Consider the following 72,089-nt stretch of genomic DNA (forward strand, 5'->3'; position numbering starts at 1 on the left):
TCTGGCCCAAATTAATTTGCCTTGCATCAATATTATTTACATGTAATAGGCATAATTCTCTGACCTCTGACATGGTCCTGCCTGCATTCTTCAAAATGTTTTTGGAATTTCCATTTCATTTTTTCTCCTGTTTTCTAGAGCAGTTCTATTTGGCTTTATACCCTGCTCTCATATTTTTGTGTAGTGTCCTTTCTATTGCTTCTTTTTGAGCTGCCATATTATGGGGTTATCCCTAATTCTTTTCCATACTTGCCCTCAAAAGACTTTGCCTTTTACTTCTATAACTTCACTCTCATTTTGCTTTGCTCTCACTTGTATTCTGTTATCATTACCATACTTTTTCCAAGCTCATGATTGTCTCCCTAACCTAACTTGAACCTAACCCTCTGGAACAGTAAGTCTGAGCTTTCCAAATGTAGTGTAGACCTCTCTTTCCTTGATGCTAGGAGGTATGGCTTAGCTTTCTAGAATGTTCTTCATTACCATAAGGCTCTGTCTGCATTTATATAACTCTCATAAGTCTATTTACTCTTTTTAAAACAAATGATTCTTCACAGGTAGGAGGAGGAAGAGGAAGGCTACAAATATATCAGTCTCAAACTATGAGATATTTCTTAAAATTGTGGAAATATAAGATTTTTAAAAATATTGGTTGCTATGGTTTTTATACTTTTAATTTTGGGAAGATTAGCAATTTCTTCTTTAAAAATTGAAATTTTTAGTTACAGTGATACTAGAATTGGCTTTTGGCCAGATATTGGAGGCCATTTATATAACCAAAGATTTCAGTTTAAAGATCCCAGTGGTAGTACTAGAAGCCCCCAAAAGAAGACCTATAAGAGAAATGCAAGTCAGTTTTCTAAGAATATGAATCATATTTATGAGGAAACAGTAACATCAAACTTGGAATGTGGCTTTCAGAATTATGGTAATAATAATAAGGAATTATGAAGAATAATTAAATAAGGAAGCCACAAAGAAGACACACAGCCTTGGACTAGTCTGGAAACATGAAATAATGTTTCACCAAATGTGAAAAAACAGAGTGCTCTTCTGAAAAATATAATTTCAGATTATATAAGTGGCTTTACCTAACCTTTTAAATGAAAAGAGAACTTTTTAACAACTGCAAAGAACAAGATGTTCTATTTTTTTTAAGGAAAAGTACATTTTTAATTAATTAAAAAGCAGTTAGAATCCACATTATTTTCTTTCCCCCCAGCTTTGCCTTTTATCAGCTTGTTGCAGTCTTTTCCACATACTCCAATGCGTAGCCACCCAGCCTGGGACTAACAACTTTCCCTAGCAGGAGGTACAAATTAGAATGTGTACAGGATAGAATGTCAGCATAACTCCTGGGCCATTGATCACCTGAGTTTCTGGTTATAGAATGAGTATCTTGAAATCACAAACTGCATTAGCATTCTATAAATGCTAGAAAGCAGCACAATGGCTTGGTTGGAAATTTCATGGCAGAGAAGTGTAACCAGCTGGGATCTGAACTGCATTCCACTAACTACATAGGTGCCTGGGCTGGCTCAGCTGACATTGCACTTCTAGGATCTCAGCTGATTTAGGAGGCAGAAAGGGCAATGCACAAACTATACCATGAGGGTCCAGAGACACAAGCTAAGGTTTTGAGACCGTTACTAGCATATATTGATGGACAAATCACTTAACCCATCGGGTCTCAGATTTATTACCTGTGAACTGAGGTTCATAATGATACTAATCTTAAAGGATTGTTAGGAAGATCAAATTCACAATCTGTAATGTGATATAACAAAACAATGGGTAAAAGCACAGATTTTGTGGTCAACTCCTTATTCATTAGTCAACAAATATTTATTGTCGCCTACTATATGCTAGGCATTCTACTAGGTGGTGATTGAAAGAACCCATCATGGAGCTTATAGCATAGTAGAAGAGAGAAACTAAACAAGCAAACTAAGAAAATGTTTCATTCCAAAATGTGTATGGGCTTTATAGAAATAGCAAGGTTTGCTGATAAATTATTGGGGAGGAAAAACCTCCTTTAGATTGGGTGATCAGGGAATGTCAGAGAGGTAGTCTGGCTTTGTCTTTTTCTCAGTATATGAACCTTGGGCTAGTCAAAACTTACTTTAAAAATTTGTTAGGGGTGGAGCGAATGTAGCTCAAGCAGTTGAGTACCTGCTTCTCACACATAAGGTCCTGGGTTCAAACTGTGACACCTCCTAGAAATGAAAAACAACAAACAAACAAATAAACAAAAAGACCAAATTGGGGGAGCCAATGTAGCTCAGTGGTTAAGCGCTGGCTTCCTACAAATGAGGGCCTATGTTCAATCCCCAGCCCTGGGTCCTCAAAAAAAAAAAAAAAATTGAGGAGAAAATGGCTGTCAAACTTGGGAGAAAATATATCTGAAGTAGGCACATATCTAATTATCTCAGTCTACCAATTTAAATATGCAACAGATTTAACAATCTCTGTTTTTATTTAAGTGAATTTATTTGTGGTTTGTGTCCCCATTACACTAAAGGAACCAAAGCTTAATCTCAGTAAATTAGGTATTCTCTTTCCAGGAGATTAATACTAGGCCAACAGGCCATCATAGAGTGAAGGCACTGGTGGTATGTCATCATCATTTAGCCATTGCTGAGATGTTTTGTGCACTTCTGATCTTGGTTCCTTTCTCTTTTCTACCACAAAGACTTTAGGGCCATGGATTCAGTGGGGCATGTTCTGGTGGCAAATGTGGGGACATGCTACTCCTCCTATACCACTGGGAACTGTGGGAAACTGTGCTTCTGTGTTTCTGAATCCCTCAAACCTCTTCCAGTTCCAGTAGTCCTTCCTGCTGAGACTCAGCCTGGATAGGGATGAGGGATGGGCCGATGTCATGGTGAAGTGGGGTGTCTTGGAGAATACTTGCATCTAAACGCCCTGAGCTCTCTTAATTCAGGTAATCTTTCTCTAGTCTCAGGTTGTAGGGGCTTTTGCCCTTATTCATCTCATACTCTTCTACATATTTTGTACATGATGGACACAGGTTTTAAAAATTTAAAAACCAAAAGATAAGAAAGACATTTTTCTGCTCTGTCGTCACTCCTCTGAGGCAATGGATGCCCTTGCTTTTGGGGAAACATTGACTATCCAATAGCCATTTTCCATTCTCTCTTGCTGACAGAGTCCTAGTTTTTCATTTTTTTGGGGTGTGTGTGATATATCTGTGCCATACAGCAACTCAGAGCCTAAGCCAGACCCAAGCCACTCATGGCACCATTCCCCTTGCCAGTGCTTGGTTCAGGTGTGGATAAGCCATGCAATCCTGGCAATGAGACATAATAGGACATCTGTTGGAGGATTCTGAGAAAGGTTTCCTAATTAAAGGAGACAACTTACCATGGAATAAACTGTCCCTTCTGCCTCAGGGTGTTACCAGGAAGATTCCATGTTTGGAGCTGCTTGAACCACTTTGCAACCATAAGAGGATCTAACTGCTACTGTGAGGATGGCAGAATAGAAGGACAGGAAGGGTTTTGGTCCTTTAATGATGCTGGTGAACCACTGGGTTAATCAACACCGGAGCTGCCCTAACTCCAGTCTTCTTATTAATATGAGATAAATTATATAAGCTGGGTGTTGAAAGCATCCTAAATGATAGAGAAAAGGTCTACATAACGAGATAGCAGATGTATACATTTATACCTTCATCCCTATGTAGTACCCCAATCCTATTGATGCCCAACTAATCCATCCTAGCACATATTCTTTCCTGTTGAAACTAGGTACTTTGGTGTGCACCCAAGGAAGTTACTACAAATTGATTGGAGTTGTCAGTCATCTAGGATCCTTGACCTAATCATCTAGGATCATAGTTAGAAATAAGGCCTAGGTCCCTGGTAATAATAACGGAAGGGGCTGGCAATGTGGGAAATGTAACATTACACTGCAACCAAAGGAAATGGAAGGGATGCAGGGAATGCCATGACTTGGATCCTCTGAACTTAGTTGACAAGTCTCAAACTTCCAGAGCTGAGTTACTAAGCTACTGAGGTGTTTAGTAAAAATTTACTAAAGCCTCATCTTGAGTTTTTAAATTTTCATTGAGAAATGAAAGAATAAAAATAAATCCTCAGTCATTACTGGGCACAGATTTGCTGGTACGGCTAGAAGCCCTGGACAACAATTACATTCTAGTCCATTTCTCTCCATCTGCAAAATATTTGGAAAGAGCAGAGTCACAGTATGGCAGCCACTCTTTGTTGTATTGGGAGGGAACATTTTTGCAAGCAGCACATTGCTGACATGGTGAAGCCCCAGCAGAATCGGAGGTTTTGTCATGTGATCAGCCTTCTGCCATTTGGCCATACCACCTGGAAAGGCGAGTGCATTCTCTCTGGACTGTCTCCTGCCTGCCAAGGGCCTGGGCAGAGAAACAAGAGGCATTCCACGAGCAGGGATTCATGGTCTGGATGGAGGGTAGTCTGTAGTCATTTATTTCCCCATTCTTAAACTGTCTAAATGTTTAAAAAGTCTAAGACGAACCAGAAGAGATGCCTTGGGTTCAAAGAGATTCCATCTTTGTCCCTCTCCTTTCTTAGATCTGCCTTGAAGTAGCCTCAGCTTTACCTTGAAAGATACTATCCAGACCTGTGAAGGGACAAATTTTAGGAGTATCTGTAAGTTCTCTCTCCTTATTTTGACTATACTTTTCCTGCTTCTTTCTGCAATTTGCAGCCTCATTTCCAGATTGAGAGACTTAAGTGAATTGTCCTGAAAGCCTGTTTTGCCAATGGATTGCTAGTTGGATGTTGGAGGTGGGTGGGGAAGGGTAGAACACTTTGTTCAGAACAGCTGTGAATTGTATATGGACATCATATGTTCTTTGTCAGGACCCCCTGGAAATACTTTATGCCTTCACAGAGTCCCATGGGACACAGTTGGTCTGAAAGACAGTGTTTCAGCAGGTAGGGCATTTTAAATTTGCATTTTAATGCTTATTACTACCTATTTTAACCCTTTACAAAGGTTTTTCGTGTATGAAGAGTAGGTGCTTGCTAACCAAGCCGCCCTCCCTTTCTTCTACAGGAATATGCCTGTCCCAGATCTGTCAAGCTGTCTAAAAGTCCCCACACTGGGACCTCAGTACTTTGGGTACGCTTGGTTCCTTTGAAAAATAGCAATGCAGAGGTGATGAGGATGAAGCACTGTGGCTAGACCACCCTAACTTTTCCACTAACATTCTATGAGATAACAAGCAAGTCACTTCCTATATCTGGGCTCCATTTCCCCATGTGCAGAAGGTGGACAGGTTGATTTCTAGGGTCTTTTCCAGCTGGCATTCAGTTACTATATATATTAATTTCCCAAGGTTGCTGTAACAAATTAGGACAAACAGGGTGGCTTAAAAATACAGAAATTTATTCTCTGAGAGTTCTAGAGGCTGAAGGTCCAAAATCAAAGAGTTGGCAGGGCCATGCTGTTTCTGAAGTTTTTAGGGAAGAATTTACTCCATGCCCTTCTCCTGGTGGTTTTAGGCAATAGTTTTAGTTTGTCACGATGCTATGACAAATACCACACATGGACTAACTTAAGCAACCGTAATTTGTCTCATGGTTTCACAGAGTAGAAGGCTTGCTTCCTCTTGGGGTCAATACCAATCCTTGGGATTCTTTGGCTTGAATTTCTGCCTCACGTCAAGTGGCAATGTCTTTTCCCTTCTAGCTTCTATGACTGACCAGGTGTCTTTATAATGCCTCCAGGAATCTAGCTTAAGACATAGCCTCATTCAGTTGGGCCACACCTTAAATAACAATAATATCTTCAAGAGGCCCTATTTACAATGGGTTCACACCCATAAGAATGTGCAGTAAGGTTAAGAATATTGCGACGGCTTGCTCGGTCGGTAGAGGTGGGGTCTGGCTGCGGATGAGGGGTCGGTCCCACTTGGGACGAGGGGTCGGTCCCGCTTGGGACGAGGGGTTGGTCCGGCAGCAGACGAGGGATCGGTCTCACAAGGGGTTGCGCGGTTCGGCTGACGGGGTCGCCTGGCGAAGCGGGTGACGAAGGGGTCGCCCGGGGAAGCAGGCGACGAACTGGGGACAAGGGAGGCCAGGCCCTTGTCGGGGGCTCTCAGGACTGGAGGGCGCACGGCAGAAGAACTACCGCGGAGACAAGGTAAACACGCAAGTCCAACTTTATTGAGGAAGAGGCAACAGTTTTATAGGGGCTGGGGAAGGCTGATTGGTCGAAGCCACGCCCTGTTCTGATTGGTTGCTGGAGAAAGGTCAGTGGGCGGTACTGGGCGGGGGAGGGGTGGTGATTAGGGATTGGCTGTTGCTGTTGCTGGGGGAAGTGGCAGGGTTTAGGGATTGGTAGCTGCTGTTGCTGGGGGAAGTGGCAGGGTTTAGGGATTAGTGGCTGCTGTTGCTGGGGTGGAGGGCAGACTTGAGTTTCCTGCCCACGCCAGGCTGTTGCTGCTGTCGGGGGAGGGGAAAAGGGCAGACTGGAATTTTCCGCCCTGCGCCTGCGCAGGGAGAAAGAAGAAGAAGGGTGCCGCCCCACAGGCATCGTGTGGCGCCATCCGGGAGGAGGGGCGGCTGCGGAAGCATGGCTGCCGAGAAGGGGAGACCCGAGGGCACTCTGCGCCCATGCCGAGCTCCCTTCAGGGGTGGCAGTGAGTCCAACCAGCCACCCTATTATGGGGGCAGCGGCTTGGCCTGCCGCGGCTGCTCCCCCGCCAGGCTAGCAAACCACACTTCAGCCCGAGGGGTGACCGCAGAATATGTCTAAATTGGGATACATATTTACTCTACCATAGTCTGCCCACTGGACTCCCAAAGGGCATGTTATTCTCATAGAAAAAATACATTCATTCCATCACAACATCCCAAAAGTCTTAAGCCATCTAGGGAACACCTCCATGTACAAAGCCTCATCAAAATCAGTCATGGGTGTGGTCCATTCTGGAGCAAAATTCCTCTCCATCTGTGGACTGTGGAACCAAGAAAAAAAGTTATCTGCTTCCAAAATACAATGGTGGAGAAGGCTCAATATAGACATTGTCATTACAGAAAGGATATATTGGAAGGAAAATAAGGGTCTTGGGTTCCAAGCAAGTCCCAAACCTAGAAGGACAAACTCAATTTGATTTCAAAGTCAGAGTCATCTGTGGATTGCTGCTTTATCCTCTAGACCTGCTGGAGCAGCAGTCCACCCTTTCCAAGTGCTGGGGGAATAGCTGTGCTCTCCCCAAATTCCAAAGCCTAGGCTTCACTGTCTCTGAGTGGTATCCTAGCTCTGCCAACAACTGGGGTATAGCCCCTCCCCCTCCTCAGCAAGCATTGGGATGGCTGAACTTTCACTGAACATTAGATTGGGAGCCCCTTCCTGTCCCCTCCAAGTGCTGGGGTAGATGACCTGCCCCTTCCAGGCTCAGGGTGGCCCCACCTTTCCCGCACACATAGGTAGGACCACTGTGCATCCATGCATCTACTTTGGAAGTGATTTTTCCCTTGAATCTGCCCCTTCACTGTCCCTTTCTGTCCTGGATGGCAGTGCTTCTGGAAAGAGTTGCTACAATGATGCATTAGGGGTACACAGATTCAAGGCACAACAAAAACTGTCAGGAAATGATTCTTTTATTACTTGCACAGAATAAAGAGTAGGGTAAAGACAAATAATCTCGTTGTCACTTACATAGCACAAAGAGTCCAAAAAGAGCAGGGGAAGATATCCCATCATGGCCAGTCCCCCAGGGTGACCAAAAACTGCTGCAGGTGGAGGTTGATAGTTGTCGCTCTGTATGCCCCACTTTGCACCAGAGAAGAGAGAAGAAATCTATATTGTTTGAGTGTGGTTTGCAGCCACCTGGTGGGGGGAGGGGAGGGAGGGTTGCTTCTGAGAAGTCCTGTTCTGATAAGCCTCTGGATCTGCATGTTCCTGATTTTCAGATTTAAGTTCTGACCAGAGCTTTTTCATTAGATGCAACATCTCCCCCAGGTTGTAGAACGGCACACAATAGAAAAGTAGGTGGGAGTGGCAGAAGGCTTGAGGATGGCCACTTAGCCTGTGTTTGTGACTTCCCTAGTGTGTGTCTGTGACTACCCCAGGTTGGGGTAGGTAACGGCTGGGCAATTTCTGCTTAACAGGTGTCTGTGATTTCCCTAACAGCTTCTGTTCATACAAAATTCTAAAAAACCTTCTTGATTTTCCATGCAGTTCAAAGGAGTCCATACCATCAGATAACAGGGTTTCCACAAGTCCTTCCTAGACAAATATATTTACAATTCTGACTTCCTCTGAGATGATTGACTGGATCCATGTTCAACCACTCCTTCTTTAGCAAAGGGTTATTTAGACATACCCTTGTCAGGTATTTGGCTCACCTCCTGGGAGCTCCATTATAAAGCCACCTCTGTCCCCAATCTAGAGCATGCTGTCTTGGTTTGCCACAGGGCTGCTGATGTAAAGTACCAGAAATGTGTTGGCTTTTATAAAGGGGGTTTATCTGGGATAAAATCTTACCATTCTAAGGCTGTGAAAAGTCTAAGTTAAGGCACCATCAGAGATGCTTTCTCACCAAAGTCAGCTCCTGTTGGTCTTAGCATGCTGCCATGTGGTAAAGATAGCTACCAACTTCTACCTTCCCCTCCAGAATCTTCCATCTCCTGAGCTCAGCCATGAGCAATCAGGCTTAGGACTTGTCTCTTCTTGGGCCTCCTCTCTCTGTATCAGCTCTGCTTTCTCCCTGAGTTCAGGTGTGAGCTATCAGGTATATGGCTCATCTCTCCCTGGGCCTCAGCTCTTTGAGCCTCTTGGGGCATCTCTCCTTGAGTTCAGCTGTGGGCTCTGGCATCCTTTTCCTCACATGGCACGAACAAATATGGCAGCTTCTTCTCTTTGTGTGTCTCCATTTATATCAGACCCAGCAAGAGGATGGAGACCCAAGCTGGCTCATTCCTCACTCCAACCAAAAGTGTCTCACATTCACAGGAATGGATTAGTTAAAAACATTATCTTTTTCTTTTTGCTTTCTAAAAGAACTTCAAACTGTCATACGTGCTCTCTGGAAAGGCTGAGAATTTTACAAATCATCAGTTGTTGGTTCCTCTGATCGTTTTCATTTCTCCCTTTCCTCTCTAATTTTAATATGAGCAGCAAGAAGAAACCAGGTCACACTGTCCACAGTTAACTAATTATATCTGCAGAGATCCTATTTCCAAATAAGGCCACATTCATAGTTACTGGGATTTAGGACTTGAACGTATCTTTGCTGTGGATACAATTCAACCCAGAACGTCTATGTTTCCATTTACACTCAAGGCTTCCTTCCTTCCTGAAGCATTTCTTAGATATTCATCTCTCAGTTGTTCTTTTCTCATTCTGAGTTTGTACCATATCATCCAGTCTTTGTTTCTTTACAAGATTCCGTTTTCCTTTTTACATTTCAATGTATTTAAGCAGTGTCGCTTGAGCAAGATGTTTAGACTCATTGAGGGCTGGGAATATATATTCTATGCCTCTTGAAACATCTATAATGCTTATAAAGGAACTTGACTGAAATTGTCAATTTAAATAGTCCAGATTATTGTCTATTTCATAAGCTAATAATTCTGAATCTTCTCTGAGATGTAATCAAGTCTATGAAATTTAGTCGTCTCAGTTTTCTAAGATAATAACAGTGATGACATCTCGGCATCAATAGTTCTTAGGGAAATTTCACATTCATTATCTCATTTCAATTTCTCAAAACTCTGTGATAAAGGAATATGGTAACAGTATGATTATTACTATTTTATAGGATGAAATTCTAATTCTATTTATTTAATATTATGCTGTTATTTAGTAACAGGCCTGGGAATGGCACCCCAGAACGCTGACCCTAAACTCAATGTTCTTTCTGTTATTCTATGGGGTGGATGCCTTGGAGTTACTTTTGAATGATGAAGTTAAATTATATGGATTTCAATTAAGGAGACTAAAAGAAGATTGTGGATGGGAGTGGGACAGTAGAGTTTAAGGATTAAGGACTCAGGTTCTGGACTCCTTAAAGATTGGGGATTGAGTCTTTAACACAGATGTCACCAGTTGCTAGCTGTATGACCTGGGACAATTTAATACAACTATCTTATCTTGAGTTTCCCTATCATTAAAATATGATTATAATCATACCTACACCAAAGAATTCTGAAGATTAAATGATAACGGATTAAATAATAAAGGATTAAATGATAGTAGGTAGGTGGCATTTTACCTCTTTTTATCCTGTGGCATCAAGTAGTTTTTATTTGTTTATTTGTTCATTCATTCATTCAACAAATGTTTATTAAGTACCTTCCTATCATTTTGCTCTACATTAAAGATATGGCAGTAAACAAAGCACGCCATTTGCAGTTTACTGGTGGTGGTGGAGGCAGACAATTAAAAAGCACAAGCAGGGAAGCGGACTTGGCCCAGGGGTTAGGGCGTCCGTCTACCACATGGGAGGTCCGCGGTTCAAACCCCCAGGCTTCCTTGACCAGTGTGGAGCTGGCCCATGTGCAGTGCTGGAGTGCCGTGCCATGCTGGGGTGTCCCTGCGTAGGGGAGCCCCAAGTGCAAGGAGTGCGCCCCATAAGGAGAGCTGCCCAGCGTGAAAGAAAGTGCAGCCTGCCCAGGAATGGTGCCACACACACGGAGAGCTGACACAACAAGATGATGCAACAAAAAGAAACACAGATTCCCATGCTGCTGACAACAGCATTTGGACAAAGAAGAACACGAAGCAAAATAGACAGAGAATAGACAACTGGGGCAGGGGTGCAGAAGGGAGAGAAATAAATAAATAAATAAATCTTTAAAAACAAAACAAAACAAAAAACAAAGTAGTGCAAAAAATACTTAAAAAAAAAAAAGCACTTGCAGTTAAGAGTGACATATTAAGGAGTTCTAATTTACTGTCTGGAATCATAGCAGGGCTTCCTTTAGGGAAGTGATCAGGTATCAGGCAAGAAGTTTCCAGGCAGAGGAAAGAGCATATGTGAAGATCCTGAGGTGTGAGAAAAATTGCTGGATTTAAGGATCTTAAGGAGCGCTGGTGGCTGGACAATCAAGGGGAGAGAAATTGGAGAAAAGGCAAAAAATACAGAAAAGATTCATGAAGAGTCTGTGAATCTTGGGGTTGGTCCCTTATTTCAAACAAAATGGGAGCCTTCACAATCTCTAAACTGGAATCGAGGGTGATAAGATAAGATTTGCATTTTTGAAATACTACCTTGGCTTCTTTGTGGAGGATTGAGTGGAGCCTGGGGGACCCATCATGTGTCTGCTTTGAGATCTGAGCTAAGGTGGCAGAGCTGGGAGTAGAGAGAAAGGGGTTGAGGAGGAATAGGCAGGACATCGTATTGATGGGATGGCGAGCCTGAGGGAGAGGGAGGAGTGGAAGATAGCTTCCAGGTTTCTGGATCGGGCAACTGGATAAATGGTGATGCTCTTCATGGAATGGGACTCAAAGTGGCAGGGGAGATGTGGAGATTAAGTGGGAAGATGATGAGTTCCACCTCTGATATATTAACCCTGAAGTTCCTGTGGGAAATCCAAGGAGAGGCATCCAGCTGGATGTGTAACCTCTGAATCTCAAAAAATATCTCTCTGAGCTGAGGTAGAAATTTGGGATAAAATATTGAACCCTCTCTACCCACAAAACTACCTCACCCCCACACCTAAACATCACAGGCCTTGGGCAGCTTTCCCAGTAACTTTTTTTCTAAGCTGCTCTCTTTTTCCCCAAGGGGTTGCTGTCTTCACATTGGTACTAGGGCATCCCTCATTTCTGCTCTTTCTCTCTTGACAGCATTCTGTGATATAGCCTTCTCACTAAAACTTAACTGCCCTGTATTCTGTACAATGGTAGGTGATCAGAGGGTTCCATTAAATTCCCTTAATAGCATATGCTTTGCTGTCCCAGATATCCTGGTTTATTAAGGCTAATGTAATCCAAAGTGTTAAGCATGTTACTTCCTCTGCCCCTTATGTGTCTACCCTGGGTATATTTACTTTGTGGTAGAGTATTTCCCTAAGAAACTTGGTCCCTACTCTTCTTTAAAATTACCGTTAATATAGCATATATCATTCCTTCTTTCCTCTTGATCATAATTAATAAATGCTGCCTTTTATAATTGCTTTTCTTCTTTTTTTGGCATATAGATCTGTCTCCCCTATTAGAGTGTAAGCTCCCTGAGAACAGAGATCATACTCTTTTTATACCCACCCCCCTCCTTGCCCAGTAGCTAGTATAGTACTGGCTGAATTGATTTATTGAATTGAAACAAACATCTGCATGTGCACACTTGTACGTACTCATGTATTACTAAAGAAGGAATTAGGCATTGCTGCAGGTATTCTAAAATAGAGGGTGGGCAGGTTATAGAGAGATGCCTACTTACTGCTGAGTATATATATATCTCTCTATAGAGAGATTGCCTACTCACTGCTGAGGTTGACCCTGTTGAGCTCCCACCCTGTGTAGGCTTGGTTGCCACCTCTTAGCAATATTATTCAGAGCCAGCTTGCCTTCTGTTAGTCTGACCATCAATCTGGTAAGTTTCCATCTCTTTTGAAGGGTGATTTCTCCTAGTGAATTTCATTGACCTTGATTATGAGAAGATCTTGTCAGTCTCATTGGGTTCAGAACTTGACTTGGAGTACTCACTTAGGAGGTAGTCAAAGGACCAATGATGAGAGATGTACTCATGCAGATTTTATCAGGCCTCCTACCTTGTCTAAGGGCCAGCACCACTGTAGTCAGCTTGTTCTTATCCTGGGACTGCCAGAGCAGTTTGTGATTGCAAAAATGCTAGAAACTGCTATTTGTGAATCAGTTCTTTGCCAAAGAAATTCAATCATTATCTGCATTTAATATATGAGAAAACAAAGATGGACACAAATGCAAACAACAGAGAGACACAGAAAGAGATGGCAGACTAAACACATCAATGACCAGACTTGTAAGTAGGGTTGAAAATTTTTTGTAGGTTTGGGGATACTGAGCCAAGGTGTCAAACTAATAAATTTTATTTTCTGTATTTTTCTGTTTATTTTTATCCCTTCACTTCATTGATGTCCTCTTTCTTTCCTGGAGGTTTATTATCTTGGATCATTTCAAATATTTCTTCTTTCTTCTGCTCTCCAAAATGTACTTTCTCCCTCTGCTCTGTCAAAACTTGTCTGCCCTGTGTTCTTCTACTTCAGAGTCATGCTTGTGTTGTACAGCTTATCTCATAAACTATTTCAAGAATAAATTATAACCTGGTGATGCCACAAAGATAATTTTTTTTCATTCTAAAGGAACCGTTATATGTTAAGGAGTAAATAATGGGTGCCTTTCAGGCTTCATCTTAGCAGAGAAAATGACATCTGCGGGGGGATCCTTCATGCAGATAAAGTTTACTGGAGTTTTCTCATAAGAGAAATAAAAAAGAAAATGGATTTATTTTCATCATTATAAAAGTCAATAATATATTCTTCTTATAAAACATATAATATGTAAGAGTTAGAAAAAACCCACCCAAATTTTCCTTAAATAAATACCCTTCGATGAACTTCATAGGAAATTTTTTCACATTTATTTCAATTTGTGTTTCTAAATATAATTTTGGAGGTTTAAGTATAGTGCTCATAGTATAAATGCAGTTTTCCCAATTTTCTCTTCATTTATAACTGGGATTTTACCACATTGTCACAGACTCAAAGAATATAATATTATATGCAGTATTATATAGAAAGTTCTGTTGAATATAGTTTAAAATTCTCCAATTTTTGGATAATTAGGTTATTTCCAGGTTTTCATGATAAATAATACTGTAGTGAAGACATTTAAAAAAATAGCTTTTACTTTTTTAAAAAATGAGATCTCCCTCCTCCCAGATGGTTCCCTTTTCTGTTTGCTCATTGCTGTGTGGTTTTTCTTTTTCTTTGCTTGTTGTTTGTGCTCTTGTCTGCTTGCTGTTTTTTGCTTATTGTCTCTTTTTTCTTTAGGAGACACCAGGAACCAAACTTAGGACCTCCCATGTGGGAGGCAGGTGCTCAACTGTTCAAGCGACATCTGCTCCACTACTTTTAATTTTGCTGATAACGTTTTACTCATCACAAAAACAATACTATCTGAGCCCCTATTCTGAGACTTTTCTCCAAACCTTTGCTCACTTTGTTTTCTTGTATCCCACAATTCTTCTTTCTCTTCTCTGCTTAGGGAAAGTCTCTTTAACCTTGATAAGTTAGGTCAAATGCCGTTCTTCATGACGCTTTCTTGGGAGTGATGACTCCCTTCTGTGGGTTCTCATGGCCTTTGGCCACAAATCATAGAATCATGTTGAGGTGAATTAACTTAAAACTCACTTCTTTGGTGAGCCCCCTTGCTCTCCCTGTCATTGGTAAAAGGTGGTGGGGTCTAGAATTAGGCTTAATAGTACATATTGTAATTATAGTTAAATAATGAATGGGTGATTTTTGCCTTCTTGATTGCCTCCCTCAAAGGAATGTAGGGTTGTGAGTTCTGGGACTATTTCAGTCCTGTTCATGCTCTAGCCTCAGACCTTTGCCCATAGCTGGTGTTCAGGCAGCATTTGTTTGCTAAATGATGGAAGGCTAGACGAGTGATCTTTCAAAAATATTTTAAATCTAAGTCCCTAGAATATTCATAAAATATTCTATATATTTTAATAAAATATAAAGAAATAGTAATCTTTGTTCAGAGCAATATTTACATTAGCTCATAAGCCATACCAGCTTTACAGCCAACATATACTGAGTGTGATAATCCAGGCACTGTGCTAACCTCTTTACATGCTTTATCTTGTGTAAAATCTATATAGGTGCTACAAAGTAGGTACTGCTACCCTCTCCTGCATATTTTTAGATAAAGAAATGGAGGCTCAGAGAGGTTATACAACTAGCTCACGGTCACATGAATAGTAAGAGGTGGAGCTAGGATTTTTGCTTAGCCAATGTGGTATCTCCTGGAATATTCTGTTTTATACTGAACTGGAATCTCTCTTTATAATCTCTTGCTTAATGGAGTTAAGTCTCCCACTGGAGCTATGGAAACAAGGCTGTTCTTCCTTCTTCACCATACTCCTTCTAAGTAAACAAAAACCTGTCCTCTGCCCAATTTTTTCCCCCTCCAAGCTATGCATTCCCAAGTCCTGAAGCCATTCGAACTGGGACTAGAACATAAATTTTCTGACCCCTTGGTCCTTTTATTTCACTTGGTTACTTTCTCTTTTCCATGGAGCCTTTGTTAATTCCTACACCTGGAAGAGGGAAACGTGAATAGCAGGGAGGATTGTGAATCAGTGCTCAGATACCTGAATTGCTGAGTGTTCTGCAGCTGAGAGGTTGGGTACCATCTCCTCAGCCATCTACTCCCAGCTCCGAGGTGCTGCTGTCTTCTGACACCCCTGGAGACATTTGAGACACACTTACTCTCCTCCAGAAACTGTGATAAGCACTTTGCTCTACTAACTAATTTAATCCTCACTGCCACCCCAGGAAATAGATACTGTTGTCCCCTGGCTGCAGATGTAGAAACAAACAGAGGAATTGTGTCTTACCCCAACTCTTGTAGCTGGTAGGTGGAGCAGTCCAGCTCCAGAGATTGCGCTTTCCCGCCTGAGGGAACCTCCACACTGTGCGTGCTAGAACAGCTCACCTTGTATTTTTCCACCTGGAGCAATTTACCTCCTCTGACAAACTCTTATCTCCTGGACAGCATTTGCCTTTCTTGCCTGCCCTCCCTTCTGAGGATTATTAAAATGGGAGTGTGGTTCACAGTGATTGATGGCTGAGTACTGATCATTCACTACCTCTCTCTGTTCATGGTAAATGTTTACTTTTTGTTACACAGGAACAGTGAGGTTTCATACAGGAGATGGATGTTGAGGGTATATATAATACTACGCTTGTCTGACTCCTTTGAACACCAAACTTACATTTTCCTGACTTCCGCAGGGAGGGGAGGAGGTCCCCCAAGATGAGTTGTTTGACTTTTTAGAGGACCCTCTAGAGCTTTGCAAGCTGGATGGATATCTTGGTAATTTCTTTTTTTCCTACTGAAGGGCAAGAGATATGGTCTCTCAATAATTTAAGATTCAGTTAGGTGCCATCAGTTACACACATATCAACTGTTCCTTTAGTTACCTAATATTTTCCCTTAAGTTGCTTCACATTTTAAACATAGATAACATAATTTAACCTTGACTTAAGCAATAATGTCCCTCAAATCATGTATGCTAATTTTGTTAGTGCATATTACATATTGTATTAAGTATTAACTTACAGAAATGTTTCTTCACATCCTTGGAGAATGAGAAAGTGGCTCACCAGGACTGAGGGTCAGGTGCCTGAGTAGCACGCTCTGCCCTGCCACCTCCAGGCAGGTCATGGAGCTCTTTCCATGTCTCCATCTCTCCATCTGAAAGCAAGGTGGCTTCTTAACACTCCATTTCTCTATACCTTGTTTTCTCTTTCCAGCTTGAGGTAATGTTCTTAATAGAAAAAAAAAAAAAGGTTTATGTGGGCAGACAAGTTCATCTAAACATTTTTCTCACTTACACAAAGGCTGTTTCCAATCTTACCTCTGAAGGAGTTTGGCAGTTCTTGTCATTCATCAATTATTGCTACTCAGAGAACTACATGAGTCAAGATGAAGTAGCTGAAAGGTTCAGTGATGTGATTAGAACAAAGTCTAAGCTGGGGAGCGGGGAGAGGGAGAGGGGGAAGAGAAAGAGCAGGAGGGAGGGAGCTATTAAATTGCCCAACTGCATTCTAACTGCTTCACACAAGCATTCACCTCTCTTCTTGTAGTTTTCTGTCCTCTTCTCTTGGTTTCTTCCTCTCTGCTCTCTTTCTAGTCTTTTTTCACCTCATTTTCCCTTTTTCTCTTCTTTCCTTTGCCTTCCTTTCAACTAATTTTCCATTATTTATGGCAAGCTGAAAATGTGCCTTTCTCTGTTTCCACAGACCCACAGGATAAGCCAGATATTATTTTCCCCATGTAAGTGGCTGTATTTTTTCCTTTGCCCTCCTTAAAAAGTACAAGACTGAGAAATGCCTTCAACAAAAAATGACATAGTGGCAGGACCAAACAGCTGGGTGCTTCGTCAAGAGGAAGCTGGGCTTTGGCCTCTTCTGCTCTCCTCCTCCTGGAGAGCCTCTTGCTCTCACAGTTCCTTCTCTGCTGCATCAGTCTCTGCAAAACTTGCCTGTTCTTAGACCTGCTGCTCTGTCACACCTGGAAGGATGTTTGGGCCTCACGAGGTGAGGGGCCTGCCTTGGTTTTCCAAAGCTTAGTGGCAGGAGTTGGGCCAAAATCCTTATCTTGAGACTCCTAGTACCTGGTTCTTGCTTCCTCTTGACTTTCACTAAACTGCTCCTGCTTCAGGTAACTCAGTCCTGAGAGATCCTGGTTAGCATCATGTATTTTTATACTCCATGAAGCTCATTCACCTTCAAAGCACTCACACCTATTGTTTATAGATTGTGTTTGACGTCTGCCTTTCCTGTTATTTTTAAGTGAGAAGAGGATAGGGACATGTCTCTTGCTTCTACAGCTTGTCCCCAGGTCCCCTGGCATACTAATAGTAACAGTGAATGCTTTCTGGGCACTTTTCTTGTGCTGAGCTCTGTTTCGCACATACCACATATATTAACTTATTTAATCCTGTGAGATAGGTGCTGTGGTTATCATCCCTATTTTACAAGTGGGAAACTAAGGGGCAAAGAGATTAATTAATTTGCCAAAGGTCACACAGCTGGTAAGTGGCAGAGCTGGGGTTCAAACTCAGTCAGCCTCAGGCCAGAGGACATAGCTTTCCCATTACTGTATTCGGTCTCTCACACAGTAGACTCAATAAATTTGTATCGTCCGAAGTTTTTCTTCAGTAGGCTATTTAGAGAACACTCTACCTTCCAATATCAGTGAAGACTGGTATTTGTGAAATTCTTATGGAGGAAGAGGGAAGCAAATTTATTTTTGAATCAGGGGTTCTCTAACTTTGATAAGCTTGTATTTTTCTAGGGTGCTTTCTAATGCAGATTCCTTGGCCCTCTCCTACACCTGTTACCAGACTCTGGCAGAGGGTGCTGGAAATCTGAATTGTTAATAGCTATCCTGGTGATGCTGATGAAGGTAGCCTCGGGATGATACTATTAAGAAATACAGGGAAGCGGACTTGGCCCAGTGGCTAGGGCATCTGCCTACCACATGGGAGATCCGCGGTTCAAACCCCGGGCCTCCTTGACCCGTGTGGAGCTGACCCATGTGCAGTGCTGATGTGCGCAAGGAGTGCCATGCCACGCAGGGGTGTCCCCCGCATACAGGAGCCCCACATGCGAGGAGTGCGCCCCGTAAGGAGAGCCGATCAGCACAAAGGAAAGTGCAGCCTGCCCAAGAATGGCGCCGCACACACGGAGAGCTGACATAAAAAGATAGCACAACAAAAAGAAACACAGATTGTGCGGCTGACAACAACAGAAGCAGACAAAGAAGAACATGCAGCAAATACACACAGAGAACAGACAACTGGGGTGCGGGGAGGGGAAAGGGAGAAAAATAAATAAATAAATAAATCTTAAAAAAATAAAAGAATGTTTTAAAAGTTCTTCATTTAACAGGACCTTCTGAGCGAAGGTACTCCACTCTGGAAATCTGAAGCCATGTAATAATTTCCACCTTTTTTGTGTCCCCTAATTAGGAAATGAATTTTGACTCACTGTGTAACAATGCCTAATGCACAGGTCCTCTTGTGGGCTGGGGGAAAAATCGATGGAGCAAGCAGCCCCTGGCTGAATGATTGCTGCTGACTCTTGAGCTGCTGAATGTTAGAGGGCACAGTTAGCCCTCCCATTGATGTGAGGCAATCAGCAGCAGCAGGGAGGCTGCTCCTCTCAGGAGCATTTATTAAGGTGTCTGGTTGTCCAAAGGCTCAATAGTGTTTTGAAATATATAAAGTGGTTCCATTTAACTTATGAGAGGAGATATCAGTGAGATAAGACAGGATGATAGGGACCCAGTCTTCCAGATTTAGACAGTATGGTTTTGATGCAATGCACTGAAACACAAAAGTCTTTTCCTGTGTGAGGAGGAACTCATCCAAAGGCATGGGATAAAGCCATTCGACATGGGTGGTCCTGTCACTGTAGTCTACCAATAATCTGCTCTCTATGGAGGCTGTTCATCAAAAACCCACAGGTGCTACCCAATTTTTTCTACTTCCCTTTTTTTGTTTAAAAAAAATGAAGTGAAATTTATATAATACAATTAACCATTTTAAAGTGTACCATTCAGTGGTATTTAGTGTATTCACAAATATTTCTTATGAATATTTCCTCATCTACTTACCGTCACCTGCCCACGCATCCATCCATCTGTTCAATCATCAAACACTTGCTGAGTATCTGCTATGTCTGAGGCATAGTTCTAGCCACTGGAGACTTAGCTGTGAATTCAATTTGCGGTCCTGTTTCTTTCCTTTTACCTTGTTTCCCAATCACTTCTGTATAACTGCCAAATACATCTTTTCTCCCAATTATTTTCTTTTGCAAGATAAACAGACAAGTGTCTTACCCCCTTGCTCATACTTAATAAATGTACAGAGCAAAGGTTAACTCTCAAAGGTCAGGGCGCTCATTCATTTATTCTTTCAACAAATATACTTTGGGTGCCTACTATGTGCTAGTCACTAAGTGAGTAAAACCATCCCCAGTTTTGAGGCTTAGGAATTTTTTCCCATTCCTCAGCACGGGCCACATCCCTACTTTTCAGGGCAAGTGTCTGAGAAAGAACCGCCAGGTGGATGCTTGCTTTTTCCTCTGTGTCATTTATTAGAAAGTCATGGAAAGAGAAAAGGTCCCATTGCGTTCTTAACTAAAAAAACATATTAGCTCCACTGGAAAACCGTGTTCTATGTAAATGCCAACAACTTGTTTTATGTTCAGAAGTTCCTAAAAATGAACAAGGCAAACCCCAGATGTCTTCTTGATGTGCACGTGGAAGTTTTACCACAACCTCCAGCGTCCCTGTCCATATAACACAGCAGCATGTTGTGAGATTTATTGGTAACAAATTAGCTTAAATTTATAGCAGATTATTGATTTTGGCATTCAAAGGTTAATGAGGTTTGTGTCTTCATTCAGCATTTATGCTCTGGGGAGAATAATGAGATTGCTTGAAGACAGAAACCATTCAATTAAAATAAACAGATGACTAGAAAGTACATCCTAGCTGCATACAGGTACTTTTCATTTTCACCCTTTCTCTTTTTCCTTTCTCAGCACATTCTAATTTCTCAGGTGATTTTCATTTCTGATTGTGAAGTGATGATTCAGGCAATCCCAGGTGGCACCTTTACAAACCATAGATGGTTTCCTCATGGCCCCTTAGGAAAAGAAGTGGCGCTAATATACACCATCTATCAAAGGTTTTTTCTTCTGATACACCTACAGACATCCCAGTGTCTCAGGAGTAGAACTAAAAATTGACTGAGGCTCAGCTAGAAACGCCAGCCTAACAGGAAGACCAACGCCATTATTGACAGCAGGAGGCAGGAGGCAATTGCAGGGGTGTTGAGTTACCAGACGTTGTCTAGTAGCCTTTTAGCCAGTAGAGCACTGGACCCTTACAGATTTTCTGGTTTAGTAATCTGTTTGTAATTAGTTTTACTCCTTTCTTGTTGTGCATGCCAAAATAGATTCTTTATAGACTGTAAGCCTTACCTACTTCATTTATTTAATTCTAGGTAGGACCATAAACCATCCCCAGAGCTCAGAGCGTGTACTCTTCAAGGTCTTTCATGAAGAATGTCACAGGCCACTTCAGTGTGGAACACTTTCTCTCCTTTCTGGCCCCAAAGTCCTAATGAAAGGCAAGCCTGTTCTTGCAGAAAGCTGCTTGTAAGGAACACTGAAGTTCGTTCCCTCCACGGTAACCTTCCATCTACCAAAGACAAATTATGCCTTTGCTCAGGCATCCCTTTGGTGGTTTCCCTTCAGTATAACCTTTCTGGGAGCACAGATGGAAGACATACAACTGGATCAAGTTCATGTTTTAGTCATGCAATATTGGGGTCAGGAGGTGGCTTTCAGCTCATTTTGAGCCTTTTCCACATTTTGTTTATCACAGGGGAAATGAAGCCAGGAGGGGAAGCCTCAGGCCCAAGACTCTGCAGAGGCTGCTCCCTGATTTTTCTTTCCACCAAAAATCCAGGCACTGTAATCCCATCGTGATAGTAACAGTTTCTAAAACATTGTGGCTGTCTTCACTCCTGGACTGATTTCTTGGGAACTATAGATTATCCTTCAAATCCTTACTCTACCAATCAGCAACAAGTAGTTGCCATGGGACCACTCAATGCATTTTGATTACAATGGGGGTCAAGATTGGTAAAGGCCAGTTTAAATATAATCCTTTAGAGTATTTGTGCAATAAGTGAAGCTAAATTTTGGAAAACATTGAAAATCCTGTGGGGCCCTTTGGCATCTTAGTCTCTGAGGTAGAAGAAAACCTAGAAGTAATCTAGCCCACCTCACAACTTAATGTACCTCAGTCGCCTTTACAGAATAACCCCTTGGACACAATTGACTGCACTGAATCCAGGGTCTAGAGCACATTTCTTAGGTTTTTTATGTTGGAGGACCTTCCTTCTGGAATGCTTTTCTGTCCTAGGATTTTTCATGCTTTTCCTCCGTGAAGCCACATTTGGGGCCAAGGCTTTTTACTAATGGTGATTACAAAAAGGTAAAATGGGGAAACGGACTTTGGCCCAGTGGTTAGGGCGTCAGTCTACCACATGGGAGGTCCGCGGTTCAAGCCCCGGGCCTCCTTGACCCGTGTGGAGCTGGCCCATGTGCAGTGCTGATGCGTGCAAGGAGTGCCGCGCCCCGCAGGGGTGTCCCCCGCGTAGGGGAGCCCCACGCGCAAGGAGTGCACCCGTGAGGAGAGCCGCCCAGCGCGAAGGAGGGAGCAGCCTGCCGAGGAATGGCGCCGCCCACACTTCCCGTGCCGCTGACGACAACAGAAGCGGACAAAGAAACAAGACGCAGCAAAAAGACACAGAAAACAGACAACCGGGGGAGGGGAGGGGAATTAAATAAATAAAAAATAAATAAATCTTAAAAAAAAAAAAAGGTAAAATGACCACCAAGACCTTGTTCTTTTTCAGTGAGCATCAATCAATGTCTTAGAGAATCTTTGTGCAGATCCCTTTGCTAACCATTTGACTTGTCAGCCAGAGATTTCTGAACTTGGAATGGAATACAAGAGAGCATAAACCAGTATAGTCTGATTTCTTCCCATGTTCTTTCAGAGAGAAAGTTGAGGAATATGACAATGAGGCTAAGATTTTCTAGTACTGGAAGAAGTGCTGTTGGATATTCTTAAAATTGATATTTTATATTGTTTTACAATGAGTAAATTGTAGCTATTTAGCAAAGCTCTAAATCCCAAGGGAGAGTATAGTGGATGGCAAGAGGCACTACCTGGCTGTCCCTTCAGGAATGAAGGATATAGTCATCAACTTCTGGGAGAAAGCCTTCAGCTATAAGCCCACTGTAGGAATTGTAGTCACTGGAAATACACCTAGCACAAGGTTATGCCCCTTATTGGGGCAGCCCCCAACCTGTGACCCCATGATATAGGGATATAAATATCTGAATCCCTACCCCCAATTGAGAACAACTCGGAAGGGTCATTCTAGCTCCAGATTTGCTGTTGGCAGAGGACTTTGCTGGACTGCATCACAGCTCCACTGCTTGCCCTATCCAGTCCTTTTCCTTCCCATCCCTTCCACAGGTGTTGATCCAAATGAACCCTGGTACTAAACCTCTTGCATGATTATTTCCATCTCAAAGTGTACTTTTCAGGAAAATTAACTTGCAACAGAGAGAGAGCCCTTCAGGATCATTACAGAACAGGGGTCAGCAAACTACAGCCCAAGGGCCAAATCTGGCCTACTGCCTGTTCCTATGAATAAAGCTTTTTTTTGAAAAACAACCATGTGCATTTGTTTATATGTTGTGGGAGGGTATATTCCTGCTATGGCAGAATTTAATTGTGATAGAGTCTGCATGGCCCACTGTATTAGTCAGCCAGAGGGGTGCTGATGCAAAATACCAGAAATTGGTTGGTTTTTAAAGGGGTATTTATTTGGGGTAGGAGCTTATAGATACCAGGCCATAAAACATAAGTTACTTTGCTCACCAATGTCTATTTTCATGTGTTGGAACAAGATGGCTGCTAATGGCTGTGAGGGTTCAGGTTTCCTGGGTTCCTCCCTTCCAGGGTTTTGCTTCTCTCTGGGTTCAAGATTCCTTTTTTCCTAGGGTTTGCTTCTTCCTGGGCTAAGTGTTCCTCTCTTCCTGGGGCTGGTTTCTCTTTCCTCTGTGAGCTTACTTCCCAGGGCACCAGCTTAAGGCTTCGGCATCAAACTCCAACATCAAAAACCCTCAACTCTGTCCTTTGCTGTGCCATTTATCTATGAGTCCCCACCCGCTGAGGGTAGGAGCTCAATGCCCTAATGATGTGGCCCAATCAAAGCCCTAATCATAACTCAATCACGCCCAGGTACAGAACAGATTACAAGCATAATACAATATCTACTTTTGGAATTCATAGCCATATCAAACTACTATACCCATGAAGACAAAAATATTTACTATCTGGCTCTTTGAAGAAAAAGTTTGCCTAACCTGGCTATGGGATACTGGGAGAACACAGATATTAGATGATAGAGAAATCCAAGACAGAAACCTCTCAGAACAGTTGCATTCTAATAGAATTTTAAGCATTGGTTTTAGGAAAACACCTTCAATCTGTTTCTCTCTAGTCATATTCTTGTCCAAACTTTTCTCTAATTCTTTACTGCTGACAGGTTGACATACAGAAAATGAAGAACATTCACTTTTGATCTTGTGTTTGCGTTTTGAGATAAAGTAGTTCACGTTCTAGTGTGCCTTAAGGTTTATAAAACATTCTTAGATAAATTATCTCAATTATCTTGAGGTTTAAGGGCAAAGTCTATCACCCTCATTTAATAAAGAAACTGAGGTACAAGCAGGCTGAGTTGTTGACTAAGATCACACAACTATTTTTAAAATCCAGATGTTTTGTCTTTTATTTCAGTTACTTTTCTGTTTCTTATCTAAAGAAATGAAAGGACAAGAAAGGTCATTGCGTAGCAAGGCAGTGAAGCAATAGGCAGTCAGGAGGCTGAGAGTGATTTTTAGCAGAGAAAAATTATCCTCTGTTGCTTGTTTATATGTAAATTCTTCAAATATACATTGAACAGCACTGAGTAAGTATGTTGAAAGACTTGTATCTTAAAAACGCTCTAGAGATGGTACTAATGTGCAGCCATGGCTGGGAACCACAGGGTCATGCCCTGGTTGATAATACCTAGTGATGGTACGTTTTGAATGGGCCTTAGGTTCATAGAGAAGGAAATTTTAACACCAAAGAGCATACCTTCTTGCTTTTCTTCTTTTGATTATTCATTCATTTAACCAACAATTGATTACTAAGTGCCTGTTATACCCCAGTCATTGTATGAGAAGATGAGAATAGATAATGAACAAGTTAAGCATGCCTATTGCCTTCTTAAAGTCCCTATCCAGCAGGGGAGAGAGACTATTATGCAAATAATCACAGTCATTAAGGGGATAGGATAGGAGCCAAACAGGGCACTACAGTTATACCTACCCAGACATAGGCAGGACCCATGAAAGAAGTGAAATTTAAATGAGACTCTAAAAATGAATAAAAGTTATCCAGGTAGAGAGGCAGACAAAGCATTTGCCAGGTAGAAGAAACAGGGTGTGCAAAGTCCTGAAGTTTAGAGAACATGATGTAGTGGAGGAAATGACAGAAGTTTGTAAGTTTGTATTGGCTTGGAATATAGGATGGAGGGGAAGGTTGATGAGGGATAATGCTGAAGCCACATAATAAGCAGTGGCAGCTCATCAGAGACTGCCTTGAAAACCACGTTAAGGACTTCTGACTTAAAAAAAATTGCAGAGTAGCACCTGTTTTCCAACAAAAAAAGCTGTTTACTAGGACCAGGTAATTGCTTTCCATGCAGGAGTCAACAGCATATAGAGACTGATTAAGAAAGCCAAGGTTAGAGGCACCATTTGTGTTTGCAAATAAAGTTAGAGCTTTATGTTTTCTGAGTGCAATGAGTTTTTTCCTCTCTAGACAATTCAACATAGGTGTAAGAAACCATTAAATACCCCACTTGCTCTGTCATCATTGGTCTCATCTCAGTAAACTCCACAGGCTTATTTCAGTGGCTTTATTCCTTCGGATCTGAGATCCAAGTTGAGGCACATTCTGCTGCCTGGGCTCTCCTCTGTTCAACAGTGTTTTGATTAAAGCCATTCAGAGGCCACTTTCTTTAAGTGGAATAGACCGAAGTCTTGACTAACCAGCCCTGATCCTTGAAAAGTTAAGAGTAAGACATTTCTGCTGGATCCAAGCATTATTTCTTGCTTCTGCAAAAGGGAAGAATGCAATTTTCTACTGAAATTATACCTGATTACAGATTACCACACGACTGCTCAGTAGACCCATTTCCCTTTGCTTAAGTGCCTATAGGTGGGGTGTCATCAAAAAGAAGGCAGCTGAAGGGAGGGGTAGGTTTAACCTTGATGTCTAAATTTCAAATGAATAGGCTGAAACTCCTGAATTACTGTAAGCCCAGAGGCATAGCTTAAGGACAGGTCACAGTTTTGGGGATTCATCAATGCCCTCCACTTTCTATAAAATGAGAGGGTGAGAAAGAATTTTATAGGCTGGAGATGACAAAATTGCTTTTCAATGCTTTTACTTATTTTTATAAGATCTTGCATACCAAATATATGGACAAATGATGGACAGGACAATTTTATATTATCATTGACCTATTAAGACGATATGAGGAAAAAGAGCTTTAGGCGGGGTTTTAAAAATCCTTAATTTCCCTGTGTTTGAAGATTTTCCTGTTGTCTTTCTGTTATTGATTTATAGTTTACTTTCATTGTGATCAGAGAACATACCGTTTAGGATTTAAATTATTTTATATCAGTTAAATTTTTTTTATCACCCAGGATATGGTCTATCTTGGTGAATGTTTCATGGGCACATGAGGAGAAGAAGATATATTCTTTTATTGTTGGGTGGAATGTTCTATAAATGTCATTTACATTCTATTGGATGATGGTTATGTTAACCTCTTCTACATTCTTGTTGATTTTCTATCTGATACTTCTATCAATTGCTTAGAGTGAGATGCAGAATTCACCAAGTATAATTATAGGTTTGTCTAATTCTCCTTTTCTTCTATCAGTTTTTGTTTACCATATTTTACAGTTCAGTTGTTTGGTACCTCCAAATTTAGCATTGCTATATCATCTTGATTACTGACCCTTTTATCATTTTGTAATGTCCCACTCTGTCTCTAATCACTTTCTATGCCCAAAAGTGTACATTATCTGATAATAATATCGCTACTCCTCCTGTCTCTTGATTAATATTTGCACATTATATCTTATGCCATCCAACTTACTTAGGTTGTTATGTTGGAAGTGAGTTTCTTAAAGGGTGTATAATTAGGTCTTGATTTTTGTACATTCTGCCAGTAGCTATCTTTTAATTTTGGCATATTTATGCCATTTACATTTATAGCAATTATTGATATAGTAGGCTTAAGCCAGCCATTTTGTTTTCTATTCAATTTTCTTTTTTTAACAAATAAATTTTATTGATACATATGAATAAAGCATAAATCCTTCCAAAGTATACAATCAATGGTATTTAGTATAATCACAAATCACAATGCATTCATCACTTTAATAATTATTAGAGCATTTTCATTATTCCAATAATAATAATATAAAATAAACTCAAACAAACAACATAAAAAACTAATCACCTCTTAATCTCTTTGCTGCCCCTACTGTACATAGCTGCTATTCTGTTTCCTTCTCTCTAGTTTGTGTTTATATTTTGTAAAAGCAGTCTTATGTATGCAATATTATCCATATTTATATTTCACATGAGGTTTTACTGTGCTTTACAGTTTCACTTTACATTTTTTAGATGGAATTGAAGGCACATAATTACAGTTTTTGTGGGCTGAAAGTACCTGCAGTTACCCAGAGAGGCTGAGGAGACAAAGCTCCTCTCCTATCCTATTGGAATATGGGGACGGAGCACTAGGGGTGTGAATATTCAGTCTGTGCCAACCAAATGCACCTGCAGTTACCTGGAGAGGCTGGTGCAAGTCCTGCCAACTTTCTGCCTGCCAGAGGTGGGGCCGTAGCCTAGGCTAGGACTGTCGTCTGATATGGGTGGAAAGAAGCAAGTCCCTACCATCTCTAGGATTTTCAATGATCCTCACCTCCCCTCATGCCAGAGGTGGAGTCAAAATGGTGGCTACCAGCCTCTTTCTGACTTGGATAGCTTCAAACTTTAGCTGTTCTTAGGGTGATAACTTTAGTCAGCTGAATTTATTGATCAGTAGCTCGGTTGGTGGCCAACTGTCTCTTCCTCCTGTTTTTGGGGAATGGAGCTTCCAACTCCAGTCATACAACTACTCCTCAGGCAGCTTATGCTGCCAGAGTAGTATGAGCTGGCCTCCATGGCATTGCCTGCAGCTTCCTAGGGAGGTTGGTGCAGGATCCCCCAGCTTCCTTCTTGCAGGAGGTAGGGCTGGGGCTTATATTAGAGCTGCAATCTGATTTGGATGGAAAGAAGCCAGTCCCTACTCACTGTGATTTTCAATCAGCCCCACTTCCTCTCATGCCAGGGGTGAAGTAAAATGGTGGCTACTGGCCTCTTTCTGATTTGGACAAGTTCAAACTTTAGCTGTTCTTAGGATTATACTTTAGTCAGCTAAATTTACTAATCAGTAGCTGAAGTTGGTGCCCAACCGTCTATTCCTCCCTCTTTTCTGGGAAATGGAGTTTCCAATTCCAGCCATGGAATATCTCCCAAGGCAGTTTGTGCTGCCTGTGAAATATGGGCACCAGCTTCCATAGTGTGCATTGCTCTACACAAGAATCTTCCTTGCAGATGGGCAGTCTCCTCTTTCCATTCTTTCAAAAATGTTGCAGGATGCTCTTCTGGTCTCCTAGAAGTCCCAAACACATGCCTTAAATAGCTCTGGGTGATTACTAACTGCCCTGTAGGATGAGCTGAATCTTAGAGTTCCTTACTCTGCCACCATCTTGCCCCTCCTCTCCATGGTGTATAATTCTTTTTTTAAAAAAAGATTTATTTATTTATTAAAAATTTATCCCTCCCCTACCCCAAATGGTTCTCTTGTCTGTCTGCTCATTGTTTCTTTTTTTTCCCCCTTGCTTTCTCCAGGAGGCACTGGGAACCAAACCCAGCGCCTTCCACATGGGAGGTGAGTGCCCAAGGGTCTGAGCCACATCCACTTTCCATGGGCTGTGGTGTCTGCTGGCTTGTGGCATTGGCTCATTTAGGAGTCTGTTTGTTGCAGCAGGTGTGGCATCTTGTTGTGTCAGCTGTGACAGTTAGCTTGTTGCTGCAGTTGTAGTGTCTAGCTTGTTGCAGAAGGTGCAGCATCTGCTTGTCTTTTTTAGAAGGTACTGGAACCCAAACCTGGGACCTCCCATGTGATAGGTGGGTGCCCAACTGATTGAGCCACACATGCTACCATGCATAATTATTTTAATGTCCTTTTGGACTCAGTTTGCAAGTATTTTGTTGAGGATTTTTGCATCTGTATTCATTAGAAATATTATTCTGTAATTTTCTTTTTTGTAGTATCTTTGTCTGGTTTTGTTATTAGAGTTTGTACTAGTCAGCCAAAGGGGTGCTGATGCAAAGTACTGAAGATCTGCTGGCTTTTATAAAGGGTGTTTATTTGGGGTAAAACTTATAGTTACAAGGCCCAAGAGTCCAACTCAAGGTTGCTTTCTCATGAAAGTCAGTTGCCACATGTTGAAGCAAGATGGTCCCTGATTTCTGTGAGGGTTCAGGCTCCCCCTCTGGACTTGTCTCTCAGGGCTTCCAGGATCATTCTCAGCTATCTTCCCAAGATCAGCAGTAAGCTATCAGGCAAATGGTCCATCTTTCCTCCTGTGGCACCAGGATCAAAGTTGACAAAATTCTCTCCTCTTCCAAGACAGCACAAAGTTCTCCCCTCTGGCATCTATGGAGTTCTCTCTCTTCCCATATCTTCTTGAGTGATGTCCGCTTATATCAGTCCACCATGGGGCCAGAGCCTCAACTCTGAGTCACAGCCTACTGACATGGTTGAATCAAACCCTAATATTAACAGGTAATCAAGACATGTCAGCTAAATCTAATGCATCAAAGGGGATCACACCAGAGGAACAGACCAGTTTACACACATAATCTTTCTTTTGGGGATTCATAAATAATCAAACCACTGCAAGGTGATATTGGCCTAATAGAATGATTTTGGTAGTGTTCTTTCCTACGAAATTTTTTGCAAGAGCTTGAGCAAGATTGGTATTAGATTGTCTTTCAATGATTGATAGAATTCACCTGTGAAACCATCTGGTCCTGGGTTTTTTATCATGGGGAGGTTTTTGATGACTGTTTCTATCTCTTTACTTGTGACTGGTTTGTTGAGGTCTTCTGTTTCTCCTAGGGTCAATGAAGGTTGTGTGTTTCTAGGAATTTCTTCATTTCATCTACATTGTCTTTTTGACATACATTTGTTCATAGTATCCTCTTATGATCACTCTTATTTCTGTGGTATCAGTGGTAATGAACCTACCCTATTTCTGATTTTATTTATTTGTATCTTTTGTGTGTGGTTTTTTTTTTTTGTCAGTCTAGCTAAGGGTTTGTTGATTTTGTTGATCTTCTCAAAGAACGAACTTTTGGTTTTGTTGAGTCTTTTTTTTTTTTTTTTGGATTTCATTTATTTCTCCTCTGAACTCTACTATTCCTTTCTTTCAGCTTGGCTTTGAATTAGTTTTCTTTTCTTTTTCTAGTTCCTCCAGGTATACAGTTGCATCTTCAATTTTAGCTTTTGCTTCTTTTTGAGTGTAGGCATTGAGGGCTATGCATTTCCCTCTCAGCACTGCCTTTGTGCTGTTCCATAGGATTTGATATGTTGTGTTCTCATTTTTTCATTCAAGATATTTACTGAATTCTCTTGCAATTTCTTATTTGATGCACTGATTATTTAAGTGTGTGGCTTAATCTCCATGTACTTATGAATTTTCTCTTTGTCCATCCATTATTGATTTCTAGCTTCAGTCCATTTTGATCAGAGAAAGTGTTTTATAGTAATAATTTCAATCTTTCAAAATTCATTGAGACCTGTCTTGTGACCCAACATATAGTCTTGAAGAAGGATCTATGAGCACTTTTAAAGAAAGTATATCCTGCTCTTTTGGGGTGCAATGCTCTATAGATGTCTTTTAGGTCTAGTTCATTTTTCATATTCTTCAAGCTCTGTATTTCTTTATTTATCTTCTGTCCAGATGTTCTCTCCAATACTGAGAGTGGTGTACTGAAGTCTCCAACAATTATTGTAGAGATAGTTATTTCTCCTTTCAGTTATACCAGCATGTACCTCATGTTTCTTGGGACACCGAGGTTAGATGCATAAATCTTTATTATAGTTATTTCTTCTTTGTGATTTGTTCTTTTTATTAATATATAATGACTTTCTTCATCCCTTATAACAGTTGTGCATTTAACATCTATTTTGTTCAATGTTAGTATTGCTATTCCAGCTCTTTTTTGGTTAATATTTGCATGGAATATCTTTTTCCATCATTTCACTTTAACCCTGGTTGTGTCCTTAAGTCTGAGGTGCATCTCTTGTAGACAGCATATAAATGGCTCATTTAAAAAATATTTCTATCAGTCTATGTCCTTTGACTGGGAAGTCCAAGCCATTAACATTCAATGTTATTACTGTAAAGGCATTACTTACTTTGTCCATTTTATCCTTTGGCTTTCTGTTGTCATACCTTACTATCATCTGTCTTTTTGCCTTTTAACTTACTCTTCCTAATAATCTTCACTTCTGTACACTTCTCCAAGTCTCTCGCCTTGTTTTTTTCCTTTCAGGCTGCAGAACTCCCTTTAGTATCTTTTATAATTCTGGTCTTTTGGTAACATGTGCTCTCAGTTTTTGTTTGTCTGTGAAGACTTTAAATTCATCCTCATTTTTGAAGGACTGTTTTGCCAGAGACAGAATTTTTGGCTGGCAGTTTTTTTCTTTAAGAGGCTGGCACCTAATCTCTTTGAGGTTCCCTTTTATGTAATGCTTTTCTTTTCTCTTGCTGCTTTCAGAATCCTCTGTTTATCTCTGATATTTGTCATTCTGAATAGTAAGTGTCTCAGAATAGGTCTGTTTGGATTTATTCTGTTTGGGGTATGTGGCCATTTGAGATTATTTATGAATACCCAAAAGAGTGATTATGTTTGTAAACTAGTCTGTTCCTCTGGGTGTTATCTCCTTTGATTGTACTAGATTCACCTGAGATATCTTTGATTAAATTATCCGTTAAGATTAGGGTTTTCATTAGAGCATTTGACCACATCAATAAGGCATGACTCAGGGTTGAGTCCCTACCCCCTCAGCAGGCTGTATAAATGGACACTCACTCTAGAAGACACACAGAAGTGAGAGAAATTGGTCATTTTCGTCCTGCAATGTGTTAGAAAGGAGAAGGCTCAAACAGCTAAAGCTTCAGGAAGAGAGGTGATCTATTTACCTGACATTTTGCAGCTGAGCAGCTGAGAAAGCCTGGAAAGAAACAAGCCCTATGCGAGACTGATATAGGAAGCCCTGAGAAATGAGCCCTGTGCCAGTCTACAGCTGAGATCAGAAGAAGCTTGGGCCCATGGAGCCTTGAAGAGGAAGAAAGAAGGAGAGACCAGGCAAAGCTCACCTGCCATCTTGTCTCAACATGTGGCAACTGATTTTGGTGAGAAAATACCTATTATTGTACCTTCAATTGGACTCTTTAGGGACTTGTAACTGTAAACTTTTACCCCAAATAAATAACCTTTATAAAAACCAACAGATTTCTGGTACTTTGCATCAGCATGCCTTTGCCTGACTAGTACAGGGTGCATTGTCCTACTTGGATACAGATATTTATGTCTTTCCTGAGGGTTGGGTTGGATTATTTCCTCAAATATTCTTTCTGTCCCTTTTCCATTCTTTTCTCCTTCTGGAACAGCAATAACATGTATATTTGTGCATTTCACATTGTCATTCAATTTCCTAAGACCCTATTCCTTTTTTTCCTTTCTTTTCTCTTTTCGTTCTCCCGTCTTTTCCAGTTCAGATATTCTGCCCTCAAAATCATTAATTCTGTCTTTGACAAATTCAACTCTGCTCTTAAGTGCCTCTAATGTATTTTTAATCTCATTCATCATGTATTTAACTCCCATAAGCTCTCTTACTTTTTTTTTTGCAGTTTTTCCAATTATTTTTTATGGTTACCAAGTATTTTCTTAATATCCTTTATGTCTTTAATCATATTTTCCTTCAGTTCTCTGAATTGATTTAAGAGATTTGTATGATTATCATTGCTTACTTGTCTTAAATTCTGTATCTCATCAGGATATTTGTATTTGGTTTGTTCTTTTGGGACTGGGTCATGACTTTCTGTTTCCTAGTATGGCTTTTAAGTTTTTTCTGATGTCTAGGTATCTGAATATGCTAGTGAATTTACTCTGATGGTCAGTTTTTCTCTCTTGCCTCATATTTTTTTCCACAGCTCTTCTTTGAGTTCTGATTCAACTTAGTCTTTAAATTTGTCCAGCTTAAGTTATCAAAACTGGGCCAGAGACTCACTAATGGGGCACAGATTTTCTCCCAGAGTTGGGACTAAAGAGAGACCTAAAAGGTGTTTTTCTTCTAGCTATTTCCAGAAGACAACACTCATGGTGAACCTTTCCACAGAGGTATTTCTTTCAATCTCTGCTTTCCCATACTTCTGGTCTGGCTAGTACTGTGATTCAAAGTGGGCTCAGTTGGCCTAATTCACTGAAGAGAAGCCTTGTGACACACTCTCCCTCTTCCTTTGTAACAGCTGACTGGAATGAAGATGTCTTTTCCCTGTCAGTCAGCTGCAGTGAGCCAGATGTTTTATCCAGGCTTAATGTCTTGAGGGTGAGGGATGGGAGCCCTTTCTTCCTGCCTCAGGAGTTTAGTAACTTATGTTTGTTTTATTGGGTTCTTTGTCTCTTTGTCTCTTGCCCTCCTAGGAGTTGTACAGCACTGTCCTGATCTGCTGACTCCCAAAGCAGATCCCTCACACTGCTTTTTTTTCTTTTAATAAGATTAACATTTTTTAAAGATTTATTTATTTATTTCTCTCCCCTTCACCCCCCCACCCTGGTTGTCTGTTTTCTCTGTCTATTTGCTGCATCATTCTTCTTTGTCCACTTCTGTTGTTGTCAGCGGCGTGGGAATCTGTTTCTTTTTGTTGCATCATCTTGTTGTGTCAGCTCTCTGTGTGTGCGGCAGCATTCCGGGCAGGCTGCACTTTCTTTCATGCTGGGCAGCTCTCCTTACGGGGTGCACTCCTTGCGCATGGGGCTCCCCTACGTGGGGACACCCCTGTGTGGCATGGCACTCCTTGTGCGCATCAGCACTGTGCATGGGCCAGCTCCACACGGTCTCACACTGCTTTTCGCCATCTCTCCATTTTTTTGTGTGAGAGAGTTGAGCCCTGCCTGCCTACTCTGATACCTGTCTATTTGTTTCTTATGTTTCTTGATCTTACTTCTCTTTTCTTACTTTCCTTTGGGTAACTTGAACATAGAAGTGAAAGTTCTACCTATTGCATAAAGGAAGAAGAGGAAACAAAAGGCCTACAGATTGGAAAGGAAGAAATGAAACTGTCTGTTTGTAGAGGATGAGATTGGCTAAAATATATTTTAAAATATATTTTAAATAGCATTTGGTAACTCCAAATGCTGGTGAATTTGTTGAGAAATTGCATCAATCTTATGTTGCTGGGAATGTAAAGTGGTAGAGTCATTCTAGAAAATAATTTGGTAATTACTTAGAAACTAAAAATGGGCTTACCATACACTTTAGCAATTAGAGTCTTAAGCATTTATCATAGAGAAAGTAAAAGTTATGTTTACACAGGGAATTGTACACAGATAGTCATAGCAGCTTTATTTGTAGTAGCCAAAAACTGGGAACTATTCAAATGTTCTTCAGTACATGAGTGATTACTCAAACTGTGGTGTGTGTATGCCATGGGATACTACTCAGAAATAAAAAGGAATCAACTGTTAGTATGTACATCAACTCAATATCCCTTGGGTGACACTCATGTGAATTATGCAGAGTGAAAAAGAAAATCCCAATAGACTACAAACTCTATGAATACATTTATACAGCATTCTTAAAATACCCAAATTATAGAGATGGTGAACATGTTAGTGGTTGCCAGTGGTTGCAGAAGGTATGGCTCCAACAGGATAGTACAAGAGAACTTGTGGTGGTAGTACTGTTCTGTATCTTGAGTGTAGTGGTAGTTCCATGAAGCTATATATGTGATAAAATTCCATAGAACTACACACACATGGATGAGTGCATGAATGTGGACAAGTTCTGTGAACTGTACCAGTGTCAATTATCTTGTTTTGATATTGCACTATATGGAGAAGGCTGGATGAAGGGTTCATGGAAACTTCCTTTATATTTGTTTGCAACTTCTTTGAATTTATAATTATTTAAAAACAAATGTAAAAAAATTACTTAGGCATGAATATCTAAATATTTACATGTATTTGTGTAAAAACCCCTTGATTTGTTTTATTCTTCTCAGTTTCTTATCCTCACCAATCAATTAAGAATGCAGATGTGTTTTGAGAAAGCTAAAATGAGGGGAAATGATCCTCTCACACTGGTCTAACATCCATTTTTAAGGAATAGAGTAAGTAGAGAGAGGTTAACTTAACAAGTGGAAGCAGTGTGTTGAAAGACTGTAGTTTAGTGTGGTGCTTCCCAAACTTTAGGATGCATTAATGAGTTGCTAAATGGGCCTCACCCTGAGCAATTCTAATTCTAGTCTCTGTGGGGTGTGTATCAGGAAACATTTTTTAAAGAAATCCTCACCAGATAGTAAATTCTTAGTTGATAATTGTTTTCTATTAGCCATTTAAGTATTTCAACCCACTGCCTTCTTACCTCCATGGGTTTCTGATGAGGAATTGGTAATCAATCTAGTTGAGACTCTCTTATCTGTAACATTGCTTTCCTCTTGCAGCTCTCAAAAATTTCTCATTATCTTTGCATTTGACAGTGTAATTAATATATAACAATGTATTTTTCTTCATGTTTATCCTGTTTGGTGTTCTCTGGGCTTCTTGAATATGCCTTTTGCCAAGTTTTGGAAATTTCTGTCTTTAAATATTCCTTTGGCCCCTTTTTCTCTTTCTTTTCCTTCTGATACTCACACAATACGTATATTGGTACATTTGATGGAATATCAGAGGTCTCTTAGGCTGTTTTTGCTTTTCATAATTCTTTTTTATGTCTGACTTATTTTGGGCTGTCTTGTCTTTGAGTTCACTGATTCTTTCTTCTGCCAGCTCCAATCCACTGTTGAAACTCTCCCGGAAATTTTTCATTTCAGTTATTGTGGTCTTCAATGCCAGTAGTTCTGCCTGATTCCTTTAAAATTTTTTTTCTATCTTTATTGAGATTCTCTTGTTGTTCATTCATTGTTTTCATGATATCTACTAGGTCATTTTATTTATTTTCCTTCAACTCCTTGAGCATTTTTATTATCTTTTCTTTTCTTTAAGTCTTTGTCAGCTTTTCTATCAGGAAGGCCCACTTAAGGTGAATGCAAAGTGCAGTTCCTTCCTGTCTTATATGTGTCTGCGTCCTTGTCCTGGGCTTGTGCTTGTTAGTTGCTTAGGTATTCCACTGTTTACAGGAGTTTGAATGCCTCCTCTACTTCTAGGAAACAGAACTTCTTCCTCTAGACTGCAGGATTTAAAGCAGGTAAGTCTCTGCCCCAGTCTTAGTTTGGCTCATTTTTCCTGTCACTGCTTTTCTTACCTCAAGCTACTTTGTACTGAAGGAGAAATTCTGGGAGGGAGAGCAAGCTGGATAGGAGTTTCCCAAGTCAGTCTTTCCCAGCTGGAAGAAGGTCAGGGACCCACAAAGGGAGCAGAGGCTGCCTCCAAGCTGCCCAGAAGAGGTGATCAGGGAAGGGAAAGGAGCTTTTTCCATGCTCACTGAAGTTTTGATTTCTTGCCTTGGCACCTGCTCAGCAAATTCAGTCTTTTTACATCCTCTGCAATTCTATACTGTCTATAAGTCTCCTCTGTTGCTATTGCCTGGGGTGGGTTGGAACAACTGCCACCCTCAGAACTGGTCTCAGAGATTTGAAGTCACTAATCAAAAATCGTGATCAACCATTGGTCTGTTCCCACACTTGATTCTGAGCAAGTGGATTTTTATGTCCCTTTCTGGCCACACTAATCCATGCCAGGGGCTGGGCCCCACTGCAGTCTGCTGTGAAAGTGGAGGATTGGTACTGGAGAACACATGGAGAGAGCAATTTACTGGTCTTTATCATAATTTATCAAACTCTTCCTCTTGCTCTTCTTTGGATGCTGTAAAGCGTTCTACCGGACACTGTTTTGAAATAGTTGATTTAGAGAGTTCCTGCCTGTTTAATAGTTGTTCTGGTAAGGGACTGATTCCTGAAGCTTCCTACTCTGATATCTTCCCACAATCCTCTGAAAAGCATTTTTAAAAGAAAAATGGAAAAGCCTTAAAGGTGAAAGTGCAAATAAGGTGAACTATTATTCTAAAAGCATAAAGACAAATTCACTTGTATAAAACCAAGGTAAGAAACTGAAAGGTTATGCTGCAAATCCTAAATGTTTCTTAGGGATATACAACATCTAAACCACAAAGCATACAAAAAAGTTAAAACAGAAGGTATGTCAGGAAAGAGGTATGAGTCTCTCGCAAAGTACTCTGTATGAGTCTAACTTTGTATTATGATCATTTTCTTTCTAGGTGGCTACATTAGGACAGAAAACTAGGGAATAGAGATTCCACCTTGTCAGCTGTGCCATACTCGACTGCCCTTTATGGATCTTATGATCAGCAGCCTATTAGCCTCTAGCCATATTAATAACAGAGGAACCTCATACTACTGCCTGGGAAACCCCAAGTACTAAGAGTCATGGCCACACTAATCTCTGCTGAGTGTGGTAAGGCCAGTGGTTAAGAACATGGTCTCAGGAGCTGGACAGGTCAAGTTTTGAGCCAAACTCCACCATTAACTATCTGCATTATGTTGAGCAACTGACCTTCCCTAAATCTTAGTATCCTAGTTTGTAGATCAGAGATAATAGAGTCTACCTGTACTCATTAGCAATATCTAAGTTGCACGCTATAGAATGCAAACCAAAAGGGCTAATGCCAGTGCTTCTCAAACCTTAATCTTGCTGAAATGTAGATTCTGATTTGTAGATCTGATGTAGACTTCAGCATTGATAAAGGTAGGCTGGAGTGGTCTTTTTTATTTATTTTTTTACTATGTACTTGTAAAGAATAGTAATAGGGCTTGCTTAAGGACAGCTGGATCAAGTGCTTAAACAGCATTTTCAAGAATTTATCTTTATTTGGGGGCTCTGCTTTCTTTTTTAATTGACTTTTTAGGCTTTCAGAACTTCTATAGTTACAACTTATGAGCTTGAAAAGCACAGAGAGAATAAGAATAGAGCATCTTTCCCAATAGTTCCAGAAACTGTCCTTTCATTGGTTTGGATTTATTTGCTCTGGTTTGGATCATGGTTCACTCCTGAATCAATCACAATGACCAGGTGAAGGCAGTACTTTCATGGGCCATGAGGATCTATATGGTCTCATTTGATTTGTGTAACCTGAGTAAGAGGAAGGGGGAGAGGTTCACCAAAGAAAATCATAGTGCTTACACTCAAAGAGATGTTAGGAAGGCCAAAATAGTAACATAAACCTCATTAGCCTAATGGGCTGGGGTAATATTAAAAATATTTAGCAACTGGTAGACAGATACATCAATCAATCAGAACAAATGTCAGTAAACAGTCATATGGAAATGGTGGGGGGTACTGGTTGACTATCAATACTGTTTACATGGTGGTGTGAGAATTTATAAGGAAAAGCATGTAAAACTCTTATGGGAGGGTATCATCAGCATCTCTTTACAGTCCATTCTTGCTACCCTGTCTGGGAGGTGTGGCTTCTAGGACAATGTTTTAAAATGTCTGGAAGATATAGCTGAAGCACCTCAAACCAAAGCTCTGTGATGTTAGACTCCAAACTCTCTTTTCTTAGGCATTTAGTCATCATTGACCACCTTGAGCCGGACTTTGGAAAAACACATTGGATCTTTGAAGCTACAGCTTTGGATCTCATCTACATGGTGAGATATTTTGCTTATTAAGTGTTTCCATTAATGAAATGATTCCTGGGAGGTCTCCACAGCTATCTTATTATTTTTTTCTAATTGAAAGTTTTAATTAAGTTTAAATTAGACAATGTGGCCATAAAATGGGAGAAATAAAATAGGACAAATAAAAGAAAACCTACAGAGGAAATTAAACTAGTAAATGCACATTGGGCAGGATCATGTGGGTGAGCTGGGATTAAATGGCTCATCTTGGAGAGGGACCTTGGCTCCTTGCTGTAAGTAAATGACCTTCTCTAGTGCACTAAATAGTATCCTAATGGCCCAAAAGGCTTAATGCACCTCCAGAAATTATTCCTCACAGATTAGTAGGTCCACTGAGGATAATGCAGTTCCTTATATACACAGAGTAAATGACTAGAAGATGAGAATGTAGAAAGAGTTATTAAACTTCACACCAACATAAAGATTCATGTCATGAACTTTTCTTTTTTCACAATATATTTTCGGACAGACTTGCTTTTAAGGACTATGAAATATTCCCAGATTCTTTTTCCAAGGCGTTCCCGGAAATATAAAAAATCAGATAATGACCTAAGCATGTTGGAAAGGTGTTTGCTCAGATTCAATTTCAGACAACCTAGCTCAGGGAAGCTCATTACAGGCACCAATGATTAGATTCTTATGATTTTTCATTATGACCCATAGCACCACATATCAGTCACTGTGAGTCACAAGGTATAGCAAAAGCAAACATGTTCACAGTCATCGAGTGAGTGTATTTATTTTCTGGACTTTGGAGAACAGTTCCTGGGTGCTAAGTCAACCATATTGAGTGCTGATTCAGACAGAGTGGCTAGTCCACTTGGCAAGGCCAGATTCATTCTCTTTTTTGCCAATCTTCCAGAAGAGTGTTTGGAAGTAATTGACAGCATTTATTTCCCATGATTGATTCATTCAACTCTGGCAAGAGAAAATGTTTCTTTGTTGCCTGTAGTTGTAGTATGGAATCCTGAGGTTGTGCAAATAATTCCAAAATTTTTGGATATGTCTGAACTGACTGGTTTGGTTTTAGAGACTAAAATAAAGACAATGTGTTTTATTTACCCTTGGGGTTAGCTGAAATGGGTAAAAATTTATTATTCCACTGAAAATGCATTTATTTATTTGACAAATATTTATTGAGTGCCTCTTATGTAGTGGGCATGGTGCTAGGTACAAGAAATAAAGTGGTAGGATAAAATTTGACATAATCTCTTTCTTCATGGATCTTACTATTTGGTGGGAGGACCAGATTAAAAATTACACAAAGATATGGATAGTGGTGATAGCACAACATTATGAGTGTAATTAATACCACTGAATTAGATACTTAGAAATTATTAAAATGGGAAATTTCAGTTTATATGTATTATACCATAATAAAATTTTTAAAAATACATAAATAAAAATGTAATTTCTAAGTGTAATAAAAACTATGAAAACGTGTATAGGGTAATAGGGAGAAGATAAGAGATTAATGGGAAGTATGATGGAGAATACACATGTATTTGGGAAGGAAAAATAACATGTCCTAAAGGAACATTAATTATTCTGTCATTATTTTTTTAAAGATTTATTTATTTCATTTATTTCTCCCCCCCCCCCCCCCCGCCATTGCCTGCTCTCTGTGTCCATTTGCTGTGTGTTCTTCTGTGTCCACTTGCATTCTCGTTAGCAGCCCTGGGAATCTGTGTCTCTTTTGTTGTGCCATCTTGCTGCGTCATCTCTCCATGTGTGCAGTGCCACTCCTGGGCAGACTGCTTTTTTGTGTGGGATGGCTCTCCTTGTGGGGCACACTCCTTGCGCATGGGGCTATCCTACACGGGGAGCACCCCTGCATGGCACTGCACTCCTTGTGCACATCAGCACTGTGCGTGGGCCAGCTTACCAGCTTACCATATGGCTCAGGAGGCCCAGAGTTTGAACCTTGGACCTCTTATATGGTAGGCGACACTCTATCAGTTGAGCCTAATCTACTTCCCTATTCTGTCTTTAATTCCATGCTCAGGTGAATAAAATCCTCAGCCAATCAGAACATTTGTACATAAAAATTCCCAACATTGTTGTGTTGTATCAACATTTTGAATTAATGAATAATTATGGAATTTCTCAAAATGGATTAGGAAGGTCCTTATGTTTTAAGTTTTTAATGAATGGTTCAACTTAAAAAATAAAACAGCACACTCAAGCATGAAATTTGCTTTTCTGTAGCTGTTCTTTTAAAATTTACTTTAAATATCTTTGGATCTGAGAGTAGAAATAATTTTTATGTATTTAGGAAGAACTAAATCGAGTCATTTAAAATCAGTTCAATAGCTTATGCCTTTCTACACTTAGTGATTATGTTTTCTCAGCCTGTAATTTATAATAATCATCACCATCACCACAATACCATTTATTTAACAGGAATTGTTTATGCACCTAGTATGGACAAATTCTATGCCAGGCACAAATATACAGTAGTAAACAAAGTGGTTCCTATCCCTGCCCTCATGGAGCTTCCAGTTTAGCTAGGTGGATATAAAGTAAACTCATAATTTCATAAATAAATACTTAATTAATGCTCTGAGTACATCTTGGCAAAATAATGATTTTATGCAGAATCCAACAATAGCACTTCTCTAGAAGTGTTGGAGTTTACATCAAGGCTAGCAAGGGTAGTGCTATGAATAGGTTCCTAATTTGAAAGCTTGGAGCAAATTATATGTTATGGACAAAGAAAGATAATGAGCTGCAAAAATGGTGTACATTTTTTTCTTTTTAAAAGAATAGCCCTTATAACTATTATATCTAGATTGTGTTTCCATCCCACATTTAGAATTGCCTTGTCTAACATAAAAATTCATGAGTGAAGGAGATTCTTTCATAACAGCTGTTATGGTTAAAAGAACAGATGTTATAGCACTTTCTCCTTAATTATTTCAAGCCAATCATTCAATTACTAAGCTCCAGCCTTTGCCATCATAGACAATATGAAAGGAAAGGATGAGCAATTTCCTAGGTATTTTAGATTATTGGGTACTGGATATTTCTGTTTCCCAAAAATTCTCCAACCTGTCAGTCTTCTCCAGAAGTAAAGTTTTAAATTTTGTATCAGTCAAATACCTTCTCTAACTCTTCTCTGTGTTTAGTTTGACTAAGTTCATAATCACAAAGTGTACTTGGACTTTGTAATAATCACAAGCTGTACCAGGTGCATTAAATACCGCCTCGTCTTGCTTGTCTTGCCTTTCTAGAGGAATCTCATGGCCAGGATACAAAAGTACATTAAGACAGCTCTGTTATTATCCTCAGAGATCTGATTGAAAATGTCATATTTGCAATTGCTCCAAATCTGGAAGAAGTTGGTTAATACTTTATAACTCCCTGATGCAAATCTTCAAACTAGCTGTCTTTCCATCCTTACTTTCCCTCCATTTTACAGATCAATCTTGCACTGGAGTTAAAAGAAAAAAATGATGGAGGAGGCCACATAAAAATGTTTTCAACTTACACCACATAACAAAGAGAACCAGAAGAGATAGAGAAGAGGAAAGAAGTGAGAAAACCTGAAGAAAACACTAAAGATGAATCATTAATGCGATGGTCTCCTAGTTGTTGGGGCTCAATTTCTATGTTGAATCAAATGCCCCACCTACACCCTGTTTCCTTATAATTTCACTCTCTGTTCATTACTCTTCTGATACCTGTAAATATCATTCTGATTTATTTTACATGACACTAATTTCCATGTCTTAAAAATTGAATAATTAAATTTATCATAAATGATTTAAGATAGATAAGAATGGATTATGGTACATGTCAAATACCCAGTTTTCTCAGATCTTAATATCATGATAGATCTGTATCAGATCTGTTTATTTTGATTAAAGAAATTAAATATTTCAGGTATAAATGGGAGCATTCTATGTACCTCTTCTCTCCTTTTCCTCCCTCCTCCTTACGAGAGTAATCATTGTCATGGTTTCAGTGTTTATCACCCACATTATTATACTTGTGTCACAAATTTATATATCCAGAGACATAAATATTACATATTGCTTTGGAGATTTAAAACTTTTGATGAATGATATCATATGATATATATCCTTCTGAACTTGCTTTCAATATTTTATTTTTGAGTTTAATCTATGCTGATACATGCACTTCTAGTTCATTTTCATTTCCATATAGCATTAAATGGATACTTCACCATATTTATCAATTCTCCTTTTGATAGACATTTAGGTTGTTTCAGATATTTTGATATACTGAACAATGCCTCATTGACCAACCTTGAACCATTCTCTTTGTATACACAAGTGTTTCTTTGTTTAGGACAGTATGTTAGTTTCCTAGGCTGCCATAACAAATTACTATAAAATCTGTGGTGTAGAACAACAGAAATTTAATCTCTCACAGTTCTGGAGGGCATAAATCTGAAATCAAGTTGTTGGCAGCACCAAGCTTCCTTCAAAGTCTCTAGAAGAGATTCTGTTCCAGGCATTCCAGCTTCTGATGGTTGTCAGCATTCTTTCTCTGCCTCTGTCTTCACATTGCCTTTTCCTATGTCTCCTTTCTGTCTACCTTCTCTTCTTATTAGGGTACTTGTCATTGGATTTAGGGCCCACCTGGAAAATCCAAGATGATTTCATCTCAAAAATCCTTAACTATATTTGTGAAGATGCTGCTTTACTATGCTAGGCTTCCAGAATGCAATGTACTAGAAATGGGTTTGCTTGTACAATGGGGATTTATTATTATTATTTTTAAATATTTATTTATTATTATTTTTTAGTTACATTAAAAAAAATATATGAGGTCCCATTCAACCCCAGCGCCCCCGCCCCCCACTCCCCCCACAGCAACACTCTCTCCCATCATCGTGATACATCCATTGCACCTGGTAAGTTCATCTCTGAGCATCACTGCACCCCATAGTCAACGGTCCACATCATTATTAATTTATAAGCGTACAGTTCTGAGTCCATGAAAATGTCCAAATGAAGACTTCATCAGGTGGTGCTTTTCTTCCTGAAGGCCAGCTGCTGGCCATCTGGGCTTCTCTGTCAAATGGCAAGGCACATGGCTGCCTCTGCTGGTCTCCCCTCTCTTTCAGGTTTCATTGCTTCAGCTTCTCACTTTCTTTCTGCTCCTCTTGCTTTTTCTCTTCGTGATCAACCTGTTATGGACTCCAGTAAGAGGTTTAAGACCCACCCTGGGTCATGCCTTAGTGAAGTAATCTAATCAAAAGGCCCTTAACTAAAGTAACCAAATCTAAAGGTTCTACCTAAAATAGGTTCCCACCCACAGGAATGGAATAGCTCTAAGGACATGATTTTTCTGGGGTTCTATAGCCTTATTCCACCTTCTGGACCCCCAAAAGATATCCAAATACATTGATTCCATCACAATGGTTCAAAAGTTTTACATCATTTCAGTAATAATACTAAATACAAAGTCTCATCAAAATCAATTATAGGTGTGTTCTGTCCTGGGGCAGAGTCAGAATGGGGGCTACTGGCCTCTTTCTGACTTGGGTTGGTTCTCACCCCAGGTGTTCCCAGGGTTATCTCTTAGCCAGCCAAGTCTCCCAGTCAGTACCTGAAATTAGCAGCCAACCATCTCCTCCTACCCTGTTTCTGGGAAATGGAGCCTCCAATTCCCATCACAGAGCAGCTCCCGGGGCGACTTGTGCCGCCAGAGTAGGACAATCACCAGCCTCTGAGGCTTAGCTGGTAATTTCCCGGAGAAGCTGGTGCAGGTCCCTGCAGTTCCTCCCTCCTGGAGGTGGCACTGATGTCTAATATATGCATAATTTTTAACATGAATACTTAAATTATGTTATTATTCCTATAATTAATTCTTGTAATTGCCATTATGCTTAACCTAGTGATATAACCATTTGAAGCTCTCCTGAAGAGGAATAATACAGTATACATTACTTTCTGCTATTTCTCTCTCTTTTAATTTATACTATCTTTCTTTGTCATCTTCAACATCCCTCATCCCCATTTTCAAATATTAGATATTAAAATTTTCTTTGAGCAATACAGTATGATGTTTACAGAAACACATGTTCACTAAACTTAATTTCAATTTAAAGGATGTGGTGATTTTTCTTTCAAACTAGATCTTGTTGTGCATGATGTTATCTTCAGCCAACTTAGGGATCTCTCTAGACTCCAAAAATGTTCATGCCTTCAAATGAATTTTCAGACATCTTCATGGTTAAAATCTTTCTTTCTTGGCAAATTTAACATTTACACTTATTCTTCCCAAAGGTTTTCCTTATGTAGCAAACAAAACAAAACAAAATAAAATAAAACAAAACCCAAAAAAGCTCACCAAAAAACAAAACCCCAAACCTCCCAAAACAAGCATCATTCATACTAAGTATAAAAATGCTCATTATAAAATTATTTTAAGAGAATACTATAATAATTATTAAAATCCAATTGCCATTAAGTCATAGGGTCATTAACTCTTATATGTATACGTGTTAGTGTGAATTTTCTTTAGCTCAATTGCGGGAGTGTACTGAGCCCCTTAGCTTTTGATCAGTCAGCAGTGATTTATGCCAGTTTCCTTCAATTAGGTTGGGAGTTTGAGTTCCCATCATATTAAACAAAGATGACACTTCTGGCCTACAATGTGGCAGAAGACCTTTTTGGAGATCATGGCACCTAATAGATCATTTAACGTAAGTGGGTCTGACACATGACCAAATTCCTTAAGCAGTAGAAAAGCTTCATGCATGTTAATGCCATGTGGAAATGTACTGTCATTTTCAATGAGCATCCACAACTGTCTTTGGCAGCTTTGAGGATTGTTGCCAATAATGCTGACGAAAGAGAGTCAAGGTACATTCCTGTGCAATGGTCCAAGTTCACATCAGGGGAAGAAAAGATAACTAGAGGAGAATGCAAGGTATGTCAAATGAGCCTTTTCCTTTCCTCTTGACCTCACAGTACAATTGTTAGATTGTCTTATTTATTTTTTAAAGATTTAATTATTTATTCCCGCCCCCCCCCATTGTCTGCTCTCTGTGTTTATTCGCTGTGTGTTCTTCTGCATCCGCTTGCATTATCTGGTGGCACTGGGAAACCATGTCCCTTTTTTTGTTGTTGTTGTGTCATCTTGCTGCGTCAGCTCTCGGTGTGTGCAATGGCACCCCTGTGTGGCCTGTGTTTTTTTCATGCAGGGTGGCTCTCTTTGCAGGGTGCACTCCTTGTGCGTGGGGCACCCCTATGTGGGGGCACCCCTGAGTGGCAGGGTGCTTGTTACATGCGGCAGCACTGCATGTGGGCCAGCTCACCACATGGATCAGGAGGCCCTGAGGATCGAACCCTGGATCCTCCATATGGAAGATGGACTCTCTATTAGTTGAGCCACGTCTGCTTCCCTAGATTGTTTTATGACACTTGGGCATCCTAACTAGCAAATAAAATTTAAAAAATAAAAGGGTTACTGGTATTTGAAACTAAGGCACATTCGTTAAATCTTTGTTGAATGAACAAGTGGCAAGATGACTAGCTAATCATTGCTATTACTATGTGTAGTTACAGATATCTTACTCATTGGTCCATTTATATATTAATTCTTTTAACACATGGTTGTTGAGTGCCAAGGTTATACCAGTCCCTGGGCTAAGCACTCGGAATTCATTGGTGAACACTGGCATTGTCCCTGTTTTTATGGGACATACCATCAAATGGAGGAGAGAGAGATTAATCACATAATCTCACAAAGAAATAAAAATTGCAATTAGGTGGAGTACTACAAAAAAGAGAGGCATACTTGAGTAAGGGAGGTTAGGAAAGCTGCCCTGAGGAAGTTGTGGTTAAGTTGTGACTGAGAATGAGTAGAAGTTAAATAGGGTAAGAAAGACATGAAAGAAGAAGAAAAGCATATGCAAAAACCCTGTAAGAATAGAAGAGCCATGAGGTATGCTGATGTATAAGGCTGGAGTATGTACAGCAGCCAGATTCTACACAGCCTTGTAAGTAATATATATATATTACTATATATATATATATATATATTTATTTAGTTAGTTTGCTATGTTTTGTTTTTTATTGTTAGAACAACAGGAAGCCCTTAAGGAAATTAAGCAGAGAGATGACTTGATCAGCTTTCAGTTCCAAAAAGATCATTCCTCCATATGAATAATAGGTCAAAGCAGGTGGTAGGGTGGGGGTAGGGTGTGTGTGTGGAAACTGGTTAGAAAGCTCCTACAGTAGTTCTGATGGAATGAAAGTGTCTTGAATTAAAGAAGTGGAGATGGAAATGGTAAGAAGAGATGAAATCAAGAGCTATTTATAAAGTAATATTAAAGAGACTTAGTAATGGACTGGAAATGTAGGTAAAGAAAAAGAAGCTGTTAAGAATGACCAAATCCTGTGTTTCTAGCTAGCACAGCTGAATGACTAACGGTGCCATTCAGTGAACCAGGGGACCGACTTTGAGGAGGAAGGTTATGAGTATGCTTTGGGACAGGAATTAAAGATTTCTTTGGCTTGTTGGGGAAGTGAGTGTAGACTCAGAAGAGAGGGCTAACTAGATATATAAATTTGGAAGTTGTCCAGTGTATATAGGTAGTAATTGAAGGTTAGTTACTATGGTAGGCAGAATAAGTTTCCAAAGATATTCTGTCCTAATCCCCAGAACCTGTGAATATGTTGTCTTACGTGGCAAAGGGGAATTAAGGTAACAGATGGAAATAAGGTTGCTATTCAGTTTATATTAAAATAGTGAGATTATAATGAATTATCTAGGTGATCCCAGTGTAATCACAAGGGCCCTTCAATGTGAAAGAAGGAGAAAGAAGAATTAGAATCAAAGTGATACAATGTAAAATAGATTTGATTGGTAATCTGACTTTGAAAATAGAAGGGAGCCTCTAGTTAAGGAAACTTGGCAGCCTCTAGAAGCTGGAAAAGGCTAGAAAACATCCATTCTCTATAACATCCAGAAAGGAACCTGGCGTTGCTGATGCCTGGGGTTTAGCCTAGTTAAACTCATTTTGAACTTCTGACCTCCAGAACTGTGAAATAATAAATGTGTGTGTTTTAATTCACTAAGTTTGTGGCGATTTGTTACACAACCACAGAAAATTAATATACTTACCTTGAGAAATTGTAGTGTAATTTTAAATGAAAAAACTGAACCTTCCAGGAAAACTAGCAAGATGGCGGCAGAGTAAGGAGCTCCTAGAGTCAGCTCCTGCTACAGGGCAGTTAGCAAACACCCAGAGCTCTCTGGAGCTAGCTGAAGCACCTGTTTGGGGGCTCCAGGAGACCAGAAGAGCATCCTGCAATGTATCTGAAGGAGTGGAAGGAGGAGACTGCCCGTCTGCAGAGAAGACTCGTAAGTAGAGGTTCCATGCTGCGGAGGCCAGTGCCCATCCTCCACTGGAGGCATAAGCCGCCTCGGGAGCTATTATGAAGCTGGAATCGAAAGCTCCACTTCCCAAAATGGGGGAGAAAATTGGGCACCAATTTCAGCTATTGATGACGGAATTCAGTGCGCTACAGTATAATCCTGAAAACAGCTAAAGCTTGAGGCTGTCCAAGTATGAAAGAGGCCAGGAGCTACCATCTTAACTCCATGCCTGGCATGATGGGAAGTGGGGCGGACTGAAAATCCCAGTGCTGGTGGAGACCAGCTTCTTCCCATCCAGACCATATTGCAGGTCTAGCCTAGGCCCCACTGCCACCTCCAGCAGGGAAGAAGCTCTGGGGACCTGTTGTCAGCCTCTCCGGGAAATTACCAGCCAAGCTGTGGAGGCCAGTGATTATCCTACTCTGGTGGCCCAAGCTGCCCTAGGAGCTGTTCTGTGACAGGAATTGGAGGCTCCATTTCCCAGAAACAGGGGAGGAGGAGACGGCTGGCTGCTGATTTTGGCTACAGATTGGTAGATGTGGCTTGCTAAGAGATAACCCTGGGAACAGCTGAGGTGTGAACCAGCCCAAGTCAGAAAGAGGCCAGTAGCCCCCATTCTGACTCCACCCCCCCAGCCTGAGGGGCAGCTGGGCTGACTGAAACTCTTAGTGTTGACAGGAACAGTTTCTTTCACACAGATCAGCCTGCAGTCCACCTAGGCTTCAGCCCCTCCTCTGGTGGGGAGGAGGCTTAAGAGCCCTGCACCAGCCTATACAGGTAACTGCAGCAAACTTTGGCTGGCCTAGACTGAAAACCAGAAGTCTACCAGGGCAACTGCAGTCATCTTGGACCCACACTGCATAGATTGCTGCCCACACCTGCTGCTCCATCACTGCCCCAGATAGGGGAGAAAGGGATGTGAAGCTCCATCGGTCTCTCTGGGCAACTACAGTGTAGGCCTGCACGTGGATTATTCCACATAGCTGTGACTCGGTCCCTACCCCTGGCAAAGGAGAAAGTTGGAAGAAGCCTCATTGAGCCCTGGCGCAATGAGGGCAGCTTGAGCCTCCACAGCTTACAGCACCAACTACATGCTTGGCTCCTGCCACACAACCAACAAGGGAGAAACAATAGGAAGCCCTAAACTAGAGAGAAAACTGCACCCAGAAAAAATACTCTAGTAAGCCAGATGCAAAGACACCAATAAAAAATTACAGTCCACACCAAGAAACAGGAAGCTATGGCAAACCCAATTAAAGGAACAAGATAAGCCTGCAGATGACATAAAGGAGCTGAGACAACTAATTACAGATGTTCAAACAAACCACCTTAATAAATTCAATGAGATGGCTAAAGAGATTAAGGATATTAAGAAGACATTGGATGAGCACAAAGAAGAATTTGAAAGCATACATAGAAAAATAGCAGATCTTATGGGAATGAAAGGTGCAATCAATGAAATTTAAAAAACATTGGAATCATATAATAGTAGATTTGAGGAGGCAGAAGAAAGGATTGGTGAGCTTGAAGAAATGGCCTCTGAAAGTGAATGTACAAAAGAAGGGATGAAGAAAAGAATGGAAAAAATTGAACAAGGTGTCGGAAAACTAAATGACAGCAAAAGGCATGCAAAATAAATGTCATGGGTGTCCCAGAAGGAGAAGAGAAGGGAAAAGGGGCAGGAGGAATATTTGAAGAAATAATGGTAGAAAATTTCCCAACCCTATCAAAGGACATAGATATCCCTGTCCAAGTAGCACAATGTCACCCATTCAGAAAAATCCAAATAGACCAACTCCAAGACACATGCTCATCAGAATGTCAAAGACCAGAGACAAAGAGAATTCTGAGAGCAGCAAGAGAAAAGCAATGCATAACATATAAGGGATATCCAATAAGATTAAGTGCTGATTTCTCACCAGAAACCATGGAAGCAAGAAGACAGTGGTCTGAAAAACTTTACAAGAGAAAAACTTCCAGCCAAGAATCTTATATTCAGCAAGACTGTCTTCAAAAATGAGGGTGAAATTAGAATATTCACAGATAAACAGAAACAGAGAATTCCTAAGCAAGAGACCAGAATTTCAGGAAATACTAAAGGGTGTGCTAGAGCCTGAAAAGAAAAGACAGGAGAGAGGGGCCTGGAAGAGAGTCTAGAAATGAAGATTATATCAACAAAAGTAACTAAAATTGTCAAAAGAGTGGTGAAAATAGAATATGACAGATATAACTCAAATAGTCAGGAATAAACTTAACCAATGATGTAAAGCACTTGTATTCAGAAAACTGCAACTCAATGTTAAAACAAATCAAAAAAGCCCTAAATAACTGGAAGAACATTCCATGCTCATGGATTATAGGACTAAATATCATTACAATGTCAATTCTACTCAAATTGATATACAGATTTAATGCAATCCCGATAAAAATTCCATTGGCATTAAAGAAAAAATTGAAAACATGGTCATTATATTTATTTGGAAGGCTAAGGAGTCCTGAATAGCCAGAAACATCATAAAAGGAAAAGTGAACCTTCATCTCCAGACTTTAAATCATAATGCCTACCTATAGTGATAAAAACAACATGGTACTGGCCTAAAGATAGACATAATAGACCAATGGAACCAGACTTATGGTTCAGAAAGAGACCCTCACAAGTATGGTCAAGTGATTTTTGACTAGCCTGTCAAACTCACACAGCTCAGGCAAAACAATCCATTCAACAAATGGTGCTGAAAGAATTGGACATCCATAGCTGAGAAGAACGAAGGAGGACCCCCATCTTATACCTTTTCCAAAACTTAAGTCAAAATGGATCAAGAAACTAAAAATAAAAGCAAGAATCATAAAACTTCTAGAAGAAATGGTAGGAAAATATCTTCAAGACCTGGTGGTAGGTGGTGGATTCTTAAAGGAGATAAGAGAAGGACTGAGTGGACTATTGACGTTTAATATATATAGAAGTTTTAATTAGCTTTACTGTAAAATTGTGGAAGTGTATAGAGTGGATGGTAACACACAGTGAGTAACAGCTAGTTTATAAATGGGAATGTGATTGAAAATGGTAGTCTAGTTATGTAAATGCCAATTGACAGAATGCTTGAGAATAATCTAGGACCTGGATAGCACAGTAAACCAAGAGGTGGGTGAGAATTGTGGTTGATGGTACAGATGCAAGAGTGTCCTTTTTGAGCTAGAACAAATGTATGTCACTACTCAGGGTGTTGGGAATGTGGAGAAGCATGCGAAAAGTACAGCTGGAGTGACCTATTGGCTGTGGTTAGTAGTAATAATATAATATCCTTTTGTCTCTGCAAATGATGTACTGTGTTGATACTGAGGCAGTATGGAAAATGTGAGCCAAATGTACACTATGGACATGGCAATAATCAGATGATATTATTCAATCTGTAGCAAATGGCACACCACATTGTGGTGTGTTGATGGAAGGGTGTTGTGTGGGAATTCTGCACATGTGCATGATTGTTTTATGAAAGTTTACAACTTCTGTCATAAAAAATATATATTTAAAAAATAATAATAGGGTGGGTTGGGGAAAAATGCACCAAATGTCAGAATAGAACTATGAGTAGTAGTAAGATTGTGACAATATTCTTTCATAGTTTGTAACAAACGTTTCATGACAATGCAAGGTGTTGGTGGAGGGTTGATATATGGGACCCCTGTGTGGTGTTATGCATGTCTGCTTTGTAATTCCGCAACTTTTACTCTACACTTAATTGTTTATGTATGTTCATACATAAATGATATAAAAATAATAACAATTGGATTGGTTAGGGGAAAACTCCTTTTTTAGTAGTAATATTTTGACAATGTTCTTTAATCATTAGTTAAAAAGTTTTAAAATCAATCCATGTTATTGGTGGTAGGGTGAGATATTATCTCTGTTTGTTTGATGTTATATATGTTTGTTTTGTAAGTTCACAACTATTATACAGTTATTGTTTATGCTTATGTATGAGTGATATATTTCAATACATTAAAAACAAAACAAAACAAAAAAAGAAAACCAAACACAAAACTGAATGGTCCAACATGTAATAGCCAAATAAATAAGGATAAACTTATAAAAGAGTAAGAGAAAATAAGGGTGGTGGTACAAGCATGAGAATGTAGAACTCTTTGAAGAAGAAGTTTAACCAAGATGAGAAATATTCATTGGATTGTGTGGTAGGATGTTACTCTTGACCTCAGAGTGAGTGGTTTTGTTGTAATGAGGCGAGCAGTCTTCAGATTGGGGTGAATGTGGAGTAAGTGGGGGAAGAGTTAAGAAGCAAAGATAGAGAACCTGGACCACTCTTGGGAGATATTTGCTTGTGTAATAGCAGGAAACATTCCAAAAATGACTGATTTGGAACAAGATTTCTCAGTCTTGACTCTATTGACATTTTAGGCTGGATCATTCTCTGTTGTTGAGTGCTCTTCTGTGCATTGTGGAGTGTTTATCAGCATTCCTGACCTCTACCCACTAGATGCCAGTAGCAACCTTCCCTTCCTCTCAGTTGTGACAACCAAAATTGTCTCCAGATATTGTCATATGTCCTCTGGAGGCAAAATAATCCTCGGTAGATAACCACTGATTTGTATAAAAACATAGAATTTGCAAGTTTGACTTTTGTCCAAATGCATCAAACTTATTTTTTCCAAAGCTTAAAAGGCCCTGAGCCTCAGCAGAGTTGCAACTCCTACCCTCTGGTTCATTGGACTTACCCTGGTCGCTAATAGGGAGGTGAAGATGGTCAACCATCACACCAGGGAACCAAGAGTGCCTACTCCTCCAAGCAGGAGAATCGCATCCATCAACCATGTGGGATCTAAGCCCCCTCTTGAAATATAGGTAGAGTGAACATCACCAACCCAGGGTCCACAGGATGGAGGAATAAAATATGGATTAGAGTGATCTTACTGGTATTCTACTATAGAACAATTGTGACTAGTAATGAAAGAAACTGTAGTATTGATCTGGAGAAAGTGGCCATGGTAGTTGTTGAGGGCAGGGAGAGGGAAGAAGAGATGAGATGTGGGGGAATTTTTAGGACTTGGAGTTGTGCTAAATGATATTGCAGGGACAGATGCTGACATTATATATCCTGCCGTAACCCACTGAATGGACTGGGGGAGAGTGTAAACTACATTGTAAACTATACTCCATGCAGTGCAGCAGTGCTCCAAAAGGTATTCACCAAATGCAATGAATGTGCCACACTGATGAAAGAGGTTGTTGATGTAGGAGGAGTGGGAGGGCGGGGTGTGGGGTATTTGGGAACCTCTTATATTTTTTAATGTAAGATTTCTTGTGATTTATGTATCTAAAAAAAGAGACAATCTAATAAAAAATAAAAATAAAAAACAAAGAAAAATAAATAAAGTCTGTTTCATCTGATATAAAAAAAATAAGTGGGGCAATATTTGACTAAGTCCTTCAAAGCTCATATTTCTAGAAGCACCTGATTCTTTGGTCCTCTACTCTGAATTGATGCAAAGTGATTTTGTCTAAATGACATTGTGGGTGTTTTCTTACAAGAACCTGAAAAGGTGATTCCACCAGGATTCCAAAGAACATTCAGGGCTTAATATAATTCAGCCTACTCCATTTAATCTAGATCAGTGATCACAATAATTGAACTGCCTGGTGCCAAGAAGTGGTCACTCCAGCATTATCTGTCTATAAGGATTCTAATAGCATTCACAGGAATCTCATGGCAGGAACCCATCAAATCATGTTGAAATCTTTCACTCTGTGAAAAAATATGACAGAGCATGTATATTCTAACATGGTTGATGTGGCATGTCAGAAATTTAACGGAAAATAAAGTCTAAACTTAGTTTACAGCTTTGGAAAAAGGACTGCTTCTTTATTGGGTGTGTATATTGAGTCTCAGAAGTATGAAGACTATTCCTCTTATACCATTCTCTAGATCCTTCTTGTTGGATCAGCTCTTTAGAAGTGCCTAAGATGCTGAATAATGTGGAATCTGATTAATTTTATTGCTTTAATAATGCACCGTGTAGTTTGGGGAGAAGGATATGGAGAAGGTCTTGTAAAGTAAATTAAAAGCAAATTTTTGTGCTTGATCACACATGTAAAAGTGAGAATAATTCAATGATAAGACATATGCTTTATTAGACGTCCATGTTCCCATTGTGGCTATTAAATTTTTAGTATTTTAATAAGAATGCCTTCCTCCCAAACAAGTTTCCTCCTCTGTTTGATGCTGCTTTATCTTTTGTATTTGATGTCATTTCATTCTGGGCACTAAGGTGACATTCAGCATTATAGATTTTAAGCTATTCCTGGCAACTACAAAGGACAGTGGCTTGAAAATTTTTTTATTTTTAAATTATTTTAGTAGTACACAAAAATATTTTTATTATAAAAACCATTAACAATGAAGATAAAATATAAATCTAACTTGGTTTAGTTAGGTTTATATTTAGTTAGATTTATATTTTCTCCTTCCAATTCTACTCCTCTTTCCAGATGTAAAAATCTGATATTGGTTTGGGGTTTATCCTTTAAAAACTTTTTCAATGCATTGGCATAGATATGTATATCTAAGGAAATTTTATAAATTTGTTTAGTGTATATGGTTTATTACAGATATGGGACTGCATTGTGTTATTCTTTTGGAAATTTTTAATACGATATGCATTAAATATGTTGTCATGTTATATCATAGAGTGTCATTTCATTCCATATTATTTCATATTGTTAATATAATATCTTATTTAACTGTTCTCCCACTGATGAACATTTTGGTTGTTTTAAATTTTTTACTATTGTAAGCAATGTTGCAGTAAATATCATGTATACATTTCTTGTGCATCTGTGAAAACATTACTTTGGGATTGATACCTTGAAGTGGAATTGTTGGGTCAAAGAGTAGGCATTTTTTAAAAAGTTACTTTAATAAATATTTTCAAAAGGGCAATATATTTTGTTAAATTTTTGTGAAGATAGTAAGTAGAAATATTAAGAAATAAAAAGAGTAACTTGGATACATTGTAGAGTGGATTTTGAGATTTATCAAGCATTTAAACATTTTAAAATTTCTTGCTCATTTTATAGTGCATTAGAAATTGAAGGAGAAATTTAATTCACAGTCTTTTGTGATATTAGTGTTGAATTTATCAAAAGTGTTAGGAAGTATGGAAGTGTCTAAGACTTTGGCCACCCTACTGAGTCATTTAAATACTTTTCACACAATGGTATGAAGTGATTTTCTTACTTTTGCAAGAAAGTTTCAACATGAGAGCATAGATTTAGTTTGAGAATACCAAATTTATAGACCTGAGGTGATTTAATCCTTGGCAAAATGTGCTCAGCTTCCCATTTAAGAAAAATAATTAAAACAAACTGGAGGTGTTCATGCTTATATGTGCTGGATTTAGAAGTTTCCCTGTGGGAGAATTATACTTTAATGAAGAATTAGCTTAAGCTGGGTATATTAAGTTGATAAAATTTATCTCCACAGTAATTTAGTAAGGGAAAAAAATAAGATGTTTGCCACAGTTACCATTAATTTGACCTAAGTTGGAGATCTGTGCAAATACCTCCAGGAGGTATAAATTTATTTCAGTTGATCATTTAGCCATTAAATATACAACTTACACATAGTGGGTCCTTTACTCAATAGCTTATGAATTACATTTTAGTGTAAATGAATTGAGCTAATAATCTTCTTCAACTGTTCAATGACTTCATAGTCTCCTCTCTTAGTTTCTTAGCACCTACTCTCTTCTGAGAAGTAGTCTAGGTTTTAAGACGAATATAGAATTACATAATATGATTTGTAACCTTAACGATCTTTACAAACAACTAGAAGAAAGACCAATATGTGGAACTTTTTATAAAATAAAAGATGATCCATTTTTCCTGAAAGATTTGAGAGAAAAAAAATTCCAATGTTTTTACAACTTTCTTATGTTGTACAATTTGGCTTCTAAACACACTATCACTTATTTTAGAGGAAGCAAAGCATGTGTTAACTTCAAAGGATAATTTATTTGAGAAGGGACGTTCAGAAAAAAAAGAGATTCTTTGAATTCATACAGTCTTAACTTGCTGCCAAGAATGACAAATGTTTCCCTGTTTCTCATCTCACAACTGTATCGTTTTATCTGAGGAGTGAAATCCAGCAAAGATCACTCAGATTGTATTTAGCAACACATGGCAGGCCAATTGATTTTAACATGCCTAAGTCTGAATTGTCAGTAGCAACCATGTCAGGGAAGAACTGTAGGAAAAATCAATATTCCTGGTGAGTGTTTTCAATGGTACTTAATGATTTTATGCATCTGCTTTATAGACATGGAGAAGGCTCAATTTAAACCCATAATAGAGTAAGCAAATTGTGCCTATTAAAGAAAAAAAACGACATCAAAACCACACAAGATAAATATGACTCTCAGATTAAATCTAAGTTGGAGTGGCAGTTAGGTGATATTTGTTGGAAAACCACAGACGTCGTTGTGGTAGTGTCATGCCTTGGTTTCTTCATTTGTTAAATAGTGATAATAAAGTACCTACCTCCCAGGATTGTGGTGAAGTTTCAATGAGTTAATCAAGGTGAAACTCTCAGAAAAACACCTGGCATATAGAAAATCTTCCATACACATTAGAAAAGTTAGGAAACCTGGTTAGGGATTCAGAGACCATGTTGTAAAGATGACTATAAGTTTCATTCCCAGCTGTTCTAGTTTGCTAACCCTGCTCAAACAGACACCATAAAATGGGGGGACTTTTAACCATGGGGATTTATTAACTTACAAGCTTACAGTTTTAAGAAAAATGTCCAAATCATGCATCATCAAGGCAGTGCTTTCTTCCTGAAGATGGGTTGCTGGCAATCCTGGGCTCCTCTGCCACATGACAAGGCACACGGCAGCATCTTCTGGTCTCTCCCTTCTCTTCCAGGTTTTTTTTGCCTTCAGCTTCTTACTTCCATAGCTCTCTCTCTTTCTCTGAATTTCATTTTCATATAAAGGACTCCAGTAAGAGGACTAAGACCCACCCTGAATGAGGTGGGTCTTAAGATCCTATTCCCAAAAGATCAACTTACAATGGGTCCACACCCACAGGAATGGATTAACTTCAAAACCATACTTTTCTGGTTTATATACAGCTTCAAACCATCACATTCTTGCTTGCTTGGTGAAGTTCATTGACAGAGAATGAAGGCCTTTAAAGTGAAAATATTCTGGTTGGACTATGGTGGACAACTTTGGCAACTCTCCTCCTGCATCCATGGATTTGAGAAGGGTAATGAACAATTTTGAAGTTGATGGAAGGCTGGTAGAGGAAATATTTTGAAACGAATGGGGTTTTCAACAGGCCCTGTTTTTATCATCCCATTGGTGCTTTTCAGAGTAATATTTGGAAAGTGACTCCAGAATAGAGAGCTGAGCTTTGAACTTCAATTTCTCCAAGTCCCATAGAGACACTGTCTGTGAGGCTGAGTATCACTGGAAGCTTTTCCCATTGAACTGAATTCCAGGGAAATGGCCTGGACAACTGGTCAGTGGTAGAGAGCAGGGGTTTTTAACCTTTTTTTTTTTTTCCCACAGAGCCTTTTGTCAGTCACTTAAAATGAATACTACTGTCATTTATTTATTGCATATATTAATAAATGAAGGAAATGCTAGATATCAGTTAGAGGTCAGAGAAAATAAAGATCACAAATTGAATTTTTTTTCAATTCAAGCTCACAGACCCCTAAGGGGTCCATTGACTTCTGGTTAAGAACCCCTGGTCTAGAGTCTAGAATCCATTTAATAGTGGAGATAGTTAGATTGGTAGATAACACCTGATTCCTGATCCCAGTAACTCATCTTAGAGATAAGGAGACTGAGACCAAAACTGATAAATTGACTTATCCATTGTTATCCATCCCAGAGAGTAAAATAGCTGAGACTGAAATCCAGATTTCCTGCTTCACATTCTGTGCCCATAGGACATATCTGTGAAAGAAAGAAAGAAAGCAAAAGATGGAGAAACAGAGGATTAGAGAAGAGTAGTCGGAATTGACCTGTCTTTCCAGGTGTACTCTATTAAAATTTCACATCGTAAGTACTAAAAGTGATGTTTGCCGTTCGCAAATACTTACTATGTGATTAGTAGATCATATGCATATCTTATTGAATCTTTATAGCAACTTTATGAGGTGGCCACTATTATTCCTATTTTACCGAAGAAACTGAGGTATGAAGAGGTTCAGCAAATTTTCCAGTGTCATGCAGCTAATAAGCGACAGAGCTAACAATAGAAGTATTAGCAAATCATATTTTGGATGACATTAAGTCCGTTAAAAGAGGTGCTTTGGGGAGATCCCTGATCATTTCCCCACTCTGGGCTTTAGTTTACATCTCTGTAAAATGAGGGATTGCAGCTGATAATCTCCAAGATCCTTGCCAGGGCTGCTATTTCTAGAGCTCATATTTCTTGGTGTTTTTACTGCACACTCTGAATTAAGGTTTTTCTAATGACCTCTGGAGTTTGAGAACAAATGTGCTAGATATTCTCTTTCTGACAAAGCAAGGGTTAAATGATGGGAAGTCAGTGCTAAGAATTTAAATTGATAATTCTTGCTGATTCATTCTGGGATGACCAAGTGTCTCCCAGGACTGACTTTTGAGGCCTCCTTCCATTCCATTATTCTCCTTTGATGGATGTGATATTACCATGTTCCTGCTTAAGTGTCTTGGTACCTCTAGTTTTTCTAGATTAAATGAGGTTTTAACAAGGCTTGTGGGGTGATTCTTTGTCATTAAAATAACAAATGGATTGAAAATGGCCTTCTGTCTCTTTGGAAGTCACCACCATTAATGGACCATAATCCAGCTGGTGAGAGAAGGATGGAGAGGCATGAGACTATCAAAGAGTGGGGAAAAATATAACATTTCTCATAATTTGTTGTTGAGAATGGAGATGCTCGGAAGTGTTCAGAAAATGAATTCAAATCTGTGACTGGCTAGTCCAACTTTCTATAATGCATCGCTATCATGTGAACTGGGATTTGGATTGGGGAGAGGATGCTCCAGAAAACATTCCTAGCTTTATATTTCTTACTGTACCACTGGTTGGGAGGCCAAAAAGTAGTAGGTATTGATTGTTTTTTCTTCTAAAACTCTAAAGTGTGGAAATAAGTTGAGTAAAACATTTAACATTTTAGAACTAACAGAAAAAATTTTAAGTTAAATCAGTGCATGATTGTCCCTAAACTGAGATGCTAATGGTACTTGCAATTCCGTTTCAAGTCTGTGATGCTTTCTAGGCAGGCAGGAATTGGAATCCAAGGTCAAGGGGCCGGGACTCTGCTGCCTAGAAGAGATCATCAACAAAGGAAGCAAGTTAATTATCAGGTTGAAAGAACAATTCCACTTTCTGTTACTGATCCCCCTTAGGAAAAAAAAAATTTGGAGAGCTAAGTTGATGCTATCATGAGAAAAATGATGTGTCTTTCAACAAACTGCTAATTGAAACTTTAAAAATGAATGACTACAATAAAGATGTTGAATTCAGGTCAGTTTAGGGATTTAACTAATGATCAAAGCAGAGGCCACAGGAAGTGATACAATTCTCAAACTGACAGGAGTTGAGATCGAGGTACACTGTGGTAAATTGTGTACAGACATGAATTGGTGGCTCCTGTCAGCATGGAAACAGGCTAGTGTGATGGAATGAAAACTGGCTTCTCACCCTCACTTTCCCAGTGGTCAGTTGTGTGGCCTGGGCAAGCCTCTTCCCTGTAGGGTTTATAAATTCCCATCTGTAAAATGGGGGATTTGGCTGGATCATCATATGCCTCTTTCACTTCATATATTTTTAGCTTGTATTTTTGTGTTTTCTGCTTTATATATTCTTATATAAAGTATATTTTAGCTATATACAGATTCTTACATGCTCTAATATTTTGCCTTTGCTTATATATGATTGCAGGCAGAAATATAGGCAGTAATACATTTACTGTAGGTGTGAAATGGTATCTCATTGTGGCTTTGATTTGAATTTAGCTGAAGAATTTTCCAAAGTAAACTCAGAGAATGTGACTTGGCTTCTCCTTACAGTGTATAGGAAAATGCTAGATGAGAGAGCTAAGTTGAGAACTGAATTGTTGGGCACAATGACATGAGAATCTGATTCTGGAAATTCTAAGCCTCTGGAAATCAAGTCCCCAGATGATAGTGCCCCATTTGAGGAATTGACTAAACATGAAACTTGTAAATCAGGATTGAAAATGCAGTTATCTAGGAAAAACTTGTGGAAAGTTTTACTATTTGAGGGCTTGGACTCCTACTTCCTGCGTACTAAGCCAACAAGCTTGTTGTGAGAGCTCTATGAACAAAACCACTGTTAGCCTGGATTAGAAGGGACATGGAGGGGAGATATGGAAGGGAAAATGGCTTTAAGAAGAAAACCTTGGAAGCTAAGATCTGGATTTAAGACATCTCCTTGGGCCAAGAAAGGAACCCCATGGAGAGGGTGAATTTGCCTTGCAGTTGAAGAGGGTGATGTCCCAGCCCACTGTTTGGGGAATGTTTTGCCACACCAGGCTACTGAGAGAGTGGAGCACATTCCTCAAGGGTTGGGGAGAATAAGGTCAACACCCCATAGGCCTGAGCGGGTGGACCTGCCACCCATAGATTAGGGTAGGCCAGATTGCCAACTCATTGTTCTGAGAGGGTTGGGCCTGTAGGCCAGAGATTAGGGAAAATGTTGCCCTTCCCACTGTACTAAGAGGGTTGAGAATCTACCCCAAAGATTGGGTAAAGTGTGGCCAGCACCCCAATATTCTTGGAGGGTGAGGCCTGGAGCTCAGTTGACACCCAGATACTTGATGCAGGTGGAACTAAGAAAATGGATGTTGGGCAAGCATGTGGAAAGGGTTGGTCCAGGGAGAGCACACCACCATCTTGAGAATGACTCTCAGACTTTGAAGTCTAGTGAAGATGCCCTGTGGTTTTCTGGAACTGGAGGGGACTTGTGACTCATGTCTCCCTCCCAGTTTCTCCTTATGGTATTGCAAATGTTTATCTTTGTCTGTTCCTTTGTAAATTGGAAGCAGATAAATTGTTTTATACATTTCAGAGGTCTACAGCCAGATGGGACTTTGCTCCAAGACAAACTGTAGTTCTTTAAACTGATTGTGATATGACTTTGTACTTAGCATTTTTACTGAATTGAACCTTTGAATATTGTGATGTCAAAGGGAATTGTGAATTCAAAGGGAAGAGTATAGCAGTTTGATATTCTCTATGAAATTCCAAAAATAAAGATAGATTATATCTGTAAACTTGTCTGTTCCTCTGGGCATGATAACCCTTTGATTGTATTAGATTCAACTATGATGTCTGATTAAATTATGTTAAGATTAGGACTTTGATTCAACCACATCATTAGAGTGTGACTCAGCATTGAATACCACCTTTTTGATGGGCTGATAAAACACACTCTCACATGGAGGTAGACACACAGAGAAGAAGAACACAGAGGAATAGAGAGAGCTCATTGGACACAGCAGAGACCCCAGGATGAGGTGAGCCTCATCTTCACAGCTGAGCTTTTGAAGAGAACAGAGCAGCTGAACCTGGAAGGAAATGAGTCCTGGAAAGAAACGAGTCCTGGAAGGAGAGATGGATCTTATGCCAGCCTAGAGCTGAGATCAGAAGAAGCTACAACCATGGAAGTCACCCGTCATTTTGCATCAACACATGGCAACAGACTTTGGGTGATCAAGTACCTTTTATGGTATCTTGAGTTGCACCCTTTAGGGCTTCGTAACTGTAAGCTTCTACACCAAATAAATACCCTTTATAAAAGCCAACAGATTTCTGTTACTTTGCATCAGCACCCCTTGGCTGACTAATGTAGTATTTGATTCTTTTAGTTGTTATTGTAATTATGATTTTTCTTGATTTCTTCTTCTGATTGTCTATTATTAGTGTATAGAAATACAATAGATTTATGGCTGTTGATCTTGTACCCCACCACTTTGCTGAATTTATTTATTAGCTCTAGGAGCTTTGTTGTGGATTTTTTTCAGGATGTTATTTATATAGGATCATGTCATCTGCAAAGAGGGAAAGTTTTACCTGTTCCTTTCCAATTTGGATTTCTATTATTTCTGTTTCTTGCCTAATTTTTTTGGCTAAAACTTCCAGTACACTGTTGAATAACAGTGGTGACAGTGGGCATTGTTGCTAGCATACAGTTGTTTATATCATCCTTTTATATTCCTTTTTATTTCAGTGGTGTTGGTAGTAATATCCCGCCTTTCACTTCTGATTTTAATTGTTTTGTGTCCTCTTCCTTTTTTCTTCACCAGTCTAAAAGTTTGGCAAAATGATTGACTTTTCAAAGAACCAACCATTTTTTTTTTCCTGTTTCATTTATTTCCACTCTAATCTTTTTTATTTCCTTCATTGTTCTTGCTTTGGGTTTAGTTTGCTCTTCTTTTTCTAGTTCTTCCAGTTTTGGGGTTATGTCTTTGGTTTGAAATATTTCTTCATTTTAATTGTAAGAATTTAGAGTTATAAATTTCCCTCTCAGCACTGCCTTTGCTGCATCCCATAAGTTTTGGTTTGCAGTATTTTTATTTTCATTTGCTTCAAGATATTTCTAAATATCCCTTGTGTTTGAATGTTTGCATGCATTGTTTAATTTCCACGTATTTGTGAATTTCCCATTTCTCCCTCTTATATTGATTTCTGGCTTCATCCCATTGTGATCAGAGAAGATACATTGTATGATGTCAATACTTTTGAATTTATTGTGTCTAATTTTTTAATCTAACATATGGGCTATTCTGGAAAATGACCCATGTGCACTCAAGAAGAATGTTTATTCTGTTAGGTGAAGTGTTCTATGTACATTTTTAAGGTCTAGTCATTTTAGAGTATCTTTCAAGTCTTCTATTTCCTTATGGATATTATTTTTTGATGGTTTAACCATTATTGACAATGATGTATAATCTCTCCAACTATTAATGTAGAACCAGCTATTTCTTCCTTAAAATATGTCATAATTTGCATCATATATTTTGGGGGCTCTTTTGTTAGGTGCATATATGTGTATAATTGTTATGTCTTTTTATTAAATTGACCACTTCATCAGTATATATTGTTCTTCTATGTCCCTCATATCCACTTTTTGCTTAAAGTCTATTTTACCTAATATTAGTATAGCTACCCAGCTTCTTTGCTTACTCTTTGCATGTTATATTTTTTCCATCCTTTCAATTTCAACCTACCTATGTCTTTGTATTTAAGGTGTGTCTGTTGTAAATAGCATATTTTGGTGTAATATTTTTACTTTTGCCAGTCTCTGTCTTTTGACTGGAGAGTTTACTCCATTTATACTTAATATAACTACTGATATTGCAGGACTTTCTTCTGCCATTTTTCTATTTACTCTTTTAAGTTTTACCTTTTATTGTCCCTTAATTCTTCTGTTATGCCAACTTTCATTAAAGTGTTTTTTGTATTGTAACATGTTGAATCCATTCCATTTGTTTTTACACATATTTTTGTATATTGTGGTAATCATAGGGTTAAATTTTATCACCTTAAATATGTAATAATCATATCTAAATTAACACAAATTTTAATTCATTGGCAATTACATGCACTGTTACTATACCCTGTATACCCCTTTTTTTTGTGCTTATTAAAATTTGTCTTTGCACATTGTATGTCCAATGCCATAGATTTATTGTTAGTTTTTATGCATTTACATTTTAGCACACATAGGAAGTAAGAAATGGAGTTATATAACAACAAATACAATGCATTAGTAGTTGCATTTATAATATCCATATTATTACATTTACTGAAGGTCTTTATTTCTTTATGCTGCTTTGAGCCATTGTATATTATTCTTTTCTTTGAATCTGAAGAACTCTCTTTATAATTGCATGTAGGATAGGTCTAGTGGTCATGACCTCCCTTAGCTTTTATTTATCTGGTAATGTCTTACTCTTACCCTCATTTTGGAAATAAAGTCTCATCAGATATAAAATTCTTTGCTGGAAATTATTTTCTCTAAGCACTTAAGTATTTGAACCTACTAATATATTGCTTCCAGAGTTCCTGATGAGTAATCAGCACTCAATCTAATTGGGATTCCTTTGCACATGATGTTGCTTTTCTCTTGTTGCTTTCAGAACACCCTTCTTGTCTTTTGCATTCAAGTGTTTGATTAATATGTGATGGTGCAAATTTCTCTACAAGTTTACCCTGTTGGCGTTCTCTAGATTTCTTGGATGTGCATTTTCACATATCTTCCTAGGTTTGGGAGATTTTCTGTCATTATTTCTTTGAAATTCCTTTTGCCCCTTTCTTTCTTTCTTCTCCTTCTGGGACACCCCTAATGCATATATTAGTATGCCTGATGATGTCTCAGAGGTCTCTTAGGCTATTTTCACTTTTTGTAATTCTTTTTTTCTTTCTGCTCCTAAGTCTGACTCATTTCAATTATCTTTATAGCCAATTCACTTATTCTTTCTTCTGCTAACTCCAATCTGATTTTGCATTCTTTCTGGGAATTTTTCATTTCAGTTATTGTTTACTTATCCAGGAGTTGTGTATGGGTCCTTCTTAAAATTTCTCTGTCTTTATTGAGTATGATGGTTAAGTCCATGTGTCAACTTGGTCAGGTCATTGTGTCCAGTTATTTGGTCATGGAAGCATTGGCCTACTTGTTATTGTTAGGATATTTCATGGACTTAAATCATCAGTAAGGTGATTGCATCTATGGCTGATTACATCTACAATCAACTGAGGAAATTACCTTGAACAGTGAGAAAAGTCTTTTTCAATGACTTGAAGGCTTTAAAGTGTTGATTTCAGCAACCAGAACAGAGAATTTCCATCTCTACTTCAACCAGTCGTCTTCTCCTGGGGGAATTCATTGAAAATCTTCATCAGTGTTCCCAGTTGCAGCCTGCCCTATGAAATTTGGACTTGCCCACCCTTGCAGTTTCATGAGATAATTCTTATAAAATTCTCATAATATGTACAGATATTTCCTATCAGGGCTATTTCCCTAGAGAACCTTGCTTAATACAGCTTTGGTACCAGGAGTGTTTTTTTGAGAAACAGAATCTTAAGTATGAGATTTCTGTATTGGTTCTGGGGTTTTTGGAAATGGTTCTCTAAATCTGATTAAATTCAAAGGCACTTATGACTCTATTTTCAACAATCAAGATGGCACTGATAATACATGGCATTAATTGGCAATGGACCTATGCAAAATATCACCACTGGATATGCCTACTCAAATATTTATAAGAGGTAAGGCTTCTCATATCTTAACAGAGTTTTGTGGCATTAAAAAGTAAAATGATGTTTGCTGCTTGTTTCTAAATATGCTGGATACAATTAGAAAGAGATGAGCTCAAGTTTTCAAATTTGTATCTTAAGCACCATATGAAGGATGGGAAAGTTCCTATGTGTGCCTTGAAAAAAAATCTTATTTTGTGTAGCTGCAGACTTGAAATTTCTGAAAGCTAGACTCAGAGTCTCATTATGCAAGTAACTGAATTACAATGTAAACTAAATACCCAACATTGCAAGGTGTCTGCTGTTAAAGTAAGGATATTGATCAGAAAGAATGGAACCCAAAAAATCAGAATTGTGGCATATGGATTGATAATGATGGCAGTGGAAACATTGAAAACTGAGATTCTGCTGGGCCCTTGCCATTTAAGCCTGCAGTGTTTTGTCCTGAGGAATCAGTCACCAACCTCCTGAGGAATCTGCCATTCAACTTCCACTTGAAGAAACTAATCCTCCTGTGCCTGATAAACCTGTAACCACCTCTTCTGAGGATATGGCTTTAACTTCTCTGTCTGAAGGGATTAATCCTATTTCACCAGGTAAAACTGCAGTGGAATGCCCTGAGGTAGTTTGCTTGTAAGACACTTCTAACTTATAACCCACCTCCACCATCCCTCTTTTCCTCCAGATCTATAACTAGACTAAAGTCCCAAGATGTTCCCAAAAGTGAGGTACAAGGTGTGACCCATGAGGAGATATTTTATACTCCAAAAGAACTGCATGATTTTTCTAATTCGTATAGACAGAAATCAGGGGAATATATGTGGGAATGGATATTAAGGGTGTGGGAAAATGGTGGAAGGAATATAATGTTGGATCAGCTAAATTTATTGTTTGGGACAAATAAGCAGAGATTCTGAATTCAGTGTTGTAGTTCAAGGGGTTAAAAAGGGTTCTAACAATTTGTTTTGGTGGTTGGTTGAAATGTGGACCAAAAGGTGGCCTATATTGCCTGAGGTTGAAATGTGAGAACTAACCTGGTATAATGTACATGAGGGGATCTAAAGGTTTAGAGAGATTGGAATGTTAGAAGTAAAATAGAAATGCTGCCTACAAATTCTTACTTGATCTGTATAAGCAGAGGAATTCTAGGTCAAGGGAATGAAAGTCTAACTTGAATTACAAAATCAGAATCTTGGTCCCTTAATCATTTCCCAGACTTGAGACAGTTTATAGACCCAGATACCCTTTAATAAAGGGAAGGCTGGGTCTCTTTGGGAAAGGACCCTGTTAAACTGCCCAAATTTTATACTGTTAATCTTCCTCCCAGTCTTCCCTAGAGACATACAACCTTTTATCAAGGTAACTGTGCACTGGGGGAAAGGAAAAAAAGATCAGTCATTTTGGGGATTATTAAGCATTGGCTCAGAAGTGACATTAATTTCAGGAGACCCAAAATGTCAGTGTGGCCCACCAGTCAGTATAGGGGCTTATGGAGGTGAGATGACCAATGGAATTTTAGCTCAGATCCATCTCTTAGTGGGTCAGAGGATCCCTGGACCCATTCTGTGGATCAGTTCTAGAATTCATAATTGGAATACAACTATCCAGCAACTGGCAGAATCTCCATGATTCTGGTTCCATGATTTTTGGTTCCATGATTTTTGGAGTAAGGGCTATTAATGCAGGAAAGGCCAAGTGAAAGCTATCAAAACTGCCTGTACCTAGCAAGATAGTAAATCAAAAGCAATCCCAGATTCCTAGAGGAGTTACAGAGATTAGTGCCATAGTAAGGACTTGAAGGATGCAAGCATGGTGATTCTCACTACATTCCCATTTAACTCTCCTGTTTGGTCTGTGCAAATGTATCTTGGAGGATGACAGTGGGTTATCATAAACTTAACCAGGTGGTTAACTCCATTTGCAGCTGCTTTTCCAGATATGATATCATTGCTTGAGCAAATCAACACATCCCCTGGTTCTGGGTATGCAGCTATTTATCTGGCAAATGTTTTTTTTTCTCATTTATTGTTAGTAAAGACCACCAGAATCAGTTAGCTTTAAGCTGGCAAAGCCAGCAATATACCTTCACTGTCTTACCTCAGGGGTATATCAACTCTACAGCCCTCCATCATAATTTACTCTGCAGGGACCTTGATCATCTCATTCCCCACAAGACCTCACACTGGTCCATTGGACCTAGTGAATGGGAAGTAGCAACTACTCTAGACTTACTGGTAAGGCATTTGCATGCCAGATGGTAGGAGATAAATGAAACAAAAATACAGGGTCCTTCTATCTCAGTGAAATTTTCAAGTGTTCAGGGGTGTGGGCCATGTTGAGATATCCCTTCTGAGATGAAGGATAGGTTGTTGCATATGGCCTGCTCTACAAACAAAAAAGAGGTATAATGTCTAGTTGGCCTTTTTGGATTTTGGAGACAACATAGTCACTATTTGGGTTTGCTACTCTGGCCCATTTACCAAGTGGGCCAAAAAGCCACTAGTTTTGAGTGTGTACCAGAATAGGATGAGGCTCAGCAGCAGGCCCAGGCTGTTGTGCAGGCTGCTCTATCACTTGGGCCATATGATCTAGCAGATCCAATGGTTCTGAAAGTGTCAGTGGTAAATTGGGGCACTGTCCAGGGCCTTTGGCAGGTCTCTGTATAAGAAACACAACATTGACCCTTAGCATGTTGGAGCAAAGCCTTGACATCTTCTGTAGATAGCAACTCTCCTTTTGAGAAAAAGTTTATGGAATGCTACTGGGCCTTAGTAGAGACTGAATGTTTAAACATAGGCCACATAGTTACTATGGGTCCTGAGTCATGAACTGGGTGTTGTTTGACCCAGTAAGCCATAAAGTTGGGCCTGCACAGCAGCACTCCATCATAAAATGAAAATGGTATATATGAGATAGGGGTCAAGCAGTTTCTGAAGGCATAGTTCCTGAAGGCACAAATAAGTTACATGAGGAAGTGGCCCACTTCTGCCATATTACCTTCTCTTTCTGAGCCTTTACCTATGGTCTTTTGAGGAGCTCCTTTTAATCAGTTGAGTGAAGAAGAGAAAACTTGGTCTTGATTTACAGATGGTTCTGCACAATATCAGGTAACACCTGAAAGTGATAGCTGCACTGTTGCAGCCCATTCCTGGTACATCCTTGAAGAACAGTGATAAAGGGAAATTCTCCTAGAGTGTGGAAATTTGAGCAGTACACCTGGTTGTTCACCTTGCTTGGTATGAGAAATGGCTGGAGGTATGTGTATATATTGATTCATGGGCAAATTATCTGCTGTTGCCAAGGGTTTGGCTGGATGTTCAGGGTCTTGAAAGGAAGATGATTGGAAAATTGATGATGAAGAGGTCTGGGGAAGAGGTGTATTGATAGACTTTCTGAGTTGGCAGAAAACATGAAGATCTTTGTGTTCTATGTGAATGCTCATCAGAGGGTGAGTTCAGAAGAGGAAGATTTTAGTACTCAAGTGGATAAGATGACCTCTTCTGTGAATACCAGTCAGCCTCTTTTCCCATCCACTCCTGTCATAGCCCAATGGGCTCATGAACACACTGGCCCTGGTGGTTGAAATGGAGATTGCTTGGACTCAGCAATATGGATTTCTACTTGTCAAGGCCAACCTGGCTACAGCCACTGCTGAGATCCTAATCTGTCAGCAGCAGAGACGCACACTCAGTCCCAAAATGGTGCCATTCCCTGAGGTGATCAGCCAGCTACCTGGTGGCAGGTTAATGACATTAGAACACTTCTATCATGGAAGGGACAGCATTTTGTTATAACTGAAATAGACACATACCCTGGATATGACTTTGCCTTCCCTGCATGCAATGCTTCTGCCAAAACTATCATTATGGACTTATAAAATGCCTTTTCCACTGCCATGATATTCTACACAGCATTACTTCTGATCAAGGAACCCACTTCGCAGCAAATGATATTCAGGCATTGGCAAATACTCATGGAATCCACTGGTCTTACTATGCCCCTCATCATCCTGAATCAGCTGGAGTGATAGAAGAATGGAATAGCCTTTGGAAGACTCAATTTCTTCATTTGGAAGTTTCTAGGCAATTGGTAGTACTGCCTGGATTGAGTTGTTGCAGTTTTCCATTGACTTTAACCACAGTTCAAGGTAGTACTAAGAGATGTTGTAGGGATCTCCTGTAATCCAGGCAGATTCTTCTTTACGACTATTGTGTAGCTGCAGTCCTATTTCCTCTTGATCAGGCATTCTTAACAAAGGGTCTGTGAGCTTGAATTGAAATTCAAAAAAACAGTATTCTTGTGGGAACATGTTGGTGCAGATATGATATATTTATTAAATAATGCACAGTATAGGGTGGACTTAGTAAAGGGTCTGTGGTTTTCACCTGACTGGAAAAGGGGGCTGTGAAACAAAAAAGGTTAAGAACCCCTGCTCTTGATTGTCAGGATCAATCACCCCAGCAAGTACAGTAATTGTGGCAAAGAACGATGGCTATTTGAGATACTTTCTCAAAGTAAAGGGGACATGGAATGGGTAGTGGAAGACAGTAGTGTTAAATATGAATTAAGACCACATGACCAGTTACAGAAATGAGGATTGTAATGGTTATGAATATTTCTTCCTTATTTTGTTATGAGTATGTATGTGAGGGATGAAACGGGGTCCCTGTTAAGGGATGAGTGGGGTCCCTGTTGCGGGACGAGTGGGGTCCCGTTGTGGGACAAGCGGGGTCCCTGTTAAGGGATGAGTGGGGTCCCGTTGTGGGATGAGAGGGGTCCCTGGCATGGGGAAGAAAGCCTCGTACGGCCGCTGAGCCTTCCCTCGGGGGCTCCGAAGGCGTGGAGGGCGCACGACCCAGGAAGGAGTAGCGGAGACAGGCTGATGGCACAAGTCTGGTCTATTGCAGAAGGGGATGCAGATTTATAGGATTGGAGAGTGGTGTGGCGGGTTCTGATTGGCTAGGGCAAATGCTGTTTCCATATAAGGCAATGTTCTGGCATTGGGCTACTGATTGGCCAGTAGAGTATGTGCTAACTCTTGATAGGCTGACACTGTTACTAAGCTGATAGGTGGTTGTAAGCTGTTGCTGGGCAAACAGCGTACTAAGAGATTAGGTTTAAGGGAGGGGGGAGGGGAAGTGAGAGCTGGGCTAGGCGGGAGATAGGAAAGGGGAGGGCGGTGCCGGCCAGCCGTTAGCAGCAAAGGCCTAGTCAGGCGTGGTCACCTTGTCTAGGCCCAGTGGGCAGAGGCGGTGTCACCTCTTGCCGCACTGTTTGCCACTGAGGCAAGCCGGGTGCCCCTCCTCCCACAGTATGTATATGTACATAAAGAAAATATTATGTTTTCTTCCCTATATTATCCACTAGTATGACATAAGATGTATTAGCTTCATGTTGTAGTAGTTAAGTTGCAGAATATCAAGTATAAAAGTAAATATTAACTAAGGACTTGAGCAGTTTTCAGTGAAGAGTTAGTACATTTCTGGTTTTAAACAGTATAGTTGAATATGATTAGGCAAAGTACAAATGTTATTCTTTTTATTTGGGATTAAATATGGTTTAAGGAGATGTGTGTGGATGCAAACTTGACAAGGGGTGGACTGTGATGGTTAAGTTCATGTGTAAACCTTGCCAGTTTATAGTGCCCAGTTATTTGGCCAAGCAAGCACTGACCTGATTTTTACTGTGAGGATATTTTGTGGACTCAAATCATCAGAAAGTTGATTGCATCTACAGTGGCTGATTACATTTACAATCAACTGAGGAGATTGTCTTCAATGAGAGAAGACTCTTGCAATCACTTGAAGGCTTTAAGAAGAGAAGTGATGATTTTGGCAGTCAGAGGAGAGGATTTCCATCTCTATTTCAGCCAGCCAGCTTCTCCTGAGGGAATGCATGAAAAATCCTCATAAGTGTTCCCAGCTTGCAGCCTGCCTGTGTGGTTTTACGTGCCCATTCACACGATTGGGTGAGACAATTCTTTTTAAGAATCTCATAGTATTTTCAGATATCTCTTGTTGGTTCTGTTTCCCTACAGAACTCTGATTAATACATTAAGATTCTCTTTTTGCTCATCCATTGTTTTCCCAATATCCTTTAGTTATTTCTCTGTATTTTCCTCCATCTCTTTGATTATATTGAAGATCACTTCTTAAATGTCTTTGTCCAGCATATCCTCAATCTGTTCTTCTTTGTTGATATTTTCTGGAATTTTATTCTCTTCCTTTGGATACACCATCATTTCATGTTTCATTGTCTTATAATCTTGCATTGCATCCTGTACATTTAAATTTTTCTAATATTAACTCTGGAATTTACTTCCTGACATGTCTCCTTCTTGAGTTTGTATCTGGCTGGTGATATGATAGAGATGTTTCTTTAGTGTCAGGAGCTAACCAAACCATGCAAACCTGAGCAAAAACAAACAAACAAACAAACAAAAAACAAAAAACACCTTTCACTGCCTTTGCAGCATTGGCTAGGGCTCTCCTTAAGAATTTAGCCTTCCTATCTGGATGTTCTCTCAAGGCCAATGCATAGTCCTGGGTCCTCCCTGTCTTTTCTGGGCCAGCGTCTTCTCCTGGGTTTGTGCTTGCAATTTGCTTAGGCATTCCCCTGTTTACCAGAGTTTGAATGCCCCTTTTACTTCTCAGGAGACAGACCATCTCTTTCTCCCAGCTGTTCCACTCCAAGACTTAAAGCTGGTAATCCTTTTCCCCAGTCCACCTTCCTTACACTGCTTACCTTGTCTCAAGAAGCTTTTGCCTGGAGGGAAAATTCTGGGAGTGGAGTCAAGTAAGAGATGTTCCCGTTGGAACAAGGCTAGAGACCCACAAAGGGAGTGCTGGTCAGCTCCAAACTGCCCTGGGGAGGGAATGAGAGAGGGGCTAAGAAGGATGCTAGGAGTTTCTTCTGCAGCTCCACAAAGCTGCATTTTCTTGCTTTTGTACCTCCCCAGAAAATGCAACTGTTCAGCTGTCCTCT

This window comes from Dasypus novemcinctus, chromosome 2 (assembly GCF_030445035.2).
Source record: "Dasypus novemcinctus isolate mDasNov1 chromosome 2, mDasNov1.1.hap2, whole genome shotgun sequence".
In the NCBI taxonomy this organism is placed as follows: domain Eukaryota; kingdom Metazoa; phylum Chordata; class Mammalia; order Cingulata; family Dasypodidae; genus Dasypus; species Dasypus novemcinctus.